The sequence below is a fragment of the Euphorbia lathyris genome, chromosome 7 (assembly GCF_963576675.1).
Source record: "Euphorbia lathyris chromosome 7, ddEupLath1.1, whole genome shotgun sequence".
Classification (NCBI taxonomy): Eukaryota; Viridiplantae; Streptophyta; class Magnoliopsida; order Malpighiales; family Euphorbiaceae; genus Euphorbia; species Euphorbia lathyris.
Genome location: NC_088916.1, coordinates 50,721,494 through 50,793,582, shown reverse-complemented (window position 1 = coordinate 50,793,582; position 72,089 = coordinate 50,721,494). Strand labels below are relative to the sequence as shown.

The 72,089-nt window shown below is 33.0% G+C and overlaps 2 protein-coding genes across 4 annotated transcripts; both read left to right on the top strand.

The window, feature by feature from the left end:
• Nucleotides 1-17,364: 17,364 nt before the first annotated feature.
• LOC136235117 (phosphatidate phosphatase PAH2-like) lies at nucleotides 17,365-26,911 on the top strand. Its single transcript, XM_066024633.1, has 13 exons — nucleotides 17,365-17,720; nucleotides 18,285-19,458; nucleotides 20,369-21,230; nucleotides 22,562-22,863; nucleotides 23,018-23,091; nucleotides 24,254-24,338; nucleotides 24,659-24,745; nucleotides 24,863-24,935; nucleotides 25,102-25,145; nucleotides 25,554-25,682; nucleotides 25,778-25,876; nucleotides 26,079-26,212; nucleotides 26,426-26,911. The coding sequence occupies exons 2-12, from the start codon at nucleotides 18,439-18,441 to the stop codon at nucleotides 26,133-26,135; spliced, it is 2,832 nt and encodes a 943-aa protein (XP_065880705.1). The 5' UTR covers nucleotides 17,365-17,720; nucleotides 18,285-18,438; the 3' UTR covers nucleotides 26,136-26,212; nucleotides 26,426-26,911.
• An 8,306-nt stretch (nucleotides 26,912-35,217) lies between these two features.
• On the top strand, nucleotides 35,218-45,729 carry LOC136235961 (phosphatidate phosphatase PAH2-like). Of its 3 annotated transcripts, none has more exons than XM_066026088.1 (12): nucleotides 35,218-37,268; nucleotides 38,214-39,408; nucleotides 40,051-40,343; nucleotides 40,499-40,572; nucleotides 42,114-42,198; nucleotides 43,061-43,147; nucleotides 43,252-43,324; nucleotides 43,465-43,508; nucleotides 44,340-44,468; nucleotides 44,559-44,657; nucleotides 44,792-44,929; nucleotides 45,505-45,729. In XM_066026088.1, the coding sequence occupies exons 1-11, from the start codon at nucleotides 36,084-36,086 to the stop codon at nucleotides 44,846-44,848; spliced, it is 3,321 nt and encodes a 1,106-aa protein (XP_065882160.1). In that variant the 5' UTR covers nucleotides 35,218-36,083; the 3' UTR covers nucleotides 44,849-44,929; nucleotides 45,505-45,729. The 3 variants fall into 3 exon arrangements, with proteins under 3 accessions (XP_065882160.1, XP_065882158.1, XP_065882159.1); XM_066026086.1 differs by having other exon boundaries at nucleotides 45,454-45,729; XM_066026087.1 differs by lacking the exon at nucleotides 45,505-45,729 and adding an exon at nucleotides 45,150-45,447.
• Nucleotides 45,730-72,089: the final 26,360 nt, after the last annotated feature.

Below are 72,089 nucleotides of genomic sequence, written 5' to 3'. Positions count from 1 at the left end.
GATTTGAAAGACAAGATGGTCGAAGCTGGAGCTTTAATAGATTCTGCCAAAGCTGAAGCCAGAGTTGAAAAAAAACTGGGCAAAAAGAGCTGGAAAGGCAATGATCCTAACCCAAACAAAGAATACTGAGCTTCAAAAAAAGCTTACTCTTCTTGAAGAAGAGAAAGCTACAGCCAAAGCTAGTTTCTCAAAGTCTCTCGGGGATTTAAAGGCACAATCAATGGCCACAATTGCTCAAGTTACTCAAGAAGCGAATGAGTTAGGGAACAAAAGATCTTTGCAATTTAGGGTCCTTTTCCTTCGGACCTTAAATCAAAAATACCCCGACGCTGATTTCGACTTCTAGGCTCAACGGTTTCCGTCCGAAGATCATGACTTCCCATAACTGCCGAATGAAGGAGAATTTCCTGATCCATGTTAACTTTTTCCTTGTATTCTATCTTTTTATTCCTTGAATGTACATACATTTTATTTTATAAAAATTTATCTGTTTATCCAATTGCGTGAATATGTAGATAAAACTCATTATCTTTTTAGAATATTTTCGACTTAATGATTATGACTATATCCTTTTTAGCATGCAAAGGATTAGTCTTTAATATAATAAAGAAGGATTCTAAGTAAGATTTTGAGAAGAAAAAATTGTATTAACATTGGATTACTTCGTTCGACTGCTTAAAAGTAGGAATTTACAAAATTATGAATTATACTTGCCTAACGAGAAAAAATTACAGACTACCGAAGGGTAGGTTTATTGATATAATTTCCTCAATGAGATAGCATTCCAAGTTCTTGGAATTCATCTATCGTCCAAATCCCAAAGCTTGTAAGTGTGTGTGCCAACACATTGATCAACCTGAAAAGGTCCTTCCCAATTTCTTCCTAACTTCCCTTTGTCAACTCTAGACGGGGAAGCTTCGGCATTCTTCATAACTAAATCTCCCTCAAAGAATTGCTGAGGTCTAACTCATTTGTCGCGGCTGGCTTTAATTCATTGTCTGTATGCAGTTGTCTTGAATAATGCCTCCTCCCTTCGCTCTTCCAAAAAGTCTAGCTTTCGGCGCATTGCCTCTTCGTTTCCATCAGTAGAAAAGTATATTGCTCTGGGCTAGAGGAACCGATTTCTACCGGGACAAAGGCTTCGGCCCCTTAAGTGAGGGAGAACGGAGTTTCTCCAGTGGCAACCCTGAGAGTAGTTCTATATTCCCATAGGGCATGTTGTAGTTGGTCTATCTAAGATCCTTTTGCTTTTCCCAATCTCTTTTTTAGTCCATGCTCAATTGTTCGGTATGTTACTTCAGTCATCCTATTTGTTTGAGGATGGGCTACTGAAGAAAACTGAAGTTTGATGCTAAGGTTTTCACAGAAGGTTTGAAAAGCCTTACAATCAAATTGCTTGCCGTTGTTAGTGATAATCGTATGTGGGGTCCCAAAACGATAAATAACCATCTTTTCCATAAAATTAATGATTTGAGCCGGAGAGATTGTCGCAACTGCTTCGGCTTCCACCCATTTGGAAAAATGATCAAAATTAAAAACTTCTTCTGTCCCCCGGTCGTTGGGAAAGGACTTACAATATCAATTTCCCAAGTTGCGAACAGCCAAGCTGGCTGAATAACTCCCAAAGCTGCTGCCGAAGATTGGATAATTGGAGCAAAGGATTGACAAACTGAACATTTCTTCACAAACTCAGTTGCATACCTAACAATCTTTGGTCAAAAGAAACCTTGCAATTGGGCTTTTTTAGCTAGTGCATCCCTTCCTTCATGAACTCCACATAAACCCTCATGAATTTCAAACATGATTCTCTTCCCCTCTTCAAAACCAACACACTTCAGCAACGGCCTGTCAAAAGATCCTCGGTATAAAAGCCCTTCCACCACAGAATATCTACCTGATTTGAGTAAGATTCGAATTTGTTCATTCTTTTCTTCAGGAAGAGTACATATGGTAAGGTAAGAATAAATGGGGTAAAACCATCCTTCGAAAGATCTATGACCATGACCTCACTCTTATTGATATTAGCAGTAGTAATTTTCTCATTAGGGCATTGACATATTTGGGATCCGTTTGGAGTCGAGGCCATTTTGGCCAAATAACCAGCCTCTTCAGTTTCCTCTTTCGGAATTCGTTGAACTTCCAAGCTACGACCTTTGGCTTTTCCTACTTGTAAATGAATTTTGACCATCACCAAATATTTCCTCATAACTTTCGAACAAGTTTCAAAATTCTCAGTGAGTTGGCAGACGACTAACTGGGAATCACTTTTAAGAATTGCCCTATCAGGCTTGATGATGTTAAGGACACGTAGTCCTTGTAATAAAGCCTCATACTCAGCCACATTATTGGATGCCATGAAGCCCAAATTGGCAGCATACCGAAGCTTGATAGCATTAGGGACCTTGACAAAAACTCCAATACCAGAGCCATCTTTGTTCGCACTTCCATCAACAAAAATTTCCCATGTCTCCGAAGTTGTTGGCACCAAGCCATCTTGATCAGGAATTTCCACCAGAAAATCTACCAGGGCCTGAGCTTTGAATTCTTTTCTAGGCTCATACCGAATGTCAAACTAAGTTAATTTCATAGCCCATTCGGTAACTCTCCCTGATGTTTTCAGCCTATGTAGAATCTTTCTAAGTGGCATATCAGTTCTTACCACGATGGCATGGCTCTAAAAATAATGCCATAGCTTTTGAGTAGCAATGAACACTCCATATGCTAGCTTCTCCAACTTCGGGTAACGGATTTCTGCATCTCTCAAGACACAACTAGCATAGTAAACATGAAATTTCTCTGTTTCTTCCTCTCGAACCAAAACCACCCCAATCGAGTCTTCGGCCACACTTATGTACAAGTATAGCATTTCACTAGGTACAGGCCTACTTAAGAGTGGGGGGAGGCTAGGAACTACTTTAAACTCTCAAAGGACACTTGGTATTGAGCCGTCCAATCAAAATTCTTCACATTCTTCAAACTCTTATAAAATTACATGCAATGTTTGGCCGAACAAGAAATAAATCTTCCTAAAGCATTGATCTTTCCATTTAATTTCTACACATAATTGATCATTTTGGGAGACTCCATATCAATGATTGCTTGAATCTTATCAGGATTAGCCTCGATCCCATGTTGAGAAATCAGGAATCCTAAAAACTTTCCCGAAGAAATGCCAAAAGTGCATTTCTCTGGGTTTAGTTTAAGATTATATTCTTGTAGGGTAGCAAAAACTTTTGCTAAATCAGATGCATGATCTTCAACATATTTACTTTTGACAATCATATCGTCAACATAAACCTCCACTTTATCTTCAATAACGTCACCAAAAATTTTGTTTGCCAATCTCTAGTAAGTAGCCCCTGCATTCTTTAAACTGAAAGGCATTACCTTATATCCATATGTTCCTTCGTTTGTCCGAAAGCAGACATTTGCTATATCATTAAGATTTATAGGGATTTGGTGATACCCCGATGCATCTAACAAAGAGTAAATGGCATACCCCGCAGTAGAATCAATCAAGATGTCTATGCAAGGCAAATGATAAGAATCCTTCAGACATGACTTGTTTAAATCTGTGAAATCCACACACATCCTCCATTTTCCATTGGCCTTCTTTACCAGAACAACATTGGCAATCCATTTTGCATACACCATCTCCTTAATGTGCTGGCAATCCAATAACTTTTTTACTTCAACCCTGATAATCTGTTGTTTATCTAAGCCATGGTTTTTTTAACTTTTTGCTTGATAGGAGTAGCATCCTTTTGGATTTTCAATGAATGCATCATAAGATTAGGTGATACTCCGGTTATATTAGCTTAAGACCATGAAAAGGCCTGGATGTTCATCTTCAAAGTGGAAATTATGTCTGTCTTCAGTTGCTCTAGGATCATCAAAGCAATTTGCACAGACTTTCCTTCAGCCAACCATACTGTCTCAAAATCAAGTATCATGCCCTTCACTCTTGTGGAATTCACAATGTAGGTCGTTGTGCCTTCGGCCTGAAGCCTTAAGCTTCGGGAGGATACTGAATATGTTGTTTGTTAGATTCTACCCAATACAAAACTTCTTTCCCATAGGCATTAGGTACATAATTGCGACCCACATGCTCCTTAGATTTCTTATGTTCCTCCTCACCCATATCGCTCTTCCCCTCATTCGGCTGATGCACAAAACTCAACCTTTCCTTCAACATCGGATTCAAATGGTGACCATCCCATTTCACAAAATCTCTAGCTCTTCTCATCAAATAGGAAAAGTATGAGGTCTTCTCGTTGTCAGCTCCTTGGATAAATCCTTGCTTCGACAGTTCCCTGCCATGGCCTCAACTGCCCCATCAACATTCAGATTTTTTATTTGAATTGCCACCCTCTGGAATCACTCTACCCATTCCTTTAATGACTCAATTGGCTCTTGGATCAAATAATTCAGATATTGCATGGTTTTACTTTCGAGAATGGAAGTGATAAAGTGGTCACAGTATTCTTGAGACATTTGCTTAAAGGATCGAATAGACCCAAGTAAGAGTTGTGGTTGGGCTTGGGCTCTATCGATGGAGCAAATATAATGGGCCGCCCTCATGGATAGGGCTCTTTCTAATAAAAAAACTTGGGAAATTTACATGGAAATACAGTTCTTAAAAATTATTTAAAACTATGTCAGATCATTATTTGAATTATGTCAAACCAAGAAAATCACAATTTTTTTTATATATTTTAAGGAGTAGAATTTATAAATTAGGAATATAGGATATATTTTTTAGGGTTAGAATTTACGAATTAGTGTTTAAAATTTATAAATTAGGATATAAAAACATACTTATTTTATGATATAATGACATAATTAGAATTAAATTTTGTGATATGATGTAATTGTAATTTTTATATAACTAATGTGATTTTCATGTAAATAGTCAGTCATTGATTCATGTAGAATTTTCATTGATAAAGCAATATCTTTAACGAATTTCAGAATATCATTGCAAAGTTGATGAAAGAAATTCTCATTAAATTTATTGACAATAGTATCAAAAAAATACTTCAGCTCGAGTATGGTTAAAAAAGTACCAATTGGATCGACATCATTTTCATCATCACTTTCAATTGTCAATTTCTTCTTCATTGGAGTTTGTCTCTCATTATTATCGGCCTTTTCGATCTTTATCTTCTTCAATAGCTAATCTACTCCATCATATTTGAAAAGCAATGGGGAAAAATTGGCTTCATTTTTTGAGTATGATGAATCAGAGATGTTAATGATAGACATAGTTATCAAAGTATGAGAATGAAAGTTGGAGCAAGTGACATTTTTTCCGATGATAGTAAAGTATTTATAGAAATAATACATCATTTCAAATTCTATATAAATTCAATTAATGTACTTTCATTGAGAAGATATTATTGACGATTTTAATACCAATTGTTGATTTTCATATTGACTTTCACATCTCAATTCATGCATCCTCTAATAATAACCTTTGCATTTGTAATTCGAAAGTGTTTTTCTTTGAAGAAATAATTCGAAGGTGTTAATATAATAGTATTATTTGGTGTTTATAATTTAAATATAGTAGTACTAGTAACTTTGACATTTTTAAAGTAATTTATTAATATAATTTAAATGTATTTCAGTTGAATATGTTAAATTATGTCCTGTATATTTGATTAGTGTAAACAAAATCATAATAGAATATTGTAGATATTGGAATAAAAATTACATTTGAGATGCATAACAATATAAACAAACTTAAACACGTGACAAAATATTGAAACATTCTAAATAAGATAAATGGTTGGAACACATAAATACATTAATACTTTTTATTCTCGTCTTTCAGCTTTTTCTCATTCTCGTTCAGCATTTTCTCTCATGCCTCATTCTTTTTCTTTGCTAACTCAAAGTAGCAAATCATTGATTCATGTAGATTTTCATTGATGAAGCAATATCTTTCATGAATTTCAGAATATCATTTCAATGTTGATAAAAAAAAATTCTCATCAAATTTGTTTATAATAGTATCAAAAAGGACTTTAGCTGGAGTATGGTTAAAAGAAGTACCAATTGGATTGACATTCTTTTTATCATCACTTTCAATTTTCAATTTCTTTTTAATTGGAGTCCGTCTCTCATTGTTATCAGCCTTTTCAATTTTAATATTCTTCATTGGCGAATCAACTGCATCATCTTTGAAAAGAAATGGCAAAAAATTGTCTTCATTCTTTTTAGTATGATGAATCTGAGATGTTAATGATAGACATAGTTATCATAATATAAGAATTAAAGTTGGAGCTGGTGACATTTTTTCCGGTGATAGTAAAACATTTATAGAAATAATATACCCTTTCAAATTCTCTATAAATTCAATGAATTTACTTTCATTGAGAAAATATTATTGATGATTTTAATATCAATTGTTGATTTTCATATTGACATTCGTATCACTCTTCACATCCCAATTCATTAATACTCCAATAACAACCTTTGCATTCGTAATTTGAAAGTTTTTTGTTGAAGAAATAATTCAAATGTGTTAAATATAATATAGTTGGTGTTAATATAATTTAAATATAGTAGCAACCTTGGCATTTTTAAAGTAAGATGTTATTATAATTTAAATATATTTCAGTTGATTATGTTAAATTATATCCAGCACAATTTGTTTAGTGTAAAAAAATCACAATAGAATATTATAGATATTGGAATAAAAAAATTACATGTTAGATTCATAACTACATAAACAAACTTATACAGGTGTCAAGACATTAAAACATTCTAAATAAGATAAATTATTAGAACACATAAAAATATTAATATTTCGTATTCTCATCTTTCATCCTTTTCTCCTTCTCATTGAGAATTTTCTATCATGCCTCATTCTTTTTCTTCGCTGACTCAAAGTAGTCAGTCATTGATTCATTTAGAATTTTTATTGATAAAGCAATATCTTTCACGAATTTCAGAATATCATTACGATCTTGATGAAAGAAATTCTCATCAAATTTGTTGACAATAGTATCAAAAAAGACTTGAGCTGGAGTATGGTTAAAATAAGTACCAATTGGATCGACATTCTTTTCATCATCACTTTCAATTTTCAATTTCTTCTTAATTGGACCCTGTCTCTCATTATTATCGGCCTTTTCGATATTAATCTTCTTCATTGGCGAATCTACTACATCATCTTTGAAAAGCAATGGCAAAAAATTATCTTCATTTTTTTAGTATGATGAATCTGAGATGTTAATGATAAACATAGTTATCAAAGTATGAGAATGAAAGTTGGGGCGTGTAACATTTTTCCGGTGATAGTAAAGTATTTATAGAAATAATATATCCTTTGGAATTCTCTATAAATTCAATGTATGTGCTTTCATTGAGAAAATATTATTGATGATTTTAATATCAATTGTTGATTTTCATATTGACTTTCACATTACACTTCAAATCTCAATTCATGCAGTCTCCAATAATAATGTAGATACCCATTTTTGTCCGGGTATTTTTTAAGCTTTAACTGATTATATTTGAAATTCTAACAAATTCGTAAAGTATATTACAAATACAAACTTTCTATTACACATGTAATTTATCAGGAAAAATAGATTTTTTTTATATCAATTTGTTATATCTCAGTAATTATCAAATTATATTTGAGATATAATGCATTGAAATAGAAAATATATTTTTCAAGTTATAAATTATATTTGAAATATATTGTGTTGTATTCTAAATATGAGTTTTGAAATTGTTATGCTTCAAATTTATTAGTTAAATTCAACTTGTATCTAATTGGTTAGATTAATTTTTCAATTTTAATTCATTAGTTGTGAAATTATGTTAGAAATGTAGGTGCCTTCTATGGTTACTTTGTTTTTGACAAAGTAAAGCATAGCCTAGCCCTAGAAATGTATATAGTCTAAATGTAAGTTATAGTTACAAAATTACTTGTTAAAGTTACCCGTGTAACTTTAAGAATGATTTTTAATTATATACTATGTTCAGAATATAATTTATTTTTCAAACTTAATTAATGACCAATGAATTAATAATTAGTATCTAAATCAAACCATTAGGTAAAAGTTGGAACACAAATAAAATAAATGTTCTTATTAACAAGTAAAGTTTACATTTATAAAATTAATCTCAACTTACACATCTTGGTTTACAGTTCAAGCTAAACTCAACATTCAAACAAATAAAGCGGAAATTGGAAAATGCTAGTGGAAACACACCCAAGTCAACTTCGATTCAGGAACCTAGCAGCATATGAGAAAATTTGAGCATTAATTAAAGGAGCAGCTACTACAATAATTTTTGAAGAAAATAATTCAAAGATTTCTAAAATTCAAAAATCATCACAGGGGAGACAAATACAGGATATGGGAGTTAAATAATGAAGAAGAATCCATCATTCGGGCCAGATTTGCCATCTCCAACCATACCTACTCCTTCTTACAAATAGAAGAGCTCAACACAGATTTTGGACACAACAGATTGAGTGAAAAAGTAGAAAAGCAAGACATAAAAATTCACAAAAAAATTGTAATAGAGAGTTTCAATTGAGCTATTTTCTCTTTTAGAAAAGAAATCAAATTTGGGCTGAGTTGTTTCAGTTATTTCGCTGTATTGTAATTGAAGAACAATTAAATATCAAAAAAATTCAGGCTTGGTGTTCAGAGTTTCTTGCGAGGTTGGTATACAATTTATTTACACTGCCTTATTGCAAGTCTCATTTAAGAATTTAAAATTTATAACATTTACTTCAATTTTTGCTTATTCTGAATGTCTTCTTTTATTCTCTTATATATGGTTGTTCTGCTTACTAATTAGTCTTTTATATTACATAGATTCCTACTTATTTGTTATAATGAAATAGGAAATCACATAGTTTTTGTTAGCCCGCATTTAGTTATGTTTACAAGTTCAGTTTAGAATTATCACGAAATGTAACCAGTTATTGTACCCTCACCTTTTGCCTCCAAGACTCTCATTGTTTATGCTTTTTCACTTAGGCTCCAGATAATACAAATACAAAATAATGTAACAAAAATAGTAAAAAAGAAATCAGGAACCCCGAGAATTTAATCCTTGTCAAACCTTTCTCTGTTACATGATAAATAACATAAACTTCAGTTTTAGAATCAAAAAATAATAAATAGTTTGCTTTCCTAATGCTTTCTTAATGAAATGATTCCATCCTAGCACACTTTCTTTTCCATAATAGTTAATGGTTCATTTATAGGTTTACAATTTTAAGATGTAACTATGAACCTGTTAATTATTAATTCTTTTCTGCCAAACAAAATGACAAAAACATAAAAGTGTATGAACAAAAACTAACTTTTTATTAAATCGAAATAGAATCATAATTTCAGACCATAAATCCAAATAAAGATATGGAAAATTCCCGAACAAATTTATTGATCATTGTGGAACCATTATACCAAAAACTTTCTCATAAAATGTCCTTTTAAACCTAGATTTAAAGCAATAATAAATAGTAAAATGAAAACCAAAAAAATCAGAAAAAATAACGATTTCAAAAAATCAGAACCCTTTCAAATAATTTTAGTGAGGAGACAAGCATGTATAAATACATCTTTCACAGCAAAAATAAGCCAGGAGCACAAAGGAAACAAAAAATCCAAACCTTCCTGAATGGCTATGATATAGAGAATGGAAATTAAGAAAATAGACGCTTCAATTTTCATTTGAGGACAGAAACACAGATGCTTCAAAATCAGTAACAGAAACGCATACCTCTGTTCAATGCCATGGACTAAGCTTTGTCCGACCGACCATTTATCATCTCCCGAATACCGTTCCCAGTCCCTATAATCGGTCTCCTTTCCACAAGAAAGGAAATAAAAAAGAAACTTTAGATCTAGGGAAAATAAATGAGCAAATATAAACTCAAGGAAAATAAAGAAACCTCACCGATCAACTTCCATCAACTATGTCGCCTCTGTTATACCAGATGATCTGTTAGAATTTAACATAAAAAGGGAAATATCAAATTAAGAAGAAGAGAAAGTAGATTCTAACACAGAAAAACTAGCGAAACGAAAGGAGAAAAGAGGAATAGACCGCACGAGCCTTACTGAATGGCGGAATCGCCGATGGAGAAGGCAACCACGAACTTCGACTAGGACATAAACGACAGTGCATGCAGGCTGTGAAGAAGACGGTGACGGCTGGCATCGGAATCGGAGGCGGCAGGCTGGCTGCTCCCTTTTTCATTCTTTTCCCTTTGTGGCTATTACAAGGATAGAAAGTGGAAGAAGATGGAGGCTAGGGCTTCAAGTCAGATTAGATTAGGGAAAATTCGTATTATGATTTGGGCTTATGTTTTTGGACCACACCCATTCTCCTTAATTACCCGATTTTGATTGCCAAATAGTTTAATTAGATATAGTTTCCTTAATTTCTTATTAACTTCGTTAAAAATCAATTAGATTAGTTTTCAACAAGTTTTACCTTTCATTCACTCTTTTTTAATTTAAATTTAAGTTGGTCCTGTGATTAAATCACTTTTAATTTAGTTCAACCTATTCTTCTCCCAAATTAATTCTAATTCGTTAGTTTGTATTACATAAATGAAAAAAATCGATTCAATTTAACATAAGTCTCGTCAAATTCGATATATTTACAAATCATTACCAAGGTTTAATTATTCGATAACAATATGAGCGGTTTATTTGGATCACTGAATAGTGATCTCGATAAATAATTGACAAGTAATTAATAAACCAAACGTTAGTAAAATATGATAATCAATATGATAATCTTTAGTAACATATATATCTAAATATGTAAAAGTTCATCGAGTTTAATCGTTGGATAGCGGTTATAATATAATTTGATTGTCCTAATCATTGAATAATGATCTGGATAAATAATAATAATAAGATTATAAAATATAATAATCTTTCTCTATCAATTTTATGAAATATAATGGTATATAATTTTCTTTTACTTATCGGGTTTAATTGCTGGATAGCAACTACAGAAAAACTAGACTATCTAGGTCATTGGATAATGACTCGGATAAATAAACGATAAATAATTGTTAAATTATATACCATTAAATCCTTAATATATATAAACAAATATGTACATATTAATCTTTATCCACTTTATTTAGGATTATAATCAATCGATAAATAAAATAATTTACAACTCTTTGCCAACTTCGACCATTGGATAACGACCATATACCAGATTATCACGACCACTGAATAGTGATCCGTACAAATGAACAACAAATAATTGATAAATCATACATTATTATGTTTTAATATTCGATCGTTGTATAGTGATTATATAACGATCATATCATGTTGATCATCGGACAGTGATCCCGATAAACATACGATATAAACTTTACGAGCGTTGTCAAAGGCTTGAATATATATACAATTAATGATTCTTCAAAGCAAAAGTGGACACAAACACATAGAGCAAGCATTTAGAAGTACAACAGTACCAATTTATCGGGCGAGATAGGGTGAGATTTCATCTCTTCCTTATAGGTAACCGGAAACCGAACTTAGAATCATCGTAGACCACTACCTTATCCGAACTTACCCGAATGGGTCAATTTGGAATCAAATCGGTGTCCAATCAGACCGTCAAACTGATTGGTGGCGACTCAAAAACCCAGTGGACCAGTCTCCTTAAAGGGACAGTCTGGCACCTTTAGCAAACTAGTAGAGCGGGAGCCATTCGAAAATAGACAGTTCGCGATCCGCGGGCACGGGCGCGACAAATAACATTTGCATTTGGAATTCGAATGTATTCTTTTTTGAAGAAATAATTCGAAGGTGTTAATATAATTTAAATATAGTAGTAACCTTGACATTTTAAAGTTATTTGTTAATATAATTTAAATATATTTCAGTTGAATATGTTAAATTATATCTCGTATAATTTGATTAGCATAAACAAAATCATAATAGAATATTGTAGATATTGGAATAAAATATTACATTTGAGATGCATAACAATATAAACAAACTTATATACGTGTCAATATATTAAAACATTCTGAATAAGATAAATGATTGGAACACATAAAAACATTAATACTTATTATTCTCGTCTTTCAGTTTTTTCCCCTTCTCGTTCAACATTTTCTCTCATGCCTCATTCTTTTTCTTCACTGACTCAAAGTATCCAGTCATTGATTCATGTGGAATTTTCATTGATAAAGCAATATCTTTCATGAATTTTAGAATATCATTGCAATGTTGATAAAAGAAATTCTCATCAAATTTGTTGACAATAGTATCAAAAAAGACTTCAGATAGAGTATGGTTAAAAGAGGTAACAATTGGATTGACATTCTTTTGATCACCACTTTTAATTTTAAATTTCTTCTTAATTGAAGTCTGTCTCTCATTGTTATCGGCCTTTCGATCTTAATATTCTTCATTGGCGAATATATTGCATCACTTTTGAAAGGAATGGCAAAAAATTGTCTTCATTTTTTTAGTATGATGAATCTGAAATGTTAATGATAGATATAGTTATCAAAGTATGAGAATGAAAGTTGGAGCGTGTGATATTTTTTTCGGTGATAGTAAAGCATTTATAGAAATAATATACTCTTTCAAATTCACTATAAATTCAATGAATGTACTTTCATTGAAATGATATTATTGATGATTTTAATACTAATTGTTGATTTTAATATTTACCTTCACATCACCCTTCACATCCCAATTCGTTAATCCTCCAATAACAACATTTGCATTTGTAATTCAAAAGGTTTCTTTTTAAGAAATAATTCGAATGTGTTAATATAATATATTTGATGTTAATATAATATAAATATACTAGCAACATTGACATTTTAAAGCTATGATGTTAATATAATTTAAATAAATTTCAGTTGAATATGTTAAATTATGTCTCGTACAATTTGATTAGTGTAAACAAAATTATAATAGAATATTATAAATATTGGAATAAAAAAATTACATATGAGTTGCATAACTACATAAACAAACTTAACATGTATTTTTTTTAAAAAAAAACTTAACATGTATCAAGACATTAAAACATTAATATTTCTTATTCTCCTCTTTCATCTTTTTCTCATTCCCGTTGAGCATTTTCTCTCATGCGTCATTCTTTTTCTTCCCTGACTCAAAGTAGTCAGTCATTAATTCATTTAGAATTTTCATTGATAAAGCAATATCTTTCATTAATTTTAGAATATCATTGCAATCTTGATGAAAGAAATTCTCATCAAATTTGTTAACAATAGTATTAAAAAAGACTTCAGCTGGAATATGGTTAAAAGAAGTACCAATTGGATCGACATTCTTTTCATCATCACTTTCAATTTTCGATTTTTTCTTAATTGGAATCTGTCTCTCATTGTTATCGACCTTTTCGATCTTAATCTTCTTTATTGGCGAATCTACTACATCATCTTTGAAAAGCAATGACAGAAAATTATCTATATTTTTTTTAGTATGATGAATCTGAGATGTTAATGATAGACATAATTATCAAAGTATGAGAATGAAAGTTGGAGCGGGTGACATTTTTTCCGGTGATAGTAAAATATTTAAAGAAATAATACACCCTTTCAAACCGATAGAGCAAGTCTGCGTTCATATGCCGCTTGGAAAATTCGAACCGATTTGAAACCACCACAATCAGAAACCAGAGCAATAGAAATTGGAGTATCAACCATCCAGCCTTGCAAAACAGCGGCAAACGATTTTGCCGATGATTTAGGTGGCATTACCGGGGCCAAAGAAATCGGAGCATCAACCGTCCGGCCTTGCAAAACAGCATCAAACGATTTCGCCGATGAATTAGGTGGAACAGACATCAAGGGCTCCAAATCCGTAGGAGAGAATTTGAGTTTCGGATTAAAGAGGGTGCTGATCCCAACATAACTCTCAAGCGACAGACACCAACCAGACATGATGGCTAGAGATCGGGCGATCAACGTCGGCTAGGTCATCGACACTTCAGAGAGAGAGAGAGTGTTTTCCCTTTCGTCTGACGTCGTCGATCTCTGTTTTCACAAAGAGAGTGGACGAAGAGAAGAAATCGCTCCTTGATGCCTAATGATTTTTCTGAGTTTGATCCGATTCGACAGAATCTGCTTCAAGATGATTACTCAATGTGAATGGCTAATGATTTTTCAGATCTGGATTCGGATTTTCGGATCCGGATCCGATATAGTAGAATCTCCTTCAAGATAATTTTGAAACCCTAACAGACGACTATTTCTACTCTATCGATTCCGCCGGTACAATTGAGGAAATTAACGGTATTGGATCAGCCCCGCCACTGCCACTGCCACCAGGCCAGTCAGATTCAGCTATAATGATTTTTCTACATCTGTTTAATACTATGTTCATCATCACATTGAATCATTCTTAATCTCTTTCCAATTACTTTTGTGTTGACAAGCTTTTTGTTATCCATTTTTGCAAGTTTTATGATTGGTTCACCAATGCTTCTCTTTCTTGTTCAAACTAGCGATGGTTAGCATATCTACCTACTAATCATGGAATTTCCTATGCCAAGTATTTGAAGGAGCTTGCAGATAAGAGTGCCCTCTTGTTCCTTCACATATAACATGTCGACAAGTGATAGCAAAACAGGTTTGTCTTTTGGGTTATTCATTAAACAATAATCAACTATACACAGCTTCTATATTTGAGTTTATAAGCCTAAACAATTCATGTTAGCTTTGGGACCCCAGAACAGATTTACATGTTTGATTTATGTCTTGCATGAAACATTCACTTAAATGTAGTTTATATATTTAAAAACCCTTGCACGTGTCCACCTGTCATGAAAATTGTACTGTATTATGAGGGACAAGAGTTCACATCTTGGAAAAAATCTTAGCTTCTTGAATAATGTGATACATGTTTGGTTGATCATATTCTCAATTGTGAGAAGGTCAGCAAGAAGCGCACTTAAGCCTGATTTAATAGCTGTGAGTTTCATTCTATCTCTTAATTTGGTATCAGTTAGCTTCCATTGAACTTTGTCTCCTGTTTAATTATAATATCGTTATTTTTATCAGCCTATGAGCATAAAAGGTGGAACTAATAAATCTGGTACCACCAAGAAGGAGATATGGTGCTGGTGGGCATGAAATTGACACGAAACTTTCAAATTTGTGGAACCTTTGGCCTTGTTTCTTGTGTTTGTCAAACTTCCAACCAAATCTTTATAGTTTTCTCTTTTTTCTCTTTTTACTTTTCATTAGAAATAAGTTTATTAAAGTTGAAGCGTAAATGTAAAAGTTCTCCTATGTAATACAATGCTAAAGTTTATTTATAAATATAATTTTTTTAGTTTAACTAATTTTTCTATATTCATTTATTTATTGTGGAGTCCATAAATTATTAAGAATAATAATAAATTTAATGTCAGTAAAATTTATTATACAAAATTAATTCTCGTTGCATTTGAGAAGTATTGGATTATAAATGTAGCAAAATGTAAATGTTCTTATAATTAAATGTCATAAATTTGGAGACATTTTTCAATTAATGTGTTGTTCACTTTGCGACATTTTGTTAAAACGTAGTGGAAATTTTCAAAATTAAAAATAAATAATATGGAAAAAATTACGACAAAAAAATGTAAGCGTTGGTAGCATGATGACGTTTCTATGCAATGTGTCATGGGATTGAATTTACCCACACAAGAGTTTATGTGTCGTTAAAATTAACGACATGCGATTTAACGACATATGTGACGACACTTGGAAAAGCGTGGGTTAGTGTTTAGGGACACTGAAAAGCGTCGTTAAACCATAAATTTTAGCGTCGTAAAGACCATTTTTTTTCTTCTATAGTGATTAATACTTCTTATTCTCCTCTTTCATCTTTTTTCTCCTTCTCGTTGAACTTTTTCTCTCATGCCTCATTTTTTTTTTCTTCGCTATCTCAAAGTAGCCTATCATTGATTCATGTAGAATTTTCATTGGTAAATTAATATCTTTCACGAATTTCAGAATGTCATTGCAATCTTGATGAAAGAAATTCTCATCAAATTTATTGATAATAGTATCAAATAAGACTTCAGCTGGAGTATGGTTAAAATAAGTACCAATTAGATCAACATCATTTTCATCATCACTTTCAAATTTCAATTTCTTCTTCATTGGTAAGGTTAAATCTTAAGAGTTTTGATTCCAACGAGCGAAACAACTTTGTTATTTTCATTTTCCATGCAACTCTACAACTTTCTTCATTTCTCGACATTAGTGGGCACTACTTCTATAGTAGTATTCATCACAATATCAAGATTGACCATACTCGGTCTAATAGCTCACCCATCGGTGCCTCTGAAAAAGTAAGGGTATGGTTCGGAATGGTAGACTAAATTGAGCAACCCAAAATGCAATTTATATGCATTTTGGTAAAGTCCCCTTATTAAATTGTGAGTTAAGTTATTTGATTGGTTCCATTGCGGGGGCTCTACTGCTTTTCGTATTAGAGCATCTCCAATAGAAGCTGTCTAAAAAAGTGCCAGCTGATGTGGCATCAGGTTTGACAAGTTTTAAAGGGTGTCCACTATTGGAGTGATTGTGGGTGCCAAGGAAGATTGTCAATTTTTGGCAACCTTGTTTATTATTTTTTAATATAAAATTTGTGGTCCCTCTCTTAGAAATAATAAAATCTGGAACCTTTTATTTTTAATATTTATAATAAAATAATAATTTATAGCATTATAATGACAACTTTTCAAGCAACCTCTATTAGAGCATTTTTAAGTAAAAATTGCCAAAAGTGATGTAGATGAAAGGGACAATAAAATATTATATTTTGAAATTATATGTTAAGTTTTGACACACTCTATTAAAGATGCTCTAAAACTCGCTATTTATTTATTTATTTATTTATTTTTGTTGATAAAACTATTTAATTCCTTTTTAAGTAAATAAATAAATAATGTACTTGGAAAGAGAAGTCCACGTGGTCAATATTTTAATAAATATTATTCTTTGATTCCCACCAATAGTAGTAGAGTACTGTTCTTTCTTTTTTTCTTTCTTTCTTTCATTAAATTTTATTATTATCTTATACGGTTTCTTTCTTTTTAAGTATTTTCTAAATAAAAAAAAAAAATTCGATTTCCAGAATTTTATTTTATTTGATTTCAACAAAAATTTAATGCATCGACTTTTCAAACAGGAAAATGATTCTTCATTTAAAATAATTATAAATTTACTAATTAAAATTAAATTCAACCTAAAAACATTGAATAAGATTTATCCAAAATGCATCAAAAAAATCTCGAACCGACCAAATTGAAGTAAATTATAAAAAAATTTTGCATTTTTGTGGCAAGTCGGTGATGTTGAACATGAACATGAAATAAACGAGAAATATTTCCAAAACTCGAATTTGATATTGATATTGATATTGATATTTCCAAGGTTCATTTATTTGATTATTCTCTCTTTTTCCTCTTTTCCTTTCTTTTTTTTCCATATTTTGATATCTCCTATCCTAGTCTCATTTATTATTATATAGTTTTTTCTATCTTATACAACTTTCTTTTTTCCCCGTCTTCTTTCTTTTTCTCCCTGCAACTCGCCGGCGTTTATACTCCGCCTGCTGCTTTCCTTCGTCTGCACTCATTTCTCATCGTCTTTTTTCTTTCTTCAATTTTTAATTGACTTTCAGTTCTAGAAGCTGTCCTCGTCCACCGCGGGACCTTTGACCCAGGTAACATCTTTCTTTCTTTCTGCATCTAACTTTCTCTGCGATTCTCAATTTTATATCTAACCACGCTGGGACTTATTTTTAATTGGGTTTATTTTCTTGAGTTGTAATTATTCGCCCAAAAATCTGGATTTATCTCTCTTTTTTATATAAACTAAATGCTATACAATTGACAGTTTATGTGCCTTTGCTCACTTGTTGGAATGAGAATGCGGATTTTTTTTTTTTTTTTAGATTTAGTAATCAGAGTTAATTCAATACCTACCAATGTAGTAAATTTGACTTTATATTAGACGTGATCTCTGCATGCTTTAATTTACTTGGATATTATTGATAATGAACTATATAAAGATTAGATAACAAAATTTATACAACTTGGGATTGGTGCAAATTTTCAGTTTAAATGTTGGTTGCTAACTCAAAATAGATGCTTGCCCATGCTATGTAGAACTGTTCATGCAGATTTGTTCAATTTGAACATAAAAAGAGAATAAATTTTTTGAGTTGTTATCAATTAAGTTATTTCACTATGATGTAATTTTGACTCTCCGATCTGGATGTTGCCAGATTGAAGTTTTGGAGAGATCAGAAAGCTTAGAAGCAGTTCTGGTTTTCAGGCTTACAAAATAATTATTAGAGCCTCACATTCTTGTGGGGTTCGTAGCTCTGATATTAAGTTATGGTTAAATATTGATGATCTGGGAAATCCAAGTATCATAAAATGTATGCTGTAGAGAGGCTAGGAAGCTATATAACCAGAGGTGTATACACTGTCTCTGGTCCCTTTCACCCGTTTGGCGGAGCTGTGGATATCATTGTGGTGGAGCAGCCTGATGGGAGCTTCAAATCCTCACCTTGGTACATAAAGTTTGGGAAATTTCAAGGGGTTTTGAAGGCAAGAGAGAAGGAAGTTACAATAAATGTTAATGGAACTGATGCGAATTTCCACATGTTTCTTGATCCAAGAGGAGAAGCTCACTTTCTGAGAGAGGTAGAAGGAGGAGAAGGGGAATCTGTATCTTATGTTTCATATTCCAGTGATGATATGGATGATCAGTCTCAGGAAAGTAGGAGGATAATAAAGTCCAAAAGTTGCAGTTATGATGGCAGTGAGTCAAATTCAGTTATACAATTTGATGAAAGTAATGGGAAAATTGTGGCTGTGACTAATTCCCAGCAGTCAAGGATATCTCGGTTTATGTTTGGACAGAGGTCAATGGTGGGGGATGTTTATCGAAAGGGAGATGATAATGTTGGAGTTAGAAGAATGAGTTCATTGGAGAGTGCAGAGATTGCAGCTGACCTTGTTGAAACTTTCATGTTAGATGAGGCTGATCTGGCAAAAACATTGGTGCAGATATCTGAAATTTCAAGAAGCATTGATGAACCTCGTTTAAAAAATGCTGATGAAGATGAGAATGCCAAGGATGTAACTGCTGCAGTCACTTGTTCTAATTCACAAATTGCAGATGTTGAAGCATGTCCTGAGAAGAAGTTTGATAAAAATCTGGCTTCTGATGAAAGAGATGCTGTATTGTCAAGTATTGACATCCCTCAGGAGAAGAATGCGCTGAGTAGAGTTCAGTCCTCCATTTATTGTGAGACATCTAGGAGTTTGATAATGGGGTCGGATGGTCTGCAAGATCAGTCCGAGGAAATGCTGTACCTTGCTAATGGAGGATCTGGGGACAGTCATTTTTGTGTCGAAACTTTGCATACCACAACAAAGCCACTAACTGAGGTTAATCTTCTAACTATGTTTATTGATTACTTCCAAAATCACATTTCAACAAATTTGAACAATCCGTGCTTGATTTTTTTTTCACTAATATTAGAAAAAATATATCCCAGACCTTATTTAATAAATAGAAATTCCCGAGTGAGAAAAAACAGATCTGATTCCAACAAATATAGAAATAACATGTAAGGCTATGAATGAACAGAATAATGGTGTACTGCATGTGAGTGATTGAGACAAACATTGGAATCAGCTAAATTTGACATGTAAAAAACCGCTGTATATGAGCAAATTAGGGAGGGTTGATTAAACCAAAACATCAGAGCTTCAAACCATGGTCTTGTGAGTTCGTCTCATAGTTAGTGGACCTGTCTCTCCTTTTTTGAGATGGTGCATACGAGAGTGATGATGAGGACTTGAGAGAGCCCAAGCATCGTGATATCTATTTATCTTCTTTAGACCTGAATAAGTGTGGAAAGAATAGGAAGAGCCTCAACTCTTCCTCTTTGAAATAAGCTTAATTCTGATAAGTTAGGTGCATGTGATCCATATATAATGAGTGCCTCCCCTTTTATCTTTATTTGATCTTAGTAAAAAAACAGATTGACACAAGTATGAAGCTTAGGAGCGATCCTCAATTCCTGCATTCATGTGACAGTGACAAGTTTGATTTTCTGGCTTGTCGAACAATCAATGAGCCAAGTCTGAGCTTAGGCACCCATGGACATGCTTGTATTTACCTTGAGCCAAATGTACTCATGCATTGCTTAACTGAGCTTAAACTCTATAGGAATTTAGCACGGCTTGAATCTTTATGTAAATTCTAGATTTGTCCAGTTATTTAATTGATATGAACTACTATATTTGGAACTTCTGATTCTTTTGACACTGAGGTGATAGAAGTTTCATTCAGGATACAGGTAACCATCAAACGGGAGATTTAGGGTTGGAGGGAAAACATAATGGGCGTTCTGATATCTCTTCTCACCAAACAAATCCATCTTCCCCATCTATACATGGGCATGGTAGAGTGGATCTTGGACTGCCAGTAACAGTGACAACATCTTATACTCAAATGGTTTGTATTACCCCTGCAATAGGTTCAACTGAAGTCAAGTCGAAAGGTGCCAGCTCCATTTCTTGTATTAGCAACTCAGTTGATCAAATTCAAGATGAAGTATATAGTGGGGATAAGGTTGCTAGAAACAAGCTTCTGGAGTCAGTTGATGATTCAGGGGAACTTACAGAAGATTGTAGTCTTACAAAAGCAGCCAAAGTTCCTCTATCGGAGAGTTCAGAGGAAGACCAGTTCTTCTTTAGTGATATTGATGATTGTGAGCCTGGAGAAAATCAGGGTGAGCCAATTTTTCCGGATGCTGTTGATAAAGAAAACTCTGTTCAAATGAATGGATCACAAAATTTTGAAAGCTTGACAGAAAATTCGAAAGTATTTTCAAGCCCCATCTGTATTCCTAGACGCCATGCTGACCCTGGTGCAGAAGTTGCACGACAGACAGAATCATTACCCAATATGTGGTCTGACACACGACAGGCAGAATCATTACCCAATATGTGGTCTGACATTGATAATCTTGGTACGAAGAAAGTGCATCATCCTCTAAGCCACTCACTGGAATTGGATTCGAATTCCTTGGAGCTGAATTATAAAAATTCAGCTACAGGGAATGAAAACCAGTCACCGCAGGGTGATTTTAATAAGGAAGATACTCAAGCTTCCGAAGGTATCAAAGATGGTGTTAACAATCCTGCTGTTGGTAAGACTTCTTGATTGTTTTCACTTACTGAATTTCTTGTGGACTTCCATGTTTTTAGATTGGTAGGACAATATACTGATATGAAAACATAAATAAATTTCAATTTCAATTTTAAGGATTTTGCTTGTCAAAGTGTGTATTCTGTTGCTACGTGTAGCTTCGCTGCGCCAATACATTAATTTTCAAAAGCTCTATGTTTCAAAATGATTCTGGAATTGAAACTTTAAGGAGATTATGCTTCTGTAATTTAAGAAAATTGGAAACTCGTTTTTTAGAATAAATTGTGTTTTCAAAATTAGAATGACGCATTAACCAATTGCTTAATCAGTTTATCATGGATTGATCAATCACATTAAATTCCTATTTTTCCTAAAAATGTCTAACTACTCGTTTCTCTCTCTTATTTAACTTGTATTTAATAATTTTATATGCTAAAAGATATACAAATGCATCGTAATAATGTTAGAATTTATGAATATACTCCTATAATTTTTTATTTACGCATTTTCCTTTCTTATATTTCTTAGTTTCCGGATATCCGTTTCAGTATCAGTTTCCATCTTTTGTGACATAGTTGTTCTATGTTGTGAACAACAACACAAACCAATCATTAGTCCCGACTAGGGTTATATGGATTCTTGTTTATATTCATTCCTGCTCGTAGTAAGATCCTTTGAAAGATCTACCACTCGAAGGACATTTCAGTAACCTTCATCCAAGCTAATCTTAGTCTTCTTCCCTTCTTTACTATATCTGATCATATTCTCTCACATTTACACATGGGAGCGTTTATTCGCTTGTGCTGAACATGTCCACAGAACTTTAAATGTTCTTCCCATATTTTAATAAATGCTAAAACACAGCCAGAGATTGTTTTCCCTTATTTTCAGTTAACGAAAGATTTTTCTTTTCTAAAGTTCCAGTATAAAATACTTTAAAACTATTGCTTATTCTATTTTGCAATTAAAGCACATCAGAGTGATTGTTTTCTTTGTAATTGTTATGGGAGTTTAAATGGTTCTTGTGCAGCAACCACTTGAAAATCACATGCATTCTGCTGCATGCATAGATATCCCTTTCCAAACACTTGTTATATGAAGGAAAAGCTGCTTCTCGAGCATTTGATGCTGAAAAGCTGGACATAGATAGATTAACTTCTCTAGGTCCTGAAGTTGTGAAGAATGATAGGCTTGTTGTTAGAATTTGTGGCCATTACTTCCCATGGGATGTTGCGGCTCCTATTATTTTAGGAATTGTAGCATTTGAAAGTGAAAACATCTTTGAACCAGAAGGAATGATACCTGTTGATCGAGTTGAGGAATCCCTTGTAGGTGATCCATCAAAAGCCATTGATGCTACTAGTGGAAGCTGGAGTCTTTGGCCTTTCCCTTTTAGAAGTTCAAAGTCCAAGAAGACCATGCAGCCAACTCTAAATGATACTCAAAAATCTGATGCTGGGAACGTTTCAGCCAGCAGTCTTGCCACAGATAACGATAAAAATGATGTCAAGGACATGAAGAAGATAGTAAAGGCAAATACTCCAACATCTGAAGAGCTGGCATCCTTGAATCTGAAGGAAGGGAGTAATGCAGTGACGTTCACATTCTCCACTGCTATGCTGGGAAAACAGAAGGTTATTTATCTGTCACTAAATTTACAAGTCACTAATTAACTTTTTCTTCCTCAATGAAATTTTCTGCTTTTCCTTTGCTTTTTCCCCAATTTGAAAGTTTCTTGTGTGTTTGTAATTTCGTTTGACATTTTCTTGAAAATATAATGCTTAACAGGTTGATGCTAGAATTTATTTATGGAAATGGAACACTCGCATAGTGATCTCTGATGTTGATGGGACAATAACGAAGTAAGAATTTATTAGGCTTTTCTAATGCAATGTAGTTATTCTATGTCTTTCAAAGTTTCAATATTTTAGAGTTTGAACACCTTTGCTTGTTGATATATAGAATGGCAAACTGGTAAATGCCATCTCAAGTATTATATTCACTAAATACAAAAAGAAAAATGTTCATGACCATTTCCTAGACATGAGATCCAAAAAGTTGTTATTTACATATAGGCTCTTAATACATCAGGAGCTTCCTGAACTTGGCCCAAAAAGCAGATTGGATTCCTGAACTTACAAAATGTCTCATTAGCCCCCTGAACGTGGTTAAAGTAGCATGATTAACTCCTTATGTCCACGTGGCAGAACAAGAGTGGACTTTGACAATTTGAAAAGTGTCTCACTTTATGCAAGTTCAAGGGACGAATGTATCACTCTAAGCAAATTCAGGAGGCCAATAGGTCATTTTAAACAAATTTAGGTGCCCAATGGATCACTTTAAGCAAGTACAGAGGGCTAACCACACTCTTTAAGTTCCTGGAGCCAATCTACTCTCTAAGCCAAATTGAAAGGGCTCCTGATGTATTAAGGCTTACATATATTCATGAATTATCTGCCAAACAACTTCTACAGAATCAGAAAATAGAATGATGTAATTTATGGGGTAAACATTTCAGTGGTGATATTCTGATAGCGTTAGACAAAATACCTGCTTGAAAATCAACCTTCACTCGAAATGTATTCGGAAGTAGTCATGGATGGTGGTTTAGGGTTGGTTGGTTGTTGGATTCTGAAAGAATTTTGATTCTTCTTTCCTAAAGCACTATGTGGGTGGATGAAAAATAAAGATCATGTAATACGGATTTGTGACGCAATGAAGAAGGTTTAGTGAGGGAAATGTTCACTGTATGCTGGAACTTATGATGTTTATATGGTTCTAAAATCTTCACAATTCTACAAGGATAAATGATGTTATAGGATAATATACGGTTTTAATCATTGATAGTTTATAATTTTCTGTGTCCTTTTCATACCTGCCACATAGTATGAGACTGAATTTTTATTGGATTAGTACTTGTTTAAAATTGTGAAAGCATTTCCTGTATCTTTTCTTATTTTCTTCCCTGAAAGCTTGGGTTTCTTCTTGTTATATTTATGAACTTTTTTGACATTGTTATTGCAGATCAGATGTTCTAGGGCAGTTCATGCCTTTGGTTGGCATAGATTGGTCACAAACTGGAGTTGTACATTTATTTTCAGCTATTAAGGTGTGTGATATCTCATTTCATGTGCTTTTGGATTGGAGTATATATGAGACTTTAGTTTCCTTTTTATGCAATGCTCAGAGACACCTATTTTCACCCGTTACTGCCAAGAAGAAAACTTTGTACGTATGGCTTCTTACAGTTGAAACTGGAAAGCCATCTTGCGGATTTCTTCATATGGAACTGTCTTATGCAGAGATCGCAACTGTTATGGTTGCCAATATTGACTTTCTTTCTGAGGGATAAGAGGCCGGAACTTTTCTATATGTACTACTTGACAATGCCATCATGTATTTGATTATTTTATCCTTTATTGCTTGCAGGACAATGGGTATCAATTTCTCTACTTGAGTGCACGCTCAATTTCTCAAGCTTACATTACTAGGCAATTCCTAGTTAATCTCAAACAGGTGACTAACTTCACTCGCAATTTGGAGCTATAAGATATCAAGATTTAAGAAATTCCAGAAATGGTTTATTGGGGTCTCTTATTATTCCTTAGTCAAAATTATTTTATCTTCTTATAGGATGGAAAGGCTTTACCAGATGGTCCTGTTGTTATATCACCTGATGGGCTCTTTCCTTCTCTATTTCGTGAAGGTAACTCATCTCTATTGCATTATTTTATACGATTTATGCAGAAATTGCATTTACCATTAGGTATTCTTTAAACGACAACTGCTTTTAAGCGTTTAATGAATTTCTGGTGACAAATACAGTTTTTAATTATAATAACTGGACTAAATCTCCTTTGTTTTTAAATCAGTCATCAGAAGAGCGCCTCATGAATTCAAGATTGCATGCCTCGAGGTTATTGTCCTCTTTTTCTTTTCCTTTCTTTTATGCACTATATATATATATATATAAAAAGGGCGGCCCGGTCGCACTACGTGTCCCCGCCGAGCGAGGGTCCGGGGATGGGTCCCACCACAAGGGTGTATTGGGGGCAAGCCTTCCCCTGCCAATTTATTTGGCAAGAGGCCGCTCCTAAGACTCGAACCCGTGACCTCTTGGTCACACGACAACAACGTTTGCCGTTGCGCCAAGGCTCGCCCTCTGCACTATATATATATATATATATATATATATATATATATATATATAAAAGAAATTAGGTAAAGGAGTACCACAGGGAGAATGAATATCCTTCCTTTCTGGTACATTTCTAAAGAAAGGTTGGTCGATTCTAATTTTCCTTTTTACTATTTTGAATACCAGGATATCAAGGCATTGTTTCCTCCTGATTGCAGCCCGTTCTATGCTGGTTTTGGCAATAGGGATACTGATGAGATTAGCTACCTTAAAGTTGGAATACCAAAGGGAAAAATTTTCATTATTAACCCCAAGGTATTTGAAGGCCTTCATGCTCGAAAGACAGCGTTAGAGATTATTTCTTACTATAATTACTTTAGGTTTTTCTTCTGATGATTTACGTTTTGCAGGGTGAGGTTGCTGTGAATAGATTAGTCAACACAAGATCATACACTTCGCTTCATGCCCTTCTGCATGGCATGTTCCCAGTCATGAAGTCACATGAGCAGGTTCAGCTATGCTTGTTTTTTACACTCTTATGCATATGCTGGTGGCTCCATTTGTTCCTTTTCTTGCATCAAATTATATGTATATGAGCACCTGTAGTTACAGTTGGGCTACACTGCACATATGTTGTATTCATGTTAACCCTTCCATGCGACTGCTAATTCTTTGACCTTTTTTTTTAAATCCCGTTTTCATTTGGAACAGGAGGATTATAACTCGTGGAATTTCTGGAAGTTGCCACCTCCACATCTTGACTTTTGAGTTCCAAATTTTTTTGCTGGACCATCCGAAATCTGAGATAAACGGATTTTCACCTAGATTAATATAGAACCATTCAGGTACTCCTTATCACATCTTTAGAGGTGTTTTTTTCTCTTTGTTTTGAGAGCTAGTGAATCTTGAAGTGATAGGAGTTACTTTGGCTGTTGAAAATTAGATGACTAGTCACGTTTCGAGCCATAAGATATTCTCTCTAAACTTGTGTTTTGAACCTGTGACGACTGAGAATCTCGAACTACTTCCAATAATTGTTTTCTTGTGGCTGTGATTAGGAATTCTGGCTACTTATTTTCCTGTATCATTGGCCAGTGGTGCCGAGGGCATATTCGGGGTTGTATGTGCTGAAGAACTGATGACAGAAATTAAAGAATAGATCTTTTGGAAGATCAGGATCGGGATCGGCTGATGGATACACTAGTAGGCCAGAAGATTATTATGGAAGATAAAGAGATATAGTTGAAATTGGTAGTGTCAATAATGTTGTTGGTAAAATGGTGAAATGTAGAATAGTGTATAGTGAATACGTTTAGGGCGTTTAGTGCAAGTATTTTTGTCAGGGGAGATGGGCATGTATGCCCTGAAAACATTAATGTATACCTTGCCTTAGAAATCTATTTACAATTTTGTTGATCAGAGATTATATGATATGAGCACTTCAATTCACTGGAAATTGACTTGGATTAGTTCAGGTGTTTTAGTTTTAGGCATATCATGATAATCTGCTTTTGACTAAACTAAGGGTTGGTTTGTTTTACCTACTGTTTGTTGTTGTTGTTTGCGGTTGGAAAAAAACTGCTTTTTTAAAAAGTAGAGATTCTTAAAATGCTACTTTTTATGTGTAAAAGGCGAATAAGAGGTCACTAATCAAACACCTAAAACTCTCCATTTTGGAGTGAAAAGCAAACAAGAGCATGAAAAAGAGCAACCAAATACTCCCTAAAAAAATTTAGAAGATCCAAATGAAGGGCTTTTAATAAAACTATCAACAAATAGATTAGAAATTACAAAAATAGCGGTATTGATTTTTTCTTTCACCAAGGGTAGTAGAATATTGAAATTTTTGTTATGAAGACACAAGCTCATGAAATAGATTTAAAATATAAGTGTAAATAATTTATTAGTTCTTATATTTTTTTTACCTAATACATTGTTGAATTGTTATAGTTTAATAATACATTGTCTAATTCTTAATTTTTCCTGTATTTAACCGTGTAATTCCTTAAACATTTTAATTATTAGACAATTTAGTTTCTCCATAAGGAAATACACTATTAAATAAAGTAAAAGTTAAGGACTAAACAATGTATTAAAATACGATGACTAAAAAATATCTTAGGTAAAAAAATAAGGACTAATAAATTATTTATCCTACAAAAATTTTACAAATATTCAAGTGTGAATGGTAACATTACAAATATTCAAGTCTGAATCATAATATGGTATTAGTATTAACAAGGATGTTAATGGCCCCAAGTGAATATTACAAGTATTTTCCTTTAATGAAGAAAAAGCATTTTGAGAAAAGTGTGCATGTGTTACACGATGTCTTATTTATTTCTTACAGGAATTTGTGTCCATAATTAATCTTTTGATGATGCATGTCTACAAGTCATTAAATTTGCATGTTGTTTTTGTTTTAGAAATTAGGTAGCAGAGAAGTTGATCAAATATTAAGACCCTTAACTTGGTTTTGCTCCAATTATGAATTAAAGATAAAGATATATACGATTGACTCTCACATTTCAAAATTGATTATTCATTAAATTCTTTATCTTTTGTGTCTACGTTAATGCTTTGTCATTTTCTTACCAAAACAGAAAATAAGAAAAGGTAGACATCATATTTAAGCAAGTGGGACATTGAGAGACACATCACCCAAGCTATATGTACCCAGTCTTAAAAGCCACCTGTTTTTTTACATGAAATATGAAACGTAAACGTAGATTATTGGAAAACAATTAAATGGACAAGTCACATAGGCGGCACGAGGGCGGTCTTCGGGGGTACTTATCCACCTCCACCCTATTCTTCACATTGTAAAGATTGTTTTGTTCAAAGTTGGACTGTTTCTACAAACGGGGTTATCTTCCAGGCTTTGGAAATTATTGACTTCCTAAGTCTACTTAATTACTATCAGTTTGGTGTCAACTTCAATCTAATTTAAAATATTATGAGTTATATTCATATCAACTAAATTAGGTTATTGTCTGATTTCATATCATGTTTTTAGATCGGAACATGTAATTTTACTGTGTAACTATATATGTTAATGGTGATATTGAAAATATAGAAAGATGTACTAATATTTTTAAAAAATTTATGTCATTTTTAGATTAAGGTATTAACAATGATGATCCAAAAGTCCTCTAAGATACCGTATTTGTATAGTATTTACAAGTTACATGTACTGGACTTAATACATCATTTGCCTCTTGAACTTGTCCACAAAATTGGATTGGACTCCCTGAAGTTTTAAAGTGTTCCGATAGTCCTCTCAACTTGTATAAAATGTTTAGATAGTTCTCTCAATTTGCGTAAAATGTAATTAATTAATTCATCGATTATAAAAAAAAGTAAGTTATATACAGAAAGTGTATTACAGTGGCTTAGAAAAGTAAATCGGCGAAGATCGGGGTATGCGGTCCTAATATTAGTGAAGGTAAGTTTTACAGTTGAACACTTAAAAACTTCATTTTTAATATGTTTTAATCTATATTCTATGAAATATGTAATAATATTCTAAGGTGCATGCAACACATCTTGCGCATGCAACTTACTTTTTGCAAGTGATCAGTGATTAATTAATTACAGTTTAGACCAGTTGAGGAGGATATCGACATACTTTAAAAGTTCTAAGGGCAAATGATGTATTACGCCTTTTTACTGTATGGGAGGTTCAAGCCGTGTTTGTATGCATATAGTAATTGTATTGTTATTGCCTTTATTAACTAATTTCACATGTAAAAATATGAGAGAATATGATAATAATAAACTCCAATTCCACCAAAAAATATATTTGTCAATTTCGTGTTATCCCAAAAATGACAAATTCACCTACTAAACTAAATTCAAATATTAAAATTATGTGTCGATTTCGTGTTGTGTGTAATTTTGCCACCTCTAATTGAGGGTGCAAATTTCAAACTTAATCATTCAAGTTTAAGTAAAAAGAATTGCCTTTCCATTAGGAATGACAATGTATAAGAGTTCCATGGGTACTCGGTACTATTCAATCCTAATAGGAATACTCGACCTTAATAAGACTATATGAACTCTGTATAAAAAAGAGTTTGAGACGGAAATAAGATTAAAAAAAAGAACTGTGACGAGTATAAGATGGAAATGAGAATACTCTCGAGGTACATGCTCTCGCCATGTATTTGCTAATATGTATTTTTTACTCTCTTAAAAGTTAATGAATGCATACTAGAAAATGAAGGGAAGAAATAAAAATTTCAATATTAAATATTTGATTATTTGTATATGTTATTGAATTATATACATGTTATTTAAAACTTTAGAATTTTTTTATTAAATTTATAAATGGTTTTGTTAAATTTGTGAATGATTTGATTATAAATATGTGGAATATAAGGTTTATAAATGTTTGATCAATTTTACTTTGAGATTGTTGCAATATCGTTTTGGAAGATTTGTCTCTGGTTTATGGAAATTGGCTGTTACTTCATGCCTTTGGTTAATTGGTCATCCTGGAATGCTATTATTTTCAATAATGAGCTTCCTTCAATTCAAATTGCTTTATTGAAGCTCCGCTTCTGTATAAGGGAATCGAGCTTTAGGATCCCGGGTCCGTGTGGCTCCAGCTTATCGGATAGGTGGATCTTTGGGTCACTATCAATTCCGTCTCGGCCTCCTCCTACACCAAACATCGTTCTTGTCTGGTAGGTTCCTCCATCCCCTGACTGGACTAAGATAAATACTGACGGATCTGTCCTCGGAGTGCCTGACACAGCAGGCACGGGTGGACTATTTTGGAATTCTTGGGGCTTTGTGAAAGGCAATTTTTCTTTCCTGATTATAGGCTCTTATGCACATATAAGAGCTAAAGGCAGTTATGTTTGCAGTTGATGTTGCCTGGGAGCGTCAATGGACAAAGCTTTGGATTGAGGTGGACTTCATCTATGTTGTAAATTTGATGACACATCGTTCCTTTAAGGTTCCTTAGATTGTCAGACATGATTGACTCATGTGTCTAACCCAATATGCTTCGATGGAAGTTGTGACGACCCGCATTTATCACAAAGGTAATCGTTCCACTGACGCTTTAGCTGGTTTTGGAACCAGGGGCGGAGACAGGGAGGGGCCTGGGGTGCCCGGGCCCCTCCGGCCGCCGGAACCACCCTGGGTAGGGGTGGTTTCCGGCTCCCCTATCTCCATTGTTTAAGGTTGGGGGGTGCTGAATTAGCACCCCCAGACTTGAGGCGCCCAGCTTTGGGCTGACTCAAGTCATCCGTATTTAGGCGGCTCGGTTTGGTGTTAAATTGGCCCTCCCCCAACCGAGCAGTTCTGTATTCGCCACTGTTTGGAACTAGTTGTAGCGCGGTCATGTGGTGGAGCTCTTTATTCTTCTTTTATTTCAGATGATATTTGTAATTTAGCATATTCTCGTTTTAGATAACTCTCCATTTAGTTTGTAATTTTCTCCATTTTTTAATATATTCGGGTTTTGTCTCTTTTGGGATCGGGGGTGCCAACCTAGTTGGGATGTCGGCTCTCGGTCAGAGGCATGGTCCTTACTTTCATTCAATTTTTTTTTATGATTTTTTTATGATTTAATTTATATATTAAGTGATAAGGAATATGGGCCAAAGCCCACTAAACCTAGCTCAAACACCCCCAAACAATCGGTCCATCAGAATGACCCGAGTCCATACCCATGTATTAGACCCGACCTAGTCAAATAAGTCTATATAAAGACCTCCAAGTTCCAATAGGAAGGTATGTTTGATCTGTCTCCCTCTCTCTACTTAAGACTCTATCTCTCTAGAATTATTACTAACTTAGGCGTTGGACTATCCCTAGGGACTGACCACGCATAGGAGGAGTCTGAACTGTTAGTCCCTAATAAGGAGGATTAGTTCTAAGGGGGGAGGGGTGAATAGAAATATTGAGTAATTTATACCTTTAAAAAAGTTCTTACTCAAGTCAATATAACACAGTGGGTAACTTCAGTATCAGTCAACTTCAGTTTACTAAGCTTTTTAGCAATTCAATCTACTGAGATTGCTTCAGATTCTGACAATTTCCAACTCATAGGATGACTCATTATCAGAGGTTCTGAAGTTTTATAACGTATGCACAGTTCAATGAATATTCAGAGTGTTAATGTGTGAGATAAATTCAGAGCATAAAATGATTTAGTAGAAGTAAAGGCAAATAGTAGGGAAAGAAATACTCAACAGATTTATAATGGTTCGATCTTTTGCCCATGTCTACTCCTCAGAATACCTTCTTATGAGCTTTAATCCACTATCGATCTCTTTCAGAGGTAGAGAACCAACCTTTAGAGAATAGCCTAAGTTTGAATGAAGTACATTCCTTCAGTCAACTAATTCACTCTTTGCTTCTTATGACCGAAGCAACAAATCACTACTGATTTACAATCGAAAGATTGCAATTTCTTTAAATAAGAGTGTGTTTGAACTAATCTTTCTAACCAATTACACAGATATGAACTTGATTTGTATTTCACACTTTGCTCTGTTTTTAGCTTTTTACAATATATCTCGTATGTACTTGAATTGCTCTCTTGGTTGGTTGAAATTGTTCTTAAGCATTGCATATATAGGTAGAGATTCAAACTAGCCATTTGAATTCAGAAGGAGACCATTGGGAAGAAATAACTTTTGTTCTTCTCTAGAACTTCTGGATCCTTTGTCAAAATTTCCAAATAGGGAACTGACCATTTCAGACTCAGAAGACCGTTGAGAAGCTTCATTCAATCATATTCTCTAGTTCTGATCTTGTAGGCTGCAGACTGGAGAGTTTCCGTTTTGGTGATTACAGAGAGAGATAGGTTAATGGTAGAGATGATTGTCTTATGTGCTTTATCAAGAATGGGCAAGTCTTGGGGAAGATGACGATGTTGTTGTCTTCTTCTAAGTTTGGACTTAGGCTTCTGGCTAAGTCTTTATTTGGCTAATGGCCTTTTTGCTTTTATATGGAAGTAACCTAATATACCTTATACAATTTTTAATACTTAAACAAAATTGTTAGATAACAAGAACATATTTAATTTTGAATTTTAATTACTTGAGGGATCTAATTCTTTAATCGTAATTTTTGTCATAATCAAAACTTCATCAAAATTAGATTTCAACAATCTCCCTCATTTTGATGATGATAAAAATATTCAGAGGAAGGAACAAATTTTACTTCCCCAGAATTACTGAACTTACGTTGATTCTCAATACTCTCTCATTAGGGTTGAGCTACCGACTTTGCTATTGAGAAAACAATCAGAAGGTTAAATATTTCAATAGCAAAAAAGTATTAGAGGTAAAATAAATTAAGATGAGTATCATGGCTTCATAGTAAAAAATAACAGAGCTTAACATATGTCGGAGTTTTAGAATGTTTGGAAAGTTAAAAAACATATCAGAGCATGATTCAATAAAGTATCAGAGCATGATATAAATTTGAACAATTAAAAAAAATATTCAAAGCGTAAAATTTAAGCACAAGTGTAAGCGAGTCAGGATTCAGAATTATATTATAAGTAATTACATAGTAAAAGCACATAACTATGACTTGGATAAAGTTAAACAACTTATAGACCTATAGCTAATGATCTAGACTAATGAGTTTGATCTTTGTTAAGTTCTTGGTCTTCTTCTAGTTTTGTTTTATTCCGATTCTTTCTCTTTCTCGTTCTCCCCTTTTTTGTTATCAGCAATAAGGTGAGAATAAATATCAGCTGAGGTGCATGTGGATTGGCGAGAATTTAGCTGAACGGTGAACTTCTGCAGTTTTTCAGAATTTTGTGTGAGTCCAATGTTTATAACATTGAAGGTTTCGACACATTCAGGAGAAATAGTGCCTTACCTACTCATCTCTATTAGAAGAAGTTGAAGTTCTTTTGACTTCTAAAGGGCAATGACAATGAGAGAATGAGAGTACTTCTAGAGAATATCGATAAGACAGTTGTCTAATGTCTTATACTGCTAGCAATATTATCTAGTCTATTCCTAGAGAGCATCATTGACACATGGATCGATACTCTTTTTACGATCCAAGTCACTCATAGGGACCGTCCGATCCAAGCTAAGGAATACCCCTCTGAAGATGTTTATAGTACCATCTGGCCAGGTGGATGAATATCCACCATCAGACCAAAATCAGTACGATAAAGGAAAGAAGAGCCCTCAAATCATGTGAGGCGGTTACGTAGGATGTATGCCATATAGCAGGATGCACCGCTTGATGTCATAATGGTTTGAGGACCTCATGACTAATAAGATAATGACAACTATCTAATGAGTCACTAAGACACACATTTCCCAAGATACAACAACTACCCATGAAGCTACTATATAAAGTAAAATGAGCACCCTAAATAAGTATGTAACATCACCGTCACCGATATTCACATTGTCTTCAACCTTCCTCTAACCTTTGCTAACTTAAGTGGGGCTGGTATTATTGCTCGTGACAGTAAGGGCAAGATTATGCTCACTGCTACTTTTCCACTCGGGCTCATTTCCTGTACTGAATACGCAGAATTACTTGCTATCATTAAAGGTTTGCAGCTAGCGAGGGATAATGGTTTCTAGAATGTGGTGTTCGAGTCAAATTGCATTTCCGTGGTGAATGTGCTTAATAAAGTTAATCATCCCCCTGTTGATCTTATCCCTCTGCATGAAGACGTGTTGCTGCTTGCTGGTGGATTCTTGGCTTGAAGAGAAAGATTAACGAGGTTGCTCACCTTCTTGCTTCATGGGATTCTACAATCTCAGATTCAGTTATTCTAATTGAGGAGTGTCCTCCTTTTTCATTGTGTTGTATTCAGATTGATTCTTCTTCTTTGGTTTAATAATATTTTACATCAAAATAATAATATGAGTGACACGTCAACCTGAGTCAACTCAGACAGGTGATTGAAACGAAACGTGACAATCATGTGTCGGTTATTTTTATGGAAAAAACTAAGTTTTATTTATTTTTATAAAAATAACCGACACGTGATAGCCAAGTGACGCATACATGGATGTCATATGTCGTTTCAGTCAGAGATCTAAGTTGACTCATATTGACGTATCACCTACATCATCATTCTAATGCTTTTTAAGCAGTGAAATCGCGGGAGTGATTTAATTGAGATAAAACTCAAAGTTAAGTGATTTTATTGAGACAAGTTGAAGTTGAGTGACCATTTTGAGACAACTATGTAAGTTCAGTGACCAATGATGCTTTTAACCCTTTTCCATCCTAATTAAGCTAAATATTTGGTGTTAAACCCTCAAAAAAGATATTTTAAGAAAATTATTTTCAATCCGGTTATGGTTGAGAAATAATTTTAAAAAGACTGTCTTTAACTCTGTAATTAAAAATTAATTATGATGTTTTAAATGTCGTAATAGCACCATTATAATGAGCCTATCATGGTACTGAGGTTGTTTTTAACCACAAAGTAAAAAACCGCTATTCAAGGGAATCAATTTTCAACTATTACGCAATGCTTTTTAAGAGCCGGTGCCAATGAACAGAGGTTCCGAGTGCTGACTCTAGTTTCTGAAAATGCCTTGCTTCCTCCCCATATCGGCCAGCTAATATAATATGCCCATCTTTCGTTAGACTTTATTCCGCTACCCGGAATATCCTTTTGGGATTTAACCCAAATACCTGGGTTAAAGTGTTTAAAGTGAAAAGAAAAAAGAAAGTAAGAGTTAACCGGACAACCTTAACAAAACAGAACAAACGTTGGAAGTTGCATCTATCCAATGCCTCTCACCAAAACTCCAACAAAAGAAAGAAGAGTCTCTGTCTAATGTTTTTTTTATTATATTATAGTATAGTAGCATGAATTATGATTAGTAGGTCCCTACCTGAAATATAACTGCGCCACCAAACAACTCACTCACTCTTCAAAAATCCACAATCCACAAGGAAAAACGATCTTTGCTTACGCGTCATCAACTAGACCATCTTCTCTTTCTTTCTCTCTTCGACAATTCCAATGGAAACCCAAATCAAAAGAGACTAATTTAGATCACAAAAGGGAAAAAAAAAAATTTGATCTTTCAGTTTTATGAATCTCTAGAGATCGAGCCTCCTCATTCTCTCCTCGCCGGGTCAGTTTCATTTTATCTTCTGTCCGCCGCATTTGGGTTGAATCTTAGTCATCAAATTAAAAGACTCGTTCTTTTTCTCCTTTTTACTCTATTCTTACAGTTTGGCACATTCGAATATAATATAAAGAATATGCTTTTTATTCAACCAACTGCTCTTCTTTCTTATTGCTTTCATTTCGATTTGAAGCATTTACTGTTTTCTTATATGGCTTGTCTTTTGGAACTCTCTGGGTCTCTTTGACGATTTTCCTTTTTCAGCTGCCTTTCGTATCTGCTTATCTTTTATATTCTATTTTTGGCTTCTCTAATTTCACCTACTGCCGAGTTCCTTTGGTGGTTGTCTTTTCAATTTTTCCTTTGATTTGTGCTTTTCTGGGACCGCAAGGAGAATAGCGGTTGCCTTTCTGAGTTTATTGTCGTTTGGATTATTCAATTGCGTGATTTCTTTTTGGGGTTATCAGAATTGAAGTTTTTGAGATACACAAAAGGTTTAGGGGAGAGTTTGAGGTTTATGCTTATAGAGCCTCACAAGCTTGTGGGGTTCTTAATTATGATTGAATTTTGAGATTTTGTGATTGGGGTTTTTTGATTGATCTGAATAAAATTCTAGCATCAGAAGATGTATCATGTAGGAAGGCTTGGCAGTTATATAACCAGAGGGGTTTACACAGTCTCTGGCCCATTTCATCCTTTTGGTGGAGCGGTGGATATTATTGTGGTGGAGCAGCCGGATGGAAGCTTCAAATCCTCGCCTTGGTATGTCCGGTTTGGGAAATTCCAAGGGGTTTTGAAGGCAAGAGAGAAGGAAGTTAGCATTAGTGTTAATGGAGTTGATGCGAATTTTCACATGTATCTTGATCAGAGAGGAGAAGCTTACTTTCTAAGGGAGGTCGAAGGAGAAGAAGGTGAATTTGTTTCATCTTCTTCTTCTAGTGATGAGACAGGTGAGAATTCCCTGGAAAGCAGGAGACCAATGAAGTCCAGAAGCTGCAATTATGATGTTGTTGAATCAAATTTAGATGACCGGATTGATGCTGCTAATGGGGAGATTCTGCCTAGGACTAGGTCCCGGAGGTCAAGGATATTTGGTCTGGTTTTTGGACGGAGGTCAATGAAGGAAGACAGTTATAAAGATGCAGATGATGTTGATGGTGCTGGCATTGTAAGAGTAAATTCATTCGAGCGTGCAGAAATTGCAGCCGATCTCTTGGATGTGAAGTGGTCGACTAATCTTGCTACTGCGAAGTCCATTAAAGATAATGCTTCACAGTTTTCTGCTTCAAATACATCTGATAGTAAGGGAGACGAACATAATGGAGAAATGCAGGTGGATTCATCTATGCCAGAGGCCATAGATACCGTGGTGGAGCATTATATATTAAATGAGGAATGTGGTCCTTGTAATGTGGAGATGAACAATGGTTCTCAGTCTGCATTCATGGACCAGGATTTCGTAATTGAGGAAGCTAGTGTAGAAATTTCGAGTTTAGATGCTAAGGAACAAATTGTTGAAACTATCTCCGAAATCAGTTGTTCTGATACAAAAATTGTGGATGTCTCTGAAGCTTTTCTTGGCAATAAGTTTGATGAAGAATCGGATGCCAGTAAAAGTAATGTGGCATCACAAGTTTTTGGCGTTTCTGAGGAGAGGGGATCTGAGGAGATGGGATCGAATAGAATTCAGTCATTTGTCTGTTGCGAGAAATCGGAGAATTCAAAAGAAGAATCCGACGAAACAATATATCTCACCACTGAAGGACCCGGGGAAGTTCAATTTTGTGCAACTATGGAGCTACTATCCGAGGTAAATATTCTGTCTATTACCTCCAATAGAACTTGTGGATAATCTATACTTTTAAAGTTATTTTCTTCTTGAATTTTGGAGGGAAAAAAAGAATACTTAGAACATATTCCATAAAATTAACTAGTGGCTTTACAAAAATCTTAGTTTGATACTGAACATGCCTAGAACAAGCTTAAGCTGAATCTAATTTAGCAAATTTTTCATGTTGTGGGCTTGTATGCCAATATGGTACACCTGTTAGTCCTTTGTGTGATGATACTTTCTTTTGGCAATCTGATTCCTTGAAAATATCTTATGTAGTATTTCTCTTGAGGAAAATCTAATGGAGCTGAAGCATGGCGTTACATTTCCCGTATGTATTTGAGACTTATCTAACATCAGATACCGAAGAAACATCCCCAACTTTTATTCTTTAAATTAACATCCTCCCAACAAGTTAGGCCTTGTGGGCAAGTATGTTTTGCCAATAGTGTACCTTCATAGTTCTTCCATTGTTACTGTTTTCCTTTTTCTGTCTTTTCAAGTGCCATTTTCATTCACTGTTAATAGTTGCGTTGCCAACTTCGATTTTTTTTTTTTTGGTCAAAATATCATCTGCTTCATGTGTGTGGATTAGAGAAAAGTTTATAATCATTGAAGATCAGTGTGAAGTTTGGGCAGCTGAAAGTTCCAAATTTTGTTGTCCCTTGAAAGTTGAAAGTCTCAAGTTTGGTTTCTTGTCCATTGGAATAATCATTGAATTATGGTCGAGCTTAAACTCATGATTTATCTAGATTGAGTCAATCATATTCACACATTTCTTTGCTGATCATAGCTTGGCTCTGTAAATATTTAGCTTTCCTTCGTTTCACTTTTGATTAGGCTGTGGCTTGATTCGTTTCTTTAATTGCTTTCATTGATAACTTTTGATTCTGTTGACGCTGAGGTGATTAAAGTTTCATTCAGGATGCAGTTATTCAGCAAGCTGAGGAAATAGAGTTGGAGACCGTGCCTATTGAGTCTTGTGATGATTATCCTCGGCAGTCAAATCCATCTCCTCCTGCAATATGTGGCCAAGATAAGGTGAACCTTCAAACGCCATCCACTCTGTCAGAATCCTATACTGAAAAGGTCAGTGTGGATCCAATACACAGTTCTGTTGAGGTAGAGCCAAAGAGCATTAGCTCTGTTTATGTGTTTAGCAACTCAGATCATCCAGTTGAGAAAGATATGATTATTGGAGAACAAGTTGATATGGATGAGCTTCAACCTTCTTGTGAATCACTTGTGGATGTAGAACAACCTGATAGAGATTGCGACATGATAAAAGCATTTAGTGCCCCGGTATCAGAGACTTCAGAGGAAGAACAATTTCCCTTTTCTGATTTTGATGACTTGAAACATGGAGAAACTCTAAGAGTGTCCAATTCTCTGGATGATGTAGACAAAGAGGATCGTTCCTCATATTCTCCAGAAGGCACTCTGAAAATCGATAATCCTCTCAATACAAATGATGAATCTTATTCATCTCAAGATATCTTATTCCAAAAGGATCAGTTTTCTGATACTGGCAACTTAATACGAAGTTCAGAAATAGCATCTATCGCCATTTCGATTCCTAAACTTCATACAACTGCTGGTGCAGAAGACTTGAAACACGGAGAAACTCTGAGAGTGTCCAATTCTCTGGATGATGTAGACAAAGAAGATCGTTCCTCATATTCTCCAGAAGGCACTCTGATAATCGATAATCCTCTCAATACAAATACTGAATGTTATTCATCTCAAGATATCTTATTCCAAAAGGATCAGTTTTCTGATACTGGCAACCTAATAGGAAGTTCAAAGATAGCATCTATCGCCATTTCGATTCCTAAACTTCATACAACTGCTGGTGCAGAAGTTGGCCGCTTGACAGGATCATTACCTAATATGTGGTCTCAAATTGACAATCTAGGCACAGACGATGCTTGTTGTCCCTTAAGCCATTCACTAGATTCAAATTTTACACCCTTGGAGTGGAAAATTCCAAGCAAGGAAGAGGCATGCTCTATAAATTCAGATACAAACAAGGACAACCAATTACCATCTGAGCACTACAGTAAGGGAGATTCTCACCTTTCAGAAATTATCGAAAGTGGTGTTGCAAATCCTGCTGTTGGTAAGATTGCAATAGTATATGGTTTTATAATCTTTTATATTCATGGCTTACTGTAGTTTTAGGTTGATTGGATGATAGCCAGACATTTGCAATCAGATGCTATATTGAGGAAACAATATGATTTTCTTTTTTTGTTGCAACCTATTTGACGAATCATTTCGGGACTAAGGCTTTGTTGTTGTTGTTGTTGTTGTTGTTGCAACCTATTTGACATTTCTTTCTCATGGGGATTATATGTTTTCAACTTAAAAAAATGAAAATTCTCTCTCAATTGGCGGTTATAGTTTTTGAATATGAATAAACCAACAAGGAGCAATGGTTGTATTTGTTAATTGTTAGATAGTCAATCATGCATTCTTCTGTTTGCAGAGATATCTCTTTGCACACACCTGTTACATGAAGGAATAGCAGCTGGAGCTTCTTCTCAAGCATTTGATGCTGAAAAGCTGGACTTAGATAAATTAATTGCTCTAGGTTCTGTTAGTATGAAGAATGATAGGCTTATTGTTAAAATTGGCAGTCATTACTTCCCATGGGATGCAGCTGCCCCTATTGTTTTAGGAATTGTTGCATTTGGAAGTGAAATCATATTTGAACCAAAAGGCATGATCCCTGTTAACCGAGTTGAGAAATCTCTTGTAGGGGATCCATCAAAAACCACTGTTACATCTGATGGAAGCTGGAGAATATGGCCTTTCGGAAGTTCAAGATCTAGGAAGAACGAGATGTCAACTCCAATTGATACTGGAAATACTGGTGTTGAGAATGTTTCAGAAAGCAATATTATTGATAAAAATATGGTCGAGTCCAAGGTCTTAAGGAAAAAGGTAAGGGCGAATACTCCAACATCTGAAGAGTTGGCATCCCTTAATTTGAAGGAAGGTGGCAATGTGGTAACATTCACATTCTCCACTGCAATGCTTGGAAAGCAGAAGGTCGTTCACATCTGTATTTATTACTTAAACTATACCTTTTTCCCCATTTAGATATTTTTTTTTTGTCTCATCTACACTTCAAAGTTTATTTTCCATCTATTATTTTTCAATTTTTTTTTATTTTGGAGAAATTACTTAAATTTACTGTTCAACAGGTTGAAGCCAGAATTTATTTGTGGAAATGGAACACTCGAATAGTGATCTCTGATGTGGATGGGACAATAACCAAGTAAGCTTTATTTTAGTTTTTCTAATGCAATAGAGTATTTCTTAACTTTTGAAATTTGAAATGATTTACCAGTTGAAAATTTCAGAGTTTTCACTGTTTCGTGTTACTGGATATGTTGTCAAAATTATACAACGTGATTTCATTTTGTGCTAATAATCTGACTACCAAGGCGCAAGGCTCAGGCGCTCGCCTGATGAACAGAAGGGGCAGAAAATGAGAAAAAATAGATAGAAAATCTAACTATCAATATTTGATACTAATGTCACTAATACTCTATTAGTATTTAAGGCACAATTCATGATGAACTAAAAAACACACTTATAACCACACAAACAAGACAAAACCACATAAAAACATAATATTAAACGTCAAAAACACCAAGTTAGTGTGGACAACATAGACTAAGATACTAGAACTGCAGCAGACCTCAGCTTGTTTCTTGTGTCGCACTGCAGAAGGAGCTCTCTCCTTTACGTCTCTTATTTTTTTTTTCCCTCTCTTCTATTTTTATGTCTCTTCTTATTCTGTTTTGCTTGGATCAATAGTTTAGATTTAAGTTTACTAAATAGGATAAGTGGTTGAGATTAGTGAACCTTTTATTTTAATGAGAGCAGTAAAAAGAAAAATTAAAAACCTTTTAAAAAGAAAAATCATTAATCAAAATGCAGAAGAGGCATGTCTGAGGAGAGCCTGCGAAGTCTAGGCGACGTGCACAAGGCGAGAGCCTTTTAAACAGAGCCTCGCCTAGGACTTGTTAGGCGCAGGACCTTGAGCCTCGCCTGAAGCGCGCCTTTAACAAATATGTGCTATTGTGCACAAGACCTGGCTGTGAAAATATTATGGAGAGCAAATATGTTTTTTAATAGGGACACTGAAACTGATGAAATAGGTCCGTTGGGAGTTTTTTGGGATGTAGGTTCTTTCTTTTTTATTCTTTTCAATTTTTAGTCATCATTGATAGGACAATTAATGCTTTGAAAAGACTTTCTTTCAAGTGTATGTGCCAAGTTTGTGAGCTTCAATGTTTCTGTCTTGGTTCTTTATTTCTGTGTCTTTTTACCTCTTGCTGATTTATTTATTTCTATAAGGGTTATTTGGTATGCTGCACGGAAACTCTTCTTCACTAGCGTTTCCGCGTTTCGTGTCCGTTTTCCTAGCTAAATTTTCTTAGAAATAAAGTTTCCCAGTTTCCGTTTCCGTTTCAGTGCAACAGAGGTTATTTGACACTCTTTACTAATTAACTTATCTGTTTGAAATTTTATTGTTCTGAATTTTGAGCTTTTGGTACTTGATAACTTGCTTGAAATTCTATTAATCGAAATTTGAGCCTTTGATTCTCAAGATCTTGCATTTAAATTTCTACCTATACGTTCTTCTGTACTTGCTTGGTTGATCAGAGTCAGCTACCACTGCATTTATATTTTCTTGAATTTGCCAATCTCACATTATGAAGATTTCCCTATTTTTCTTACCTTTTCCATCCCTGGAAGCTGGGTTCCTCCTGCACAATCTAATATCTTTGTTTGACATTGTTATCACAGATCAGACGTTCTTGGTCAATTCATGCCTTTGGTTGGAAGAGATTGGTCTCAAACAGGGGTTGCACATTTGTTTTCAGCTATCGAGGTTTGTGCCCTGTGGTATTGGCATTTCGGTTCAAATTTATGTATGAGTTCATATTTCTGCAATATGTGGTGTATCATATTTTCATTCATGACTTCAAAAAAGAAAATTTCTTACCTGAGTTTAGTAATCCAAATCAGATTCTTTTGGCCTTCAAATCTGTGTGATGAAATGAAAATAGGGTAAAGTCCAAAAAAAACCCCTGTGCTTTCACTTTTTTGTCAAACTGGTATCTGTAATTTTTTTTTTTGTTGGTCCAAATAGGGACTGAGGTTTTCGTTTGCGACTAGGAGATGAATGACGTTTTTCACTTTACTAAAAACAAGGACCTCAAAATTAAAATGAGCGTTGACAACCTCAAAATTGAAAAATTCAAAGACTTGATGGTATTCTAATCAACTTTAATTCTTCAACTTTTTAACTTTGAGGTCATTTAGCTGTTGGTTGGTGAGGAGAGAGAAAGTGAATGTTTAGAGAGAAAGTTCCGAAAATGTGATTTTGGAAAATAAAAAATTTGGTTCCATAGTAAATGTGGTACTAAACAACTTTAATTCTTGGAATTTTTCATTTTGAGGTCGTTAACGGTCATTTTTATAGTGTTAAACTAAACTATCCTCGTTTTTAGCAAACGAAAACCTCAGTCCCCATTCAGACAATTTTTTTTTAAAGGTACCAGTTTGACGAAAAAAAGTGAAATCACAGTTTTTTTTAGACTTTACCCATGAAAAATATCATTCTGTGGAACTAAACTTCTTATGGTTGGAAGTATTAGTAACCCTCTCGAAGACTTATGTTGTGTACAACTTGTTTGTAACTGGTGGTAATGTTTCTCGCGTAAACTTAATTTTTTTTAAAATTGTTACAGGAAAATGGATATCAATTGCTTTTTCTAAGTGCACGTGCAATATCTCAAGCCTATCTTACTAGACAGTTTCTAGTCAACCTTAAACAGGTGAATTGAGTTCATTATTTTAAGTTGAGAAGTCTGAAATTTATGTTGTTGTGTTTTGTTTTGTTTTATTTTGTTCCTTAGGGGTATATTCTACCATTTTGCAGGATGGGAAGGCCTTACCAGATGGTCCTGTAGTCATATCCCCTGATGGGCTTTTCCCATCTCTATTTCGTGAAGGTAAGGTAACTATATAGGCATAGGCTGCCTTTACCTAAGCAGAGCATGCATATGGTTTTTATTTCAAATCCTTACAATAACACTTTGGTAAGAACTGTATGCAGCATTTCTCGACTAAACATTTTTTCCTATTTTTTCAGTCATTAGAAGGGCTCCTCATGAATTCAAGATCGCGTGCTTAGAGGTTGGTTTTCCTCTTTTCCTTGTCCTTGTCTTCTCTCTCTCTCTCTCTCTCTTTTGGTCTTGGCATATTCTATTGTATGTAATTCAATAGACGGTGCTGTTTTCTGAATTCATTTTAGGGAAAAGTATAGAAAAAAAAACCATGTGGTTTCATTGATTTGCAAGTAGAGGAAGGTGTTATTCTTTTTTTTGCAGAAAAGGGCATGCAATTTTCATAGTTAGCAAAAAAAAAAAAAAAAGAGAAGGAATTTAATTAACAATGTTAGTTTTTGATGATGGGATATGTTGACTTTGGTGACATGGCATGTTGACTTTGATGATAGGGCGTGTTGACTTTGACTTTGCTAACATGACACAATGAAATATTGACTTTTGTTGATGTGACATGTTGACTTGATGATTTTTCATGTTGACTTGATGTCATGAGAACGGTGTTAGTCAATTTCCTTTTTTTTTTTGCTAACTGGTATATTGTCCGCTTTTGTAAAAATAAGAATATCACATTTCCTCTACTTGCAAATTGGTGAAACAATGAAACCACAACATTTTTTTTTGTACTTTTCCCTTAATTTTATGACAGAATGCTTTGAGTTCGGATGATGAGCTTTTAGTAGTTTGTCTCTCTTTTGGATTAAAGTTCTTTGAGAAATTTTATTTTCCCTGAGCAATTAAACCTAGATTGTACTTACAATCTCTATCTGAGAGTGTTTAGGGTGCTAGACTTCAGTCAGAAAGGGATAGATCCTAGATTGTCAAAATCTCACATTTCCTAGAAAACGGTGGAGAACTATTTTTTCTAGCAAGTTAAAGGCATTTTCATTCTATGTAACAGGATATCAAGGCGTTGTTCCCTTCAGACTGCAACCCTTTCTATGCTGGTTTTGGTAATAGAGATACAGATGAGTTTAGCTACCTTAAGGTTGGAATTCCAAAGGGAAAAATCTTCATCATTAATCCCAAGGTACATCACGGTGTTTATACTAGTGAGAATGCACTATTCTTCCTTCATCACTCTCTTTACTTTAAAGCTCTCTTTTAAACACGTGTACAGGGTGAGGTTGCCGTACACCGTCGCATCGACACAAAATCATATACTTCGCTTCAGGATCTTGTGCATGGCATGTTCCCCGTCATGAGATCATCTGAGCAGGTTCTGTTCTGTTCTGCTTCCCTTTTCCGCTCTATGCTTTTAGCAATTCCAGAGCTATATGTCTGAATTTTTAAATTTAATTTATTCTTCTATAGAGTGTGACTAATTCTTCCTTTTTCCCTCATTTGCAACAGGAGGATTTTAATTCATGGAATTTCTGGAGATTGCCGCCGCCTCATATTGATATTTGAAAGTGTCAACTGAAGATTATTGGCTACCTTCCCGAATACAGAGATGAATTTGTTGGCAATCCCTGTTATGGAACTATTCAGGTACTCGTGATTTCCTTTTATGTTTTATTGGAACTATGGGTAGAACGCCGGGCTTCACTTTAGGGCTGAGGTACAAATTGGCCCCCAGCATATTTGGGGATGAGTTGATTAAAGCATAATGTGTTTTCCGGAGCAATGTTGTCAATATAAACTCCTAGTATGCCGTTACACTTATTTAATGGTAGCTGTCTAAGTTGACAATTCAGCTGTTATCACGCAGGAAATCTGATGTAAGCTTAAATGGATACAAGCGTCGGGCAACACTGGGCTAGTGTTTTTACTTTGAGGATAAACTTGATCTGAAAAAGATGTTGGGGTTAATCAATTCATCCCCATAAATTGTTGGGAGCAATTTTGTACCTTAACACCATTTTCTTGAATTATTCTTCAATCCAATTGATTATCGAAAAGATACCAAATTGTGTGAATTTGGTTAAAGATATTCGTCAACAGGAAATTCAATATCTTATTAATCATATGGAGTTTGATTAGGTCTTATAATTCAACCTGCTGGACAATTGCAGGTTGGACGTAGCCAAGACCTGGAGCAGAAGTCTGATCAGTCTTTTGTGCAGGTCTGGCTGATCTCTTGGCGCTCAAAAAGGAAGTTCATCGTAGAAAGTAGAAAGAAGTAGAATTCGTTATACATTTGTCTTGCTTGAGAAAAGTTTAAATGTAAAATATTGTACAGTACATATGACTACTCTTTAAGCATCGTTTCCTTGAAGATTGATGTATAATTTCTCAATACGACTTGCGACATCAATTCCTTATTGATTCTGAGATCATTAATTATTTCAGTTGTGGTCTTCACAGCATTTCATTGAGATGAAACTCTATGTGCCATTCATATTAGTTATGGTTTGATACATAAAGTGCAGGCAATTAAGTAGAAACATCAACTCTGATGCCAAAGTTGGTCTGAGCAAAGTGAACGAGGTCATCTATCTCATGATCATCAATAAACCCGTTTCCATTAGAGTCAGCAGAGCGCACACTCCACCAGGCTCGGACCCCTCCGAACCATCCTCCGAAGGTTTTGACAGCACTCATAAGTTCAACTCTGCTAATCTTACCATCTTTGTCAGCATCAAATCTTGTTAACCATTTCTTGAACTCTGCCCTTGTCATAGCTGGTCTTCCATCTCCTTTGCATACCATTCTTTTTCTTTGACTTTCCTCCTCCAATTTACTAGCTAATTGATTTCATATGCTTGAGAATCAGATCTATTTATAGGTATAAAGGCTTATTTGGCTTCTTTGTTATCCAAAACTTTATTATTTGCCCCATTTTATAATTTCACAAAAAAATTCACATTATTTGCCCCATTTTATAATTTCACATGACACAATTTTTAATATGTGACAATTGTTTTAATTATTTTTTTCTATATATAATTTATATAAATGAGAAAAAAATAAATTCTTTATTTATCCACATTTTGTCATTATCAAGTGGCTTAATATTCCTTTTTATCCCTTTCTCTTAACAATTTATTTTATTAATTTTGGATTTTTCTTCATATTTTTTAGATTGATTAGTTGTTGGAATTGAACTTTTGGGACCATGAATTTCTGCTTTTGGAATATTATGTCCCAACCCATTCTATGCTAATTTGTATGTGTAGCTAATTAATTCAACCCATTATAACTCCATGGAAAAATTTCAGTTGTTTCCTGTTGATGTTTGGTGTTTGTGTTAGCTGTTGTAGATATCTAAAATCAGATGTTTCAAAATTTTATTAAACACTTTATTTTTAAAAAAAATTAAAAGGTAATTTTAAAAAATGAAAACAAATGGACACTAAGCCTTTGAATTTTAAGAACTTAAAATCGTACAAGTCTACTAGTTTGACCATGCATTTTACAATATATTTACTTTAATTAATTTATTGAATTATTATAATTATATTTCATAAATTTAATATTTTTTTTAAGGAAGATCAATACTAATTTCCCAATTTCCCTTCTTGTATTTTGAACTCACATCCCTGATATTTAAGATGTAGATAAAGTTTATTTACGTTATAAATATCAGATAAAGTTTATTTACCGCTATATCAATGGTTGTTGATATTTATATAAATTTAATATTTAAAATAATAAAATAAAATCTTGAGGTCTCCATTCATATAAATATGTAATGGAATGTGAAATATTCTGAGATTGAAAGAGGGTAATCCACATCATGCCCTGTCCTGTGTGTAGGTATATGTATGTATAAGGCTGTAATCGAGCCGAGCTCTGACTTGCTCAAGCTCGGTACGATATAAAATTAACGAGTTCGAGCTCAAGTCGAGCTTTGACTTGTTTAAGCTCGGATCAACTGATTAGAAAATAAACGAGCTCGAGCCGAGCTTCAAACGTTTCGAGTCCAAAATACTCTTTGAACTTGATTCATTAAGAAAATTATCAAATTCAATTAGCTAAATAATCATCCCAACCTTAATTTATCGATATTAAAACCATCCATAATAATAATAGTTTCGGTAACCGGAAGGGCCTGAGCCCCTCCAGGACCTCTATCTCTGCCCTGCATATATATCATGGATTTGAATTTATTTTGTTTAAGTTTTGTGATGATATCTAGTGCGATATTCTCTTTAATATATGGAAACAATGTCATCAACTGTTTAATATTCTGTTTCTTTTATGAACCGAAAGAAGAATAAAAGCAAATCGAATCAACGATTTACCAGAAGAATCCAAACTACATTTTCTAACCTTTGCATCCAACTATTTAAATTCCTTCTCATCATCAGGTGTTCTTTTTTGTTGGAATTTTTTAGAGATAATGTCAGGAATTTTTTGTTCAGTAGACAGGAGATAATTTGTCTTCATAATTCGGAATCATTGCCTAATAATTCTGCGTCACCAAGATTACGCAACCATATTTTCTTACATAAAGATTTTTCGGCTTTTCATATTTTTTTTTTCCACAGTACGGGTTGGAATCCACGACCTTCCACATTTGAAACTAGATGTGTATCAATTAAACTACATTTCCTTTAACCAACTTTTCATAAATGATTTTAGCTTCTAACTTAAAGCAATATTTAGAGGTAAATTACATAGGATGTGTACAATCTTCATTTTTTTATACAAAAGTATATCACTTTATAGATGTCCTCCTACTGAAGTCTACATCCGGTAAAAATGACCAATCAACTCTAATAACAACTTGTTTACATCGGCAACGAGAGACTCCAGGAGTTCTTATCCGGCTTAAGGTCAAGTGTCACCTTATCAAATTTCACTCCTTAAAAATTATATATGGAGGACATGCGAGTGACCAAGAAGAGGCAACTCAGTTTAGAGCAATAATGGTGGAGATAGCGTCTTATATGGGGGTTTCGAATCGAGGCGATTTCTTGCCGATTTTGATATGGATTGACAGTGGAAAGGAACGCTAGAGAGAAAGGGAGAGTTAGAGAGAGAGAGAGAGGGAGGAGTTCAAGAGAGAAAAAAAAATCTTTGGAGAGAGAATGAATGGAAGAAATGAAACTTAAGAGAGAAAATAAAAAAAATGTATAAGGGAGAGAATTAGGAAAAAAATATTTTGATTAAGGGTATAAAAGTAATTTAATGATAGATGAGAGCCACTTTGAATTTTGAAGAAGTGAAAATTAATGGGGTATCATGTTGACCAAATTGTTACCAAGATTGACCGGTCATTTTTTACGGCAGTACATTTTAGTGGGAGGTCACCCATAAAATGATATACTTGTATGCAAAATTAAAGTTGTACACGAAAATGTGATATGACGTAAATGTTGTATACGAGGTATGTAATTTATCCCAATATTTAGTATATGGTTGGATTAGATTTTATAAAAGGGTTAAATTCAAATAAATGTCCTGAGATTTTATATTTTTTTTGCAAATCGATACATGTAGTTGGTAAAATTTTTATTTTTCTAAATTTGACCAATAACGACATCAAAATAAAAATTTTCAAGAATTAAAATTGTTAAGTATCATATTACTATGGAACCACATTTTTTATTTTTGAAAATCATCATTTTTGGAGTTTTCTCTCTCTAAACTTTAACTTTCTTTCACATAAAAAAAACAACACCTAACTAACCTCAAACATAAAATATTGAATAATTAAAGTTGCTTAAAATATCACTTAATTCTTGAAACTTTTCATTTTGAATTCGTTATCAGTAAAATTTAGAAAAATGAAAATTTTGCCAACTACAAATACCAATCTGCAATTTTTTTTTTTTCTGTTTCCACATTTTGTTTTTCTGTGTGTCATGTTTTTCCCCATTTTAAAAGAAGAGATGCAAAAAGTGATACAAATTTTTATTGAACGAGTTGATTTTAATCTTAAATCAATAAAGAAGTTTATTCTCTAGCTAAACTAGAATAAGTTAATTGCGAGGTTTCACGGACTAAATCCGTAGGAATGGTGAAATCCCATTGTTGAAGGAATACACCTTGACAAAAGCTTCAAAGAGAAGATTGTAATTTTGATTAATGAAAAGTTAACTCATTCTTATATATCTCTCCCAAATAAAAGTAAATAACTAAAATAACCTAACTAGGGTTACAACACAAATAAGAAAGATAAGGATAAGATGGGAAAAGGGATGCCTAAATGGCAAAACAGTAAATATAGTAATGACGTGACAAAAATTATCAAGAAAAACAGAAAAAGCCGACGTCTTTCCTTCTTATTCCCAGCCTATTTTGGCTGTAAAAGCAAGGCTACACGGCTTGTGGGGTGTCATGCGACGTGTGGGCTCCAGCAGTTTCAAGCTCACTCGGCATGTGGGCAGGGCACACGCCGAGTGAACCAACTAAGGAGCCCCCTTTGTAGTCACACGAGTTCCACACGGCGTGTGGAAGTGTGACACACCGTGTAGGGCCGTTTTGGATAATTTTTCCCATACATTCGCCCGTGCTTTGTATCTCACCCGACTTCCTTCGCCGTAACTCTAATTCTTGAAAAAGATGTCCGCATCAGAAAGAGGATAAATTGGTAACATATTATATATATATATATATATATATATATATATATATATATATAGGGGTGAGATCCAGTGTGACAAGGAGCTTATTGTGTGACATAACAAAACTACGTAGTTTTGATGATAATTAAAAAAGACAAGGTGACAAATTTGTAAATAAAATGAAAGAGAGGATAGAAAAAATTGTTTTATTTCTTTTCTTTAAAATACATTTTCCGACATCTCTAACATCGTTTTTTGAATTTTTTTTATACTATTAGACGGTCATTTTAAGATCCCTGAAGTTCAAGTAAAAAAATTTTCGGTGAACGGAATCCAGGTGGACGTTTTCCGGCGAGAAAAAAAGTGCCAAAAAAATTCTCAAAAACATCCAGAAGATGTAAAACATTATTCTAAGAAACTTTAATTCTTGGGTCGAAGTGAGATTTCTTACGATTTAGTCCCAATAAAACGTTTTCCTTAATTTTATCCATTTTACATGCTTCAACAATTTGTTGGGTCAAAACTGTAAGGAATCTCTTTGAGTCAAGAATTAAAGTTTCTTAAAATGATGTTTTAAATGATGTTTTAAATTGTTCTTAAAATGATGTTTTAAATGTTTTGGAATTTTTTGATAATTTTCTGGGCACGTTTTTTGTCCTACTTACATTGTTCCAAATCAATGTACCATTTTTCCAACATAATACTTGTATTGTTCCAATAGAAAATTGTTTTATTTCTTTTCTTTAAAATACATTTTTCCGATATTTCTAACCTCGTTTTTCAAAATTTTTTATACTATTAGACTCGTCTAAATTAGACGGTCATTTTAAGATCCCTGAAGTTCAAGTAAAAAAAATTCCGGTGAACGGAATCCGGGTGGGCGTTTTCTGGCGAGAAAAAAAGTGCATAGAAAATTCTTAAAAAATTCCAGAAAATATAAAACATTATTCTAAAAAATTTTAATTCTTGGGTTGAAGCGGGATTTCTTACGGTTTAATCCCAATAAAACTTGTTCCTTAATTTTATCCATTTTACATGCTTCAACAATTTATTTGGCCAAAACTATAAGGAATCTCGCTTTGAACCAAGAATTAAAGTTTCTTAAAATGATGTTTTACATGTTTTAAAATTTTTTGATAATTTTCTGGGCACGTTTTTTTTGTTCTACTTACATTGTTCCAAATTAGTGTACCATTTGTTCCAAATCAGTGTACCATTTGTTCGAGTAAATTTCACCTATGGTGTACCACCTTTACCCTATTTCACACTTTGGTGTACAACCTTCAATTTGTCTCACTAATATATACGAACTTAGGGGAGACCTCACACTATGGTATATAGCCGGTGAAAATGACCGGTCAATGCGCCACCTCATCCGTTTGACCGGTCAAAAAGTAAAAAAAAATTGACAAATTACTTATATAACCTTCTCTTTATTAATTCTCTTTCTCTATCTACGTTTACCTTCTTCTTTCTTAGACTCTCTCTCCTCTCTTTCTTTCTCTCTCTAGGATAACATAAATAGCTTCTCTTTCACCAGGTTTCTGATTTTTGAATTTGTTTTCATCACATCTCACATCTCTAATTTCTGAATTTCTTTTCTTTGATTTTAGGTGCTTTTTCAAATTGGAATTAGAATATATAACCAACTAATAGAAATAAAATCTGGAATTTGATATTGTTCATGCTTGTATACACTAACAGGAACACGAAGGAGATAATTTGAACTTGTTTCAAAGGGGTTTGAACTTTTCCTAAAATGACATATATCAAGGTTCTTCACCAATTCATAGTCATGATTTGTATTATCTTCTTAAAAAACTTCTCATTTCTCTGTTATCACCGTCTTCATCGTAGGTATCTTCTCTTTAACATTTTTCTTCTTCTTCTCATTTTCATCACCAAGATTACTGCTTTTTTTTCTTCAGAAACACCATTGTTAAGCATACGTTCAAGGTCTCGAATTTCATCCGATTTTTTGGAGCTGAGGAAATTCCATTGCATTAAACACCCCGAATTCCTTACAAAATTGGAAATATTGAGCAAGTTCCTCACCTTGAATCAATGCCTTGTGAAGAAGCTTAATTGCCATTAAAGATTCAACATTTTTAGCCGAAATGAAATCCCCAGCAGGTTTGATTTGAAGAAGAATAGCAAGCAAAGACTGAAAGTTTTCGAGCTTGATTGAACAATTTGGGAATATAACAAAGACCATCTTCTATCTAAATAGGTATAATAGGAGTGAATAAAAGCATTGAAACCCAAATGATAATATCGGAGGAATTAAGAGAAGGGACATGGGTGAAATTGGATAAATTGAATGGAAGCATTTTGATCCTTAAAACAGCTGGAGTTTTGCAGCAAAAAAACCAGCAGCCTCTTAGAGAGAGAAAAAGTTAGAAAGAGAAAAGAGTTAGAGAAGTATAAGAGTTAGAGAGAGAAAGGAGCCATGGAAAAAGAGAGTTGAATGAAGGAGAAGGAGAGTGTATTTTTATTTTTTTATTTTTTTTAGGATAGAGGGTATTTTGGTAATTATATATGAAATGTGTTTAATTAAAGTTGAAAAATGGTGAGGTGGAGCGTTGACTGGCGTTGACCGGTCATTTTTACCGGCTATACACCACAGTGGGAAGTCACCCCTAAATTCGTATATATTAATGAGATAAATTGAAGGTTGTACACCAAAGTGTGAAATAGAACAAATGTTGTACACCATAGCTGAAATTTACCCCCATTTGTTCCAACATAATACTTATATTGTTCCAACAGAAAAATGTTTTATTTCTTTTCTTTAAAATATATTTTTCCGACATTTCTAACCTCGTTTTTCAAAAAATTTTATACTATTAGACTCGTCTAAATTAGACGGTCATTTTAAGATCCCTGAAGCTCAAGTAAAAAAAATTCCGGTGAACGGAATCCGGGTGGGCATTTTCTGGCAAGCAAAAAGGTATCCAGAAAATTCTCAAAAAATTCTAGAAAATGTAAAACATTATTCTAAGAAACTTTAATTCTTGAGCCAAAGTGGAATTTCTTACGGTTTTGACCCAATAAATTGTTGAAGGATGTAAAATGGATAAAATTAAGGAAAAAGTTTTATTGGGACTAAACCGTAAGAAATCCTACTTCGAATCAAGAATTAAAGTTTCTCCAAATAATGGTTTACATTTTTGGGAATTGTTTGAGAATTTTCCAGGCAATTTCGGGTTTTTTTATCGGAAAACTCACATCTAACCGCCAGATTCCGTTGATTTGGGACTAAACCGTAAGGAATCTCATTTTGAGTCAAGAATTAAAGTTTTTCAGAATAATGTTTTACATTTTCTGAAATTTTTTGGATATTTTTTTCTCACAGAAAAACAGATCGCCGGATTCCATTCGCCGGAATTTTTTTTACCCGAGCTTCTGGAATCTTAAAATGACCATTTAATTAAGACGAGTCCAATGGTATAAATTTTTTTGAAAAAAAAGTTTGGAAAAATTGGAAAAATGCATTTTAAAGAAAAAAAATAAAACAATTTTCTATTTCATTTTATTTACAAATTTGCCACTCTTTTTGATTAATTACAAAATTGGTCCTTATCACACAATAAGGCTTGTCACACCATAAGAAATGTGTCACACATGATCTCTTCTCTTTCTCTCTCTCTATATATATATATCCAAAAAGCTTGATTTGATTTGTCTTCCTGAACTTTCAAAATGTTGATACTCCCATCAACTTTGCTTAAAATGTTCTTATAGCTTTCTCAATCTGCTCAAAATGAAGTAAATTATGAACTTGGTTGTAAAAAAATAAGTTACATGTGAAGGCGTGTTGCATGTGGTTTGGAAAAGCAAAATGACCAAGGTCAAAGCATTAGATTCTAATATCACAAATTTTATAATTGAGCAAGTAAGAACTCAATTTTTAATATATTTTAATCTATTATGTGTATAATAACATCTAAGGCGTGTGCAACACACATCCTTCCGCATGCGGCTTAACTTTTTGCAAACGAGTAAGGCTTTGTTCTTTTTGACTTAAATTTAGCATAAGTAAGTTCAGTTAATTTAATTTAATTTTAGTAATTTTCATTATTTATTATAATTATAATTATTTATATATAATTTATAATTAATATTATTTATATACAATTCATCATTATTTATTATAATTATAACTATTTATATATAATTTATTATTTTTATAATTCATCATTATTTATTATAATTATAATTATTTATATATAAATTATTATTTACTTATTATAATTTATATATAATTTAATATAATTTATATATATTTCATCATTATTTATTATAATTAAAATTATTTATATATAATGTATTATTATTCAGTATTATTTATATATAATTCATCATTATTTATTCTAATTATAATTATTTGATGAGGGCATCCTTTCCCTAAGCCCGAACCCGGAACCAAGAGACGGAACACGGGGGAGACCATCCGAAGAAGGCGAGAGCAAGGATAGCCAGCAGGGCACACGGGGTGCACCTCCTGTTACGCGGAGCGTGGAACATCCTATTTCCAGATAAAAGTCCAGTAGCCCATCCACGCGGGGTGCCCCACCATGTGCGCGGAGTGTGGAGCCAACCAACGGGGCGAAGAATGTCCAGGAGGTCAACCACGCGGGGCGTGCCACCATGGACGCCATGCGTATTCCACACCACTCCGAGTCTCCAGGTTCAGGGGGTCAAGAACGCGGGGCGTGATACCTGGGGGCGCGGGGCGTACTCAGCTGGAGAATACTTCTCCTTCAAGTTCTTCATTGTTGGGGACCATTTCTGCCCACATGATATTACTGTTTTGCCACTACTCCTATTTACTAACTCTACCCTTATCATGATCTTTCCCCATTGTGACCCTATCTTTAACACTAAACTAGAAACCCTACTTAGGGGCTTTTGGGTCCTTTCCCTCATGATGGGTGTGAGTATATAAACTCTTCTCTTTGTAATGTTTAGACAACTTTTTATGAATTAAACAATATAGCCTCCATTGGAGCTTGGATTTCTATCCTTGGGTTTATCCAACCTTCTAGTTTAGCTAGAGAAGATTTTCATTCTTTGTGAGTTTACGATTAAAACTCTCAGTCGACTTTAATCTATATCAATTGGTATCAGAGCCGAGTCGTTTTCCTTCACGGAGACTTCTTCTCTGAAATGGTTCAACCACGTATCACAAACGAAGCCATCAGATCCATGGAGCAACGAGTTGATATGATAGAAGGCAACGTGAAACATCTAACGGAGTCCCTAAGAACGTTAGAGGAGAAGCATGACACGAGTACCCGAGATATTCTTCTCGCCCTTGAAGAACTAAGAATCAGAAACCGCAATACTCAAGCTCTTCTAACCGGAGAACCCCACTGGTGGCAAGAAGAGCAAACCCAACCCCAACTTGAGCGACAACCGACACCACCCCCAAGACGAAATTATGCACCCCAACCGATGGACCTTCGGGTTCAAGAGGTAAGGCGAACTAATCCCGTAATTATTAGAAATGGGGATAGTGATAATGATGGGGATTTGTTTGATGATTATGATATGCCTATGATTGCTAGGAATATGAGGATTAGAATTGATGACAATGCTATGAATGATAGACCTAAGCATGATATGAATGCAAATGATGTTGTTGGTCCCACGCATGTGCGTGCCGGGAATATGGATATTGTGCATAATGATGTTGTAGGTGGTTATAAGAGGGAGAATGTTGGTTTGAATGATCCGTATGGGGGTAGGGGTAATGAAAGAGGCGGATATAGAGGCGAGCCGAATATGAGAATGGCCTATGGGGGAAACTTCGAGAGAGATGATGCTTTCAAGTTGAAAGTGGACTTACCATCGTTTGGAGGAGAACTCGACATAAAGGGTTTTCTTGATTGGTTGCTAGAGGTGGAACGGTTCTTTGATTATGCGGGCATACCAGAGGATCGAAAAGTCCGTTTAGTGGCTTATCGGTTGAAAGGAGGGGCTTCGGTTTGGTGGGATAATGTCAAGGAGGGGAGAAGAAGAGGAGGAAGGGAGCCGATTAGATCTTGGCTTAGAATGAAGTCGATGTTGAGGGAGAGGTTTCTACCACCTGACTACGAGCAATACATCTACAGTTCTTACCAGAATTACTCTTAAGGTGCAAGGAGTGTGCACGAGTATACCTCGGAGTTCTTGCGGCTTTCGGCAAGGGCTAACTTGTCGGAAACCGAAAGCCAAAAGACTTCAAGGTATCTTGAAGGGTTGAGGTATAACATTCAGGACCGGATTGGAACGCAAATGGTGATTCGGGTCTAAGACACCCGTAACTTAGCATTGAAGGCTGAGTCGCAGTTGAGTTTGAGGGGACATGACGGCTATAGGAGAGCCGGTATTGAGAGTACTTATGGAGGGAGAGGAGCTCCTAAGGGAATTGACAAAGGCAAGGGCATTTCTAGTTCAAGCGATCCCTAGGCGCCTAGTGCGGGAAAGGCACCTAGTGGGGATGTAAGGCCTTTCAAGGCAGCACAACCCCCTAGAGGCAACAACCCCTATGCAAGGCCGGCTCCATTCAAATGTTTTCGATGGAATGAGTCGGGCCACCGTTCCAATGACTGCCCCAAGAGAAGAAGCGCCAACATGGTTGAGCGGTATGAAGACGATGAGGAATATGATGATGAAGGGGATGTTTGTTGTGATCCGATTGATGATGATTATGATGGGGAATATGATGGTGGGCAAGCCATACATATCGTGAGGAGCCTCTTGGTTTCGAGTAGAGTAGAATCGGACCAAAGGCACCAATTATTCCGAACCCGATGTCTAGTGCAAGGGGTGAAGTGCAATGTGATCATTGATAGTGGCAGCCAAGAGAACATTATTAGCGACACCGCCGCTAAGAGGTTCGGTTTGGTTATTGAGGCAAACTCTAGTCCATATAGTGTGGGGTGGATCAAGAATGTAGGAGAGTTGAAGGTCACTCAAAGGTGTCGGGTACCTATTGAGATTGGAGAGTATCGAGATGAGGTCTATTGTGACATTTGTGGAAATGGATGCTTTCCACCTCTTATTGGGACGTCCTTGGCAATTTGATAGAGATGCTACCCATGCCGGAAAGAAGAATACCTATCGGTTTGTGAAGGATGGGGTTCGTTATGTCCTCAGCCCTCTTGTAAGTGAGGCTAAGACCAAAGAGAAGTCTACCTTGATCGTTTGTCCAACTCACAAGGCGTTCATTAACGAGTGTGAGGAAAGTCAAACGGTCTATGTAGTTATGGTGAAGTTTAGCACACCATCGAATGGGGTAGGAAGCGAGGATGGAGAAGTTCCGGAAGATGTGGGGAGATTGCTTAATGAGTTCCGAGACGTCTTTCTGGAAGAGTTACCTTATGGATTACCACCTCTACGGGACATCCAACACCATATTGATCTCGTGCCGGGAGCTAGTTTACCTAGTCTTCCCCACTACCAGATGAGTCCTAAGGAGAGTGAAGTGATGAAAGAGAAGGTGGAAGAGTTAATAAGAATGGGCTATGTTAGAGAAAGTATGAGTCCATGTGCGGTGCCGGTATTGTTGACACCAAAGAAAGATGGTTCATGGAGAATGTGTGTAGATAGCCGAGCCATTAACAAGATCACCATACGGTACAAGTTCCTAATTCCCCGACTTGATGATATGCTTGACCAATTGGGTGGGTTTAAGGTCTTTTCGAAGATTGACTTGAGAAGTGGATACCACAAAATTCGGATTAAGGCGGGAGATGAGTGGAAGACGACGTTTAAGACGCGTGATGGGTTGTATGAGTGACTAGTGATGCCGTTTGAGATGACCAATGCACCGAGTACTTTTATGAGGTTGATGAACCAAGTCTTGCGTCCGGTGATTGGGGACCATTTCTGCCCACATGATATTACTGTTTTGCCACTACTCCTATTTACTAACTCTACACTGATCATGATCTTCCCCCATTGTGACCCTATCTTTAACACTAAACTAGAAACCCTACTTAGGGGCTTTTGGGTCATTTCCCTCATGATGGGTGTGAGTATATAAACTCTTCTCTTTGTAATGTTTAGACAACTTTTTATGAATTAAACAATATAGCCTCCATTGGAGCTTGGATTTCTATCCTTGAGTTTATCCAACCTTCTAGTTTAGCTAGAGAAGATTTGCATTCTTTGTGAGTTTACGATTAAAACTCTCAGTCGACTTTAATCTATATCATTATTTATATATAATTTATTATAATTTATAATTTAATATTATTTATATATAAATTCAGGTGCCCGCTATCCTCACTTCCTTTAAAAACAAAGTAAATTTACTTTTTTTCAATAACGAATAGTATTGCGACATGTGTCAATTTAATTTAAAATAAATTAAATTATATTAAAAGTTGACCTGCTATTACAAGTTACCACTAAATAGGGAAAATTAAAGTTACACAATGTAGAATATAATTCTATCCACCAAACTACTTTACGAAAATTGACACTACTTTACGAAAAATCTAAAAAACCTTTACAAATTTCCGTAACATTTCTATAATTTTCCGTAAATTAATTATTTTTTGTTAAATTATTAATAAAAAATAATTTTAATTATATCCACCAAATCACTTTACGAAAATTAACACTACTTTACGGAAAATCTAAAAAACCTTTACAAATTTCCGTGACATTTCTATAATTTTCTGTAAATTAATTATTTTTTGTTAAATTATTAATAAAAAATAATTTTAATTATATCCACCAAACCACTTTACGGAAAATCTATAAAACCTTTACAAATTTTCGTAACATTTCTATAATTTTCCGTAAATTAATTATTTTTTGTTAAATTATTAATAAAAAAATAATTTTAATTATATCCATCAAATCACTTTACGAAAATTAACACCACTTTACGGAAAATCTAAAAAACCTTTACAAATTTTCGTAACATTTCTATAATTTTCCGTAAATTAATTATTTTTTGTTAAATTATTAATGAAAAATAATTTTAATTATATCCACCAAACCACTTTACGAAAATTAACACTACTTTACGGAAAATCTAAAAAACCTTTACAAATTTTCGTAACATTTCTATAATTGTCCGTAAATTAATTATTTTTTGTTAAATTATTAATAAAAAAATAATTTTAATTATATCCATCAAATTAATTTACGAAAATTAACAATACTTTACGGAAAATCTAAAAAACCTTTACAAATTTCCGTAATATTTCTATAATTTTCCGTAAATTAATTATTTTTTGTTAAATTATTAATAAAAAAATAATTTTAATTATATCCACCAAACCACTTTACGAAAATTAACACTACTTTACGGAAAATCTATAAAACCTTTACAAATTTCCGTAACATTTGTATAATTCTACATAAATTAATTATTTTTGATAATTATTAATAAAAAATAATTTTAATTTTATCCACCAAACCACTTTACAAAAATTGAAACTACTTTACGGAAAATCTATGAAACCTTTGCAAATTTCCGTAACATTTGTATAATTCTACGGAAATTAATTATTTTTTAGAAATTATTAATAAAAAATAATTTTAATTCTATTCACCAAACAACTTTACCTAAATTGACACTACTTTACGGAAAATCTATAAAACATTTACAAATTTCCGTAACATTTCTATAATTTTTTGTAAATTAATTATTTTTTTGTTAAATTACTAATAAAAAAATAATTTTAATTCTATCCACCAAACCACTTTACGAAAATTGATACTACTTTACGGAAAATCTATAAAACCTTTACAAATTTCCGTAACATTTCGATAATTTTATGTAAATTAATTATTTTTTGTTAAATTATTAATAAAAAATAATTTTCATTCTATCCACCAAACCACTTTACGAAAATTAACACTACTTTACGAAAAATGTATAAAACCTTTACAAATTTCTGTAACATTTCTATAATTTTATATAAATTAATTATTTTTTGTTAAATTATTAAAAAAATAATTTTAATTATATCCACCAAACCACTTTACGTAAATTGATACTACTTTACCGAAAATCTATAAAACCTTTACAAATTTTCATAATATTTGTATAATTTTACGTAAAATAATTATTTTTGGTAAATTATTAATAAAAAATAATTTTAATTCTATCCACCAAACCATTTACGTAAATTGACACTACTTTACGGAAAATCTATAAAACCTTTACAAATTTCCGTAATATTTCTATAATTTTACGTAAATTAATTATTTTTTGGTAAATTATTAATAACAAATAATTTTAATTCTATCTACCAAACAAATTTACGTAAATTATCACTACTTTACGGAAAATCTATAAAACATTTACAAATTTCCGTAACATTTTTATAATTTTACGTAACTGACCCCCGAATTTAGATTTGTGATAATTTATCCCCCACCTTGCTTATTTTAAAGGGTTAAGGTGCAAAAATACCCCTAAATTTTTAGATTAGGAGCAATTTTACCCCCTAATGTCTAAAATATTACAATTTTACCCCTAACGTTAGAAGCCAGGAGCAATTTTACCCCTAATGTTAATAAATTGGATTAATTTCAGACACTATTATAAAACACATATATTTTTGTTTCTTATTCTGCACCAATTGTATAACAATTCGTTTTTAAAAAAGAGATTTCATATTTTTTATAATTTAATAATAGAATTGGAGATTAATATTTATAAATTCGGTGATTTTTTTGATTTTTTCTTGTCTAGTTCGTACAAAAAGACAGTATATTTTTTTATTTTTTTTCACATCCCAACATATGCTTGCGATCTGTTACTGATAAAATGATGTACATGTGAAATGTAAATGACAAAATTCATGACCGAGAAGACAGCTTGATCAATTATTTCTCAAATTGAACCAATTTATCAACGTTAGGGGTAAAATTGCTCCTGGCTTCCAACGTTAAGGGTAAAATTGTACCATTTTAGACGTTAGGGGTAAAATTGATCCTGGCCTAAAACGTTAGGGGTATTTTTGCACCTTAATCCTATTTTAAACAAATAACTCATCAAATTGCTCAAGTTGAATAAATAACTCCTCAAGTTGCTTATTTAGAACAAATAACTCAGAAACCCTAAAAAACATTCAACATAATATTACATCAGAAATAAAAGATTTCAAAATATCGGTTACTACATTTAACTAATCTACTGATACATTAACTAAAGCGCAAAAAAAACTCCCAAAAAATTAATTTGCGTAAAATTGTTCAAATGTTATGGAAATTTGTAAAGATTTTATGGATTTTACGTCAAGTATTGTAATTACTTAAAATAGTTTAGTGGATAGAATTAAAATTATTTTTATTAATATTTTATAGAAAAATAATTGCTTTACGTAAAATTGTACTAATGTTACAGAAATTTGTAAAGGTTTTATAGATTTTCCGTAAAGTAGCGTCAATTTTCGTAAAGTGGTTTGGTGGATAGAATTAAAATTATTTTTTATTAATAATTTAAGAAAAAATAATTAATTTTCGTAAAATTATAGAAATGTTACGGAAATTTATAAAGGTTTTATAGATTTTTCGTAAAGTAGTGTCAATTTACGTAAATGGTTTGGTGGATAGAATTAAAATTATTTTTTATTAATAATTTACCAAAAATAATTATTTTACGTAAAATTATACAAATATTATGGAAATTTGTAAAGGTTTTATAGATTTTCGGTAAAGTAGTGTCAATTTACGTAAAGTGGTTTGGTGGATAGAAATTATTTTTTTATTAATAATTTAACAAAAAATAATTAATTTACGTAAAATTGTAGAAATGTTACGGAAATTTGTTAAGGTTTTATAGATTTTCCGTAAAGTAGTGTCAATTTTCGTAAAGTGGTTTGGTGGATAGAATTAAAATTATTTTTTTATTAATAATTTAACAAAAAATAATTAATTTACGTTAAATTGTAGAAATGTTACGGAAATTTGTAAAGGTTTTATAGATTTTCCGTAAAGTAATGTCAATTTTCGTAAAGTGGTTTGGTGGATAGAATTAAAATTATTTTTTTATTAATAATTTAACAAAAAATAATTAATTTACGTAAAATTATAAAAATATTACCGAAATTTGTAAATGTTTTATAGATTTTCCGTAAAGTAGTGTCAATTTACGTAAAGTTGTTTGGTGGATAGAATTAAAATTATTTTTTATTAATAATTTACCAAAAATAATTAATTTTTATAGAATTATACAAATGTTACGGAAATTTGTAAAGGTTTTATAGATTTTCCGTAAAGTAGTGTTAATTTTCGTAAAGTGGTTTGGTGGATATAATTACAATTTTTTTTAAAACAAAAAATAATTAATTTACGTAAAATTATACAAATGTTACGGAAATTTGTAAAAGTTTTATAGATTTTCCGTAAAGTAGTGTTAATTTTCGTAAAGTGGTTTGGTGGATAGAATTAAAATTATTTTTTATTAATAATTTAACAAAAAATAATTAATTTACGGAAAATTATAGAAATGTTACGGAAATTTGTAAAGGTTTTTTAGATTTTCCGTAAAGTAGTTTGGCGGATAGAATTATATTCTACCTTGTGTAACTTTAATTTTCCCTATTTAGTGGTAACCTGTAATAGCAGGTCAACTTTTAATATAATTTAATTTATTTTAAATTAATTTGACACATGTCGCAATACTATTCGTTATTGAAACAAAGTAAATTTACTTTGTTTTTAAAGGAAGTGAGGATAGCGGGCACCTATAAATTCATCATTATTTATTATAATTATAATTATTTATATATAATTTACAATTTATTATATATATAATATGTAATTTTTATTATATTTTTTATATATAATATATCATTATTTATTGTAATTATAATTATATATATATATAAAATATATCATTATATATAATTTATTATAATTATAATTATTTTATGTAATTCAATTAAGTTCAGTTTAGTTTAGTTAATTTAATTTAATTTAATTTCAGTCAAAAAGAACATGGTTTAATTAATTGATTATATTTTAAACAAGTTAAAAGGACTATCAAGATATTTTAAGCAAGTTGATATGATATCAAAATAGTTTGAAAATACAAGTGCCAAAATTAAATTGTTTTTTAAACAAGTTAAGGGTATAAGATGATGTATTAAGCCTTTGTTAAAAGAGAATCCAATTTGGAGCAGATATAATTAGATTTGTCCATGTGTTCGGGTATCCGTCCGTCCCGTCCCATTTCCGTTAGGCCTTGGATAATGAAATTAGATCTTAGATCCAGATTCGTTAACGCCCGTCTATTTTTTAGATGAAATTGTGACTTATGAAAATAGCACGGGCTGGCCCAGCCGACCCGTCTTATTAATATTAATTAGAAAATTTATATATTATAATTAAATATTTATTTTTAAGTATAAGTTTTATTTTTTATAATTAAAAATTATTTATGTTTTTTAGATGGACTTATATAGGCTGAGTTTGAGATTTGATTTTAAAATCCGAGTCCAACCCAATCCGAGCTCGTCTAAATTAATAGTGGACTGAACTTGGTTTGGGATAAGCATTTTTACATAAAAGCCTATTAAGCCTGGACTGAACCCGGCCCAGGCCGGGCAATAGACAGGTCTAGATAGAATGGCATGCCATCCCAATCCATGTAGTCCAAAACAATCTTTCAGTTTATTTTAATTAGTTAAAGTATTGAAATTAATAATTGTGGACTGGGTCACTTTGAAATAGGCTAACTTTATAAGATCCTGATTCTAAGAAAGAGCTGGACCGGATGGAGGCATATATATATTAGGCAAAAAGCATCCTGAGGCCCCTAATCTTTCATTGTTTGGTGCATTAAGCCCTCGATATTTTATTTAGACACATTAAGCCCCTGATCTTTCATCATTTGGTGCATTAAGCCCCCGATCTTTCATTTAGACATATTGAGCCCTTGATCTTTCATATATGGGTGTATTAGGCCCTTCCGTAAATCAATTAATATATAGGTTTATTAAGAGCATGTTTGGTTTTTCTTTTTTTTTGATAAAATAGTAGGTATCATTTCATTAGATAAGAAAGTTCAGAGATACAGATACATAAAAAAAAGGAGGAATACAATGTTTGGTTAGGTTTATATAACTGCAACGTTTCACATTTTCTCTAAACACTGCAACATTTTGGAGCTTTTCACGAAAAACTCTTTTCATGAACAGTTGTTTGTAGTTACTTGTTATTGATAAAATTACCCTTCTTATTTCCACAAAATGTGCTTCAATTTTAACATTATTTTTATTTTTAGAACATAATTATCGAAAAACAAGGTTTTATTGTGTTCAATAAATTTTTTATTTTTTATTTAAATTATTTTTATTAATTTGTATAATATATTTTTTATTTTAGAATTTGTTATTTTTAGAACATCATTTGTTGTCACACCAAACATGCCCTTAATAAATCTATATATTAATTGATTTATAGAAGGACCTAATACACCCATATATGAAAGATCAAGGGCTGAATGTGTCTAAATGAAAGATCGAGGGCTTAATGCACCAAATGGTGAAAGATCAGGGGCTCAATGTGTCTAAATAAAAGATCGAGGGCTTAATGCACCAAACAATGAAAGATCAGGAACGTCATTGCCTATATATTAAACAAATTTCATATTCATGTTCATGAAACACGAGTGAGTAAATAAATCAATTATTCTTTTAGAATAAATTATGGTTAGCATTTTCCAAGCTACAGATAAACTGACACCTACAATATTCTTTCTATCTATTCCAGATAATTTAAAACATTCTTATCTAAACTTATGAATGGAATCCTGGTTGAAGTGTATTTTTTTTACAGTTGTATCAAAAATAATTTTAAATACAGTCTATTATTACTCTATTACGATATATAATATTAAAAATTCAGATTCAATTTTTTCTGATATAGTTCAAAATTTTAATTTTTTTAATTACGTATATTAAAATATATTATTTTTTTCATAAATGAAACAATTATTCTTCTTCTATATAAAAAAAACTGTAATGTTTACAATACTTTCTAATTTTTTTTTTTTTTAAAAACAACACATAAATTCACTATATTAAAGGAAATAAATATACCAATTGTAAAGAGGGTATTGAAAGAAAAATGTGGAACCATTCACGAGTGGTTCGAAGACGATAAAGAAAAGGGAAAATTATAAAACTATGTCAAATTGGAGGTTCATTTACATATTTAACCCATTTACTCAACCTACTACATATCTAGACTGTTTTTGTGTGACTTTTCTATAATACCTCCAACCTTTCCTCTTCTCCCCTTATGCGAACTGTCATGCCCCATTCTCTTTAGTTACGCGAAACGGTTGACAACTCATTCATTAATGATTCTCAGACTTTTGATCTTCCTATCTTTCTTTAAATTGCACGAAATCTACACCATTTTTCCAAATCACAATGTATTTCTCTTCTTCCTCTCTTCATTTCTTGATTCTTCATCTTCCTAATCCTAGAAAACGAAGTCATGGTTCTTCATCTTCCTGTTTCTGCTCGTTACTTGGTTTCTTTCTTTTTGTTACCATCAAAAAAATGGTTATTATACGTTATTTCCATCGTTTTTCCCAGTTTATCATGTTGTTATTGTTGCTTTTAGGGGTAAAAGACACGAAAAATGTAAGTATCTACTATTTTCTCTGCGTTTTTCCATGAAATCACTTCGCGTAGTCGATGGTTTCGCGAAGATCTGCGATGAGAAATAGCCTGAAACGTGACGATCTATTTCGCGAATAGATTATTTCACGAAGTCTGCGAGTAGGAAAGTTCATGATTTCAGTCGTAGGCTTCGCGAAAGTATTGATATGCGGCGTAGATCGTCACATTTCAGACCTCGCAGACTTCACGAAAACATCGATTCGCTAAGTAAAATCACCCTCTTCCCTCCACATTTACATTCGCATGCTTCGATAATCCTCATTTCGTGAAGCCAAATCGTCATTTTTCCTGCCTAACACGATTAATTTTTCCTGAAGGTGGTTGAATACATAACATCCCTTTCTGGAAGACGGCGTATTGGGGTGCAGAGGAGATGAATTTCCTTCTGGTATAGTGATTAACTTCCCTCAAGATTGGCACATTCATTTTAAAGTGATTCGTTAGGAGAGATTGTGCCAATCTTGGTGTGCACCATAGGACACGTCCATCCCAAAAAATCTGGACTTCCATTTCTCATCCCAAAAAGTTTGGACTTCCTGTAAAGGGTGAAATTTCCGTCCAGATTAGTCAGGTTCACTTTGAAGTGATTTGTTAAGAGTTTATTGTGGCAATCTTGTTGTAAATTTTGATAATGTTATGATGTTAATGTTGTTATTGTGGCAATCTTGTTGCGAATTTTGATAATGTTATGATTTTAATGTTAGAATCCGTTGTTGTTTGTCATTTTTTGATATATACCACTTAGCGAATTTTGTTAAAAACAAAATCAGACTTCGCATATGCTAATTAAAATCATCAACTAAACCAAACATTAGTTTTGCAGGCTTCGCACATGCTGGAATCTGCGAAGTCAGGCGGGAGGGAGATAGCCGCACCGTAAATATTGAGGGTATTATGGAAAAGTCACATAAAAACAGTCTAGATATGTAGTAGGTTGAGTAAATGAGTTAAATATATAAATGGGCATCCCATTTGACCAAGTTTTGTAATTTTTCCTTAAAAAAAGGTAAATAATTTATTAATCCCCTAGTTTTTACCTAACACACTGTTTAGTCCATCTATTTTGAAAAACACATTATAAGGTCTCTAACTCTTGTCAATATTAACCTTTTGGTCATTTTGTTTAATTTTTTTAGATTTGTAATCGTTATATTTTAGCATAAACAGATATATATAAAATAATAGAGTAACATGGTCAACTTGTATTGTACCGTGGTTGTCCTAAAAGCTAAGATATATTCGGTTAAAAATCTAAAAAAATAGATAAAATGACCATAAGGTTAATATTGGCAAAAGATAGGGACGTTAAAATGTGTTTTTCAAAGTAAGGGGATTAAACAATGTGTTAGGTAAAAACTAGGGGACTAATAAATTATTTAGTCTAAAAAAATGCAAAAACTGAAGGTTTTTAATTAAGAGAATGTTTCCTTTCAAAAAAATAAAATAAAATAAGAGCATTTTTTTAATTCTTCTTTTTAGAGGATTTTTAATTGTTTCTACCCCAAATAAGTGAATATTTGGTAAGATTTTTTCTAAACAACAACTTTATGATTTTGTTGAAAACCTTTATTATATTTTGTTGAATAAATTATAGGGTAAAGTACGGAAAAAAATAGTTTGCCTTATTTGTAAATAGAGATATATGATATGTCTTTTTTTTACAAAACAACGTATTTAAAATTAAATTTTAAGTAATTCATGACAATTTAATTTGTTTTTTCAATTACATTTATATATTGACAAAACACAGATTCCAAAATCAAATTACAACGGTGTAAAATGAACTTAAATATCAATTTAGTTCATAAACTATCATATTAGTAAAAAAAAACGTAAAATTCCACCATATTATTTATTGTTTCGATTTAGAAAATTGTTTTTTTCGAGGTTCTATTTTACTGATATGTAAGAATAATTTTTTAGAATAAAAATATATTTAATTGTAATCAGAACTTAACTGTGTAATTGTAAATAAAACATATCACAGACTTTTATTTATAAACTTTTAAACCATATGTCTCTGTTTACAAATTGGGCAAACCACATATTTTATTTGGTACTTTTTCCTAAATTATATTTGTATTAGAATATTGATTAAAGTTGCAAAATTGAATAGTAGGTTCAGAGTTTTAGTTATATCTAAGTAGGCCTTTTAGTGTGCAGATTTTTTCTCTCCCTCTGTGTCCAAAAACTTTTGGCTACATACTCAAATTCATCACTTAAGTGCACAACTCTTAAATAATTAAGGGATAATTACTAATCTGACCCAATCAAAGACTCCAATTTACATATCTAACCCACCTTACCTCAAAGTTACCAAATTAGACACTTTCACCCATTTTGGACAAAACTAACCTTAGTTCTATTTGATGAATCGATCGATCTTCTTCTTCTTCTTCTTCTTCTTCTTCTTCCTCCGCTTCATCCGCTTCTTGTTCTTCTTCTTCTTATTGTTCTTCTTCTTCTTCTTCGTTTCAACTTCTTCATCTTCTTCAATTTCTTATACCAATCGTTAGCGATTTTTGAGATTTTTGACATATTATGTTCAATTTCCCGTACAAATGGTATATTTTTTGCTTATACGCTTGCTTTTCTCGTTGGTTTTTCCTCTTTCTTCATCTTTAATGGTATCGTTTCAATTTCCTCTATTTTCCATAATTTTATTTTCATTTTCGTCAATTGTTGTCGCATTTGTGACGAAATTGTCGCATTTCGTCGCAAATGCGACAAGAACTGTCGCATTTGTTAATGCGACAACTCTTGTCGCATTTGCGACGAAATGCGACAGTTCTTGTCGCATTTGTGACGAAATGCGACAATTTCGTCACAAATGCGACATCAATGGAGGAAAATGGAAAAATAGAGGAAATTGAAACGATACCATTACAGATGATGAAAGAGGGAAAACCAACGAGAAAAGCAAGCGTATAAGCAAAAAATATACCATTTGTACGGGAAATTGAATATAATATGTCAAAAATCTCAAAAATCGCTAACGATTGGTATCAGAAATTGAAGAAGATGAACTGAAGAAGAAGTTAAAACAGAGAAGAAGAAGAAGAACAAGAAGAAGAAGAAGAAGAAGAAGAAGAAGAAGCGGATGAAGCGGAGGAGAAGGAAGAGGAGGAAGAAGAAGATCGCTTCATCAAATAGAACTAAGGTTAGTTTTGTCCAAAATGGGTGAAAATGTCTAATTTGGTAACTTTGAGACAAGGTGGGTTAGATATGTAAATTGGGGTCCTTGATTGGGTCAAATTAGTAATTATCCCAATAATTAATTAATTAATTAATTAATTAATTCAGATTAGTCAATACTTCTACCATTATCCCTTTAACGTTAAGAGACACGAGAATTAAAAAATATAATTAATTTTAACTAAAAAACTTTGTTATCCTTATATTAATTATATCAATTAATTAATTTTTAACTATTCCTAAAATAAAAGGACAACTTAAATAGGAATATATTTGGTAAAAGTCAATTAATATGCATGGATGGAATCAAAATGTCATGTATTATGGAATAAAAAAATTCTTTAGAAAGACAAATATTATGGAATGGATAGAGTATAATTTATCATAATCGTAAAATTAATTAATTCGTTCAATTTGATACTTAAATAAAAAAGTGTTCTTAGTAGTATAATTAGCCGCTTAAATCACTATTCGTGTGTTGATTTTTTGGCTCTTTACCTATTATTTGGAAACATTTGATCATGACTTATCCAAAATGCTCATTTTTTTTACCTCTAACCTATTATTTGATAACATCTGCCCCTCTGCATATCCAAAATTGGTGAAATCTCAATCAGTGTGGATGGTTGAGATTTCACCAATTTTGGATAAGCTGTGGAAATCCAAATCCACAGAAAAGCAACTGCAATCCAATCTTCATCATTTAAGCAATTCCGGACATTCGGATCTGAGTCCTTTCTTTTATTGCAACCACGTAGATATATTAATCCACGTATAAAATAAATCGTTTCTGCTCTTGCTAAATCTGAAAAAGATATAAATAGCATAATAATTGAGAGAAGATACAATTCAAATGGATAAACGAAATCCAATAAAATATATAAACACTGATTAAAAAAAATACAATTAAAAAATACCGTAAACCTAACCCGATGAGAGGAGGAAGAATGAATTTCCTTCTTCCTCAAAGTAGATCCACAACAAAGAGGAAGATTTGAAGACAAATAAAAGAAAAGAAATAGAAAAGAAGAAAGGGAGGAGAAAGATGGCCAGCCGGTTCTTCTTGTCTAAGAAAATAGTTATTTTAATATACTGAATTCATTAGATTTATAAAACAGTAATAAATAAATAAATAAATAAATAGTGCTATATATATATTGTTTAAAGGAGGAGAAAAATCATGAATAATTTGTTTTTACTTAATTTCATTCATATTTTCATCCATTACTTATCTTTCCAAGAATATGGAAAATTTATAAGAAAATATTTGATAAAAATAAAGAAAAAATTGCACAATTTTACAAATTTAATTGTAATACAGTGCATGAGAAGAGAGTGAATATTGTGAGAATTAGTTATTAAGGAGAAGATTATATGATAGTGTTCTATTTTAAAGCGTTATTTAGTGATTTCTTAATTTGCAAAATTTTGTCTTAAAATGGATTGTATTTACTCTGTATTTGCTCTTTTAGAGGAAATAATAGTTGTCTTTTAAAACTTTTCATGATGAGATGACCATTTTTATCTTGAATTAGTAGTTTAAATAAAATTTACCTTTCTAAAATAAAATAGTATGTTTAAATTTTTATTTATTTATTTAGTTTTTCTTTCCAACTAAAAGCCATGATCATTCTGATTTTAGTGTATTTATTCGTTTATAATTTTTTATTTCAACATATTAAACCAATAATTTATTATTATTATTACTTTTGGTTATATTAAACTCATAAAAATTAGAAAGATCAGCTTTTAACATAAAACTCGATTAACATGACGTTATTTATTTCAATTGCAATAATCCAAATTTATATTTTTAAAAAGTTGAAAAACAATTTATTACATGTGTGATGTGGTAGTAGAGAAACTATAATTTTTATTTTTATTTTTTATTTTTATGTAAAACATAAAATCTAAGACGTATGAATTGAGTAACACTGTATTAATAGATTTTTATTTTTACAACTAACTAATTTGACAAGCAGAAACTTAATATGACAATATAAAAGATCAATGCTTGAACGCGTTGAAATTAAATACGAAGGACTTGTTACACCAAAATCGGAATAACCAGTATCCTTAAAACGGATTGAATTTCATCCAAAATGTGATTTGAAACGCTCCAATAATGAAATACATAATAGAGAGAAAAGCAAGTTGACATTACTAATCATAAAAACACATACAAACTTATAGTGAGCAGTAAATATAAACTTGAAGCTTAGACATGCCTTCAAGCATTATATATAAGAAAAACAAGCTTAAAAGGAAGAAAAGAAAAGGTTAATTAAGACAATATTCAAGTTTAACAGCATACTTAACAAGATCATTGAGCTCTTTCTCAGTAATTTCACCGTCGCCATCGGTATCAGCATGGCGAAGTGCCCGATTGACTCTCCAATTGGGCATGCGAGAGCCTAGTTGTCTAAATGCTTTTTTAACCTCTTCTTTGCTCAGTTTTCCGTCGCGATTCGTGTCGTTTTCTTTGAAGATAGCCTTCAGCTGACCTTCTGTCAAAGATATGCTCCCGCTTGCTGATTTTGGCACTGTAAGAGGCATGTTCTCCGAGGAAAATCTGATATATGGATGTGGTGAGGGAAGAGATATGAAAGGCAAGATGTGTATTGCCTGTTTCATGCTTTTTATAGACTTTACATTTTTCCGTATGGATTCCCCACTTGGATATTAATTACAATTAGTATTCTTGGTTTTATTGATAGTTTTGTTTAAGATTAATTAGTTTTGATTTTGAGCACATTTAACGAATATGGTTCGGTTCTTCCGTTTTTGTCGGCTACATACAATGGCCTCCGATAAAGTTTGTAAAAAGGAGAATAAAGTTCTCCCATTCAAAGCCTTCGTACAAAAGTAATTGTAAAGCCCAAAAACCATGTCTAAGAAATCAAACTGACAAACATGTTAATTATATGGTTTTTCATTTTAAGAAGGCTTAAGGTGTTATTGAGTTCCTGAACTATTTCAAATTGTCATTTGATCTGTGATTTATTATTCGGTTACATTTAGCACTTTAGTTATTCTAATTGATGAAATTTTATCGAATTTATATGGAGACTTGACAAACTGTTATCATTCCTCATATGTAATGATATTTTGACATATGAGCTTGACATGTCACACGTCTTGAAGTTTATTTGTCACATAAACTCTCGTATGTCAAAATAATTAATTAGATTAAAAAAGAAAAATAAATAAGAACAAATTTTTAAACTAAAATTTATCAAATTTAAATGTCAAAATCGTCACGTGCTAATAAAATAACAATAAAAAATATGAAGACATGTAACTAATAAAAAAATATACGTCAATTTTTAATAATCTATATATGATTTTGAC

What these genes read in the sequence shown, in the direction of transcription:
- LOC136235961 (XM_066026088.1), top strand. Translation starts at nt 36,084, where the DNA reads ATGTATCATGTAGGAAGGCTTGGCAGTTATATAACCAGAGGGGTTTAC. An exon ending in TGTTGCAAATCCTGCTGTTG is followed by an intron (nt 39,409 to 40,050) that starts GTAAGATTGCAA and finishes AATCTCTTGTAG; the next exon opens with GGGATCCATCAAAAACCACT. An exon ending in TTCTAGTCAACCTTAAACAG is followed by an intron (nt 43,148 to 43,251) that starts GTGAATTGAGTT and finishes ACCATTTTGCAG; the next exon opens with GATGGGAAGGCCTTACCAGA.
- LOC136235117 (XM_066024633.1), top strand. Translation starts at nt 18,439, where the DNA reads ATGTATGCTGTAGAGAGGCTAGGAAGCTATATAACCAGAGGTGTATAC. An exon ending in CTATGCTGGGAAAACAGAAG is followed by an intron (nt 22,864 to 23,017) that starts GTTATTTATCTG and finishes AATGCTTAACAG; the next exon opens with GTTGATGCTAGAATTTATTT. An exon ending in TCCTAGTTAATCTCAAACAG is followed by an intron (nt 24,746 to 24,862) that starts GTGACTAACTTC and finishes ATCTTCTTATAG; the next exon opens with GATGGAAAGGCTTTACCAGA.